Raw genomic sequence first — 72089 nt, 5'->3', positions numbered from 1 at the left:
ATTAGTGCAAAACCCTTTGTCACTAATCAAGCCTTTTATTTCGGATTTTCATGAATCTAAGCCTTGTATTGAGTTGTGACTTAAACATTCTCATGTAAGTCATATGTTCATTACTTTCTAGAAGTAATCAACTTGAATCAAACAATTTCTTTCTAAGTTGCAAGCTCTTTACTTTCTAAAAGTAACACTAATTCATCATTTTCAACAAGTGATGACTTTAACCTCCTAGGTTTTGAAGAAACAACGTCTTACACAAAACGTCTCATGTAGCCAAGAAAGACCAGTTTCTTGCGACATAACATTCTTTGTGGTTCTTGAATAATTTCTCCCACTCTGTCTTCTAGAAATAAACTTGTATTTTAGAAAGACAGCTTCACGAGCCACAAACCCGTTGTACTCGTGATTATAATAAGGGAAAAATGAGCATTTGTTTCTTTTGAAAAATTACAAGCATGGTACTCTACCATTTCATATCTCATATGATTCGTTTTAGATTTAGTGGAAAAATAATTTAGACAAAATGATAAAATCCCCAAAAGGATCAAGTAACTCAAAGTAACTTGATTGAAGTCCAAACCATATCGAATAGCGTTTGATTTCTTTGTCCAACCACACATAATCCCATAATGCGTGCTAAGAGAGATTAACTTGTGATACTATATCACATTTCCCTTGGCTTATATCAAAGTCTTCAGTTTGATAATCCCATCACGACTAAATCGAGATTCATGGAACTCTTTGAACTCCTTCAAAGATTTCTCCTTTTACCTTATTAAGTAAACATATTGGTGTCAACTTAAATTGATGGTAAAAGAAAATGATCAACCTATTCTGTATCAATGATTTACAACCTCGATTTCCTTTTCAACCAAAAGGCACGAGATATCTTGCTTTGAATACAAGATACGCATATACCATTAACAATCTAATGGTTTCAAGAGTACTCGATAACTCTTTACGTTCATCATTCTAGAATTTAAGGTTTAATCTTGGGTTACCAATTTGAGTCTTGCATCATCTTCATGATATATCATTCTAGTTTGGTTTAGAATATAATCACCTTGATAATGGGCTAGCCATACATCAAATCATGGTGTATAGGGTCACAAAAGTGAAACCTCTTTTGTATCTTAACAAGTTTATATTCTTATTTAGAGTTTATGTACTTAATAGTCACAATTAAGTATAACTCCAAACCCAAAAACTAGATTGAGTACACAATGACTCTATCTCTCAAGATCATTGTTGCTAGTCGTCATATTCTAATCATCCTATGTATCGCATACAATGATGAAAACCACCATCGGTTTCTAATATTGACGAGATGGTACTAGCAAAACTTATGTCAATTAAATAGATAAAGAACTAAGTCTTATTAGATGTCCCACAACTAACTTGCTTATTCTTTAACAATTTAGGGTAGTTTCCTTTCTAGTGTCCAACATTTAAGACAATGGAAACTTTATTGGTCGGGATTGATAGGTTTAGTGTTGTTATTCTCAATAACTTTACTTTTAACATTACCTTGTATCAATTCCATTATAATCTTTACTTCTTGAACCTCGTCCTTTTCTTAACGGTTTAAGAGAATGCTCCCACTCATTTCAAAGAATCTTTACTTAGAGAAGCAAAGTTGAATCTTATGAAGACTACTCTTCAATTCAATCGTTTTAGTCTTAAAACTTACATTGAAGTGGTTGCGTTATTTTGGTCAATTACGAATTCTGACAAATCTAATTACCAAAACAATTTATCGCTTCATGGTACTTAATTCAATTAAGTATATAAAACAACCATCCTTGTAAGTAGATGTGTTAGTCAAGAATCAAAAACCTGTTTGATAATGAATAACTTTTATCTACTCTTTACAAGAGATCCTTAACAATGGTTCATATGAGGTTTTAGAAGCAAATTAATATTTGTCTTTAGTTACGATGTTTTAATGGAGATTTGAATCAAAAATCGAAATGATATCGTAAATGAATTGTGGTAAAGAAATAAAACAATATGATAACGGAATAGTGGAAACAAAACATTCATCGTTATAATAATAGTTGTAAATAAATTAACAAGATATGAGCATTTATATAGTGACCTCTACCAACTATTATAAATGATTCCGAGATCCAAATTCATATTAACTTGGGCACGGGATAGCCGATGAAACCCTTATCAATATAACTCGGTGGACTAACTCTTTAATCGATTCTACTTTTAGACTTCTAGGTCGATAAAATTACTCTAATATTTATCTATAGCCCGAAACACATGCGACTACGGTCACGAATACTTCCGTTGAGGTCAATCCAAATTTCAAATAAATGTGTCCATGATCCAAATTCACATCAACTTGGGCACGGGATAGCCGATGAAACCCTCATCGATATGAATTCGGTGGATAGGCATTTATCACCCACTTCCCCTACGTAACAAGGTTTGTACCCCGGGATGGCCGAGTGCACTCCCTCGCGAAATAGGTTTTCATGGTTTCTACTTTTTGGTAAGGCTATGTCTCAATTGTTTATTTTTAGCGAGAGGTCATGTCAATTTATCATCTATCACGTTTTAAGTGAACTAAAGCGGTGAACTACGATAATTTTAATTGACACGGTCGATAAACTCGATTAAAAAGACAATGCATGTTGTAGTTATGGCGATTTAGCGATGCATGCGACATATAAATAAAATGCAAAACATAAAATAAATCCTAGTATGGCCTTCCTAAAATAGAAAATCTAATTAACTATTACATATTCGGAAACCAACTCCATTGGTCCCTTGAACTTCGGTTTTGGCACGCATCTCGAGGTAACACCGTCTTTATGTATCACCTTCTTGAGTGACACCGTCTTCAAGGAACTCCGGAATAAATAAATTACATAACAAATTACATAATTTCCTATTATACATTTGTAATTAAAATAAAATAAATCTATTAAATTACAAAACGGTGATACGAGATCACAATAAATTACAACCGAAACGATATTCCCATACATTTCGGGTAATACCAATTAAAACTAAGGCCATACTAAGTAAAATTACATAATTCAAAAATTACATAAAATAAAATTATGACAATCATAAATAAAATGCAGAATTATAATATGTATAAACATGCCCAATTTTATGCTAAATTGCCTTTAAGGAGCCAATATCGTATATTAAACGGTTTTTACGGACTTGCGTGATTCAACCTTTTAAAATCACAATAAATTGCATAAAATCATATTTATGCACAAGTTAATTACCCTAACAAACTTAGGACTCAAAATTAGTCTCCACTAACTATTTGACTATAATTAACTTATATTTCTTAAAATTGTTCATTAATGGACCCAAAATAACAATAAAATGCTATAAACTTCAAATAAATCACAAAAATTTCAAATAAATTCAAAATTTGAAATTTAAACTCTTGAACATTCTGGAAAAATACCATGACACTCATAAGTTTCAAAAAACTTAGGTTAAAATTTTGAAATATTTATCGGAAAAACTATGTTGCGGTTTATCGGATTTATCAATAATAATCATAAAAAACATGAGAAAAATTATATTCATCAACTTTTCAATTTTAGATCTGAAAAAGATAATAAAATGCAACATGTGACGTTTTTCCTTAGTCATGAAGTATGTTTTAGCAATTATTCACTAATTAAGTCACTATTTATGCTATTTTTCATCAAAAAATCATAAATCATGCATAAAGACTTCAATATAGCCTATTATTTTACACACATCTTGTAAAATTACAGTGACAACATAGTAAATTTCTATGACCAAATTTGAAATTTATCTCATATTAACCTATTTTTCATCTAAATCCGATTTTTATCATGAAAAATCCATATTTCGAGCATAAAAACTCCAAAAATTCTGAAAATTTACAGGTCATCTAAAAATAATATATGTGAAAACATATCCAAAAACCACTGGAAAAGTCGAAGTTTAGCTAATTTTAGTCCGAAAATGACATTTTAATCATAAAATCACATTTTTAATGCCATTATTATATAAGATGAACAATAAAAATCCATAAATTAACCAAAATATCCTAAATACATTTTAGGATCAGAAACTTTAACATGCATAATTTATTTCGTGATATATCATAATAACACAAATTTACAAGTTTTATATGTTAATCGTATAACTCGGAAAAACTATAACCGATTTGCATGCAAACAACCAAGGCTCATGATACCGCTTGTAGGAAATCTATATCTCATTAGTATACATATTCAGATATGTGATGATTTAATTTAGTCATAAAATTAAATGTTGATCTTATGCATGCAAACAATAAAGAATAAGAGAGAAATCATCATCTTACATTGAGGATTTCGGATTATTTGGGCACAAGTAAGATCTCCTTCTTACTTGTTCTTGAGCACTCCAAAATGGAAGAACAAGGATTCAAGTGTAGAATCCCTCCCAAGGATTTTTACCCAAGGTAACAACTTAATAAAATTAATATTATTATTACTAGAACAATATTAATTTTGTATAAAATTGACTCAAAAAATCTTTATTTTGGTCTCTTAATTTTCGGTTAAGAGAGGAAGAAGTTTGGAGTTTTTTTTTTCTCTAGTTATCTTAGAGAGCATACTTATTTCTTACACTAGAAAAATTGTGTGAATTATGAATGAATAATAATAGAGAAAAACTCTCTATTTTGTCCTTCAAAATATCGGTGGGAAGGAGAGAGCGGGAGCCAATGCATGGTCAAGTTTTTCTATCCAAGAAAACATAGGCTTGCATGGCTATGGCTAGGTGCAATTATATTGTTTTCCACTCAAAAATATAACATAATTTAAACACCATACTCCCTCTTAATTTCGGTATACTTAAGATAAAATGGACTCCATTTTATCTTTGTCAAATTGTCAATTTGTCACATTTCACATGTCATGTAAAATTGATATGCATTTTTAACATATTAAAAATCAACGCATTAATAAAAATACGTCATATACAAAATTGACTTAGTAATTCATAATTACTTGTACCAAAATATTTTACCAACTATAAATCACAACATCTTGTGCTTATAATAAATTTATTCATTCAAATGCAATTGTTTCCTTAAACAATAATTTCATCTAAGTAATAAAACAATTCGATTACTTAAACCGTATCTTATTTAATCAAATTACAATGAGACACGTAAATATTACTTCCAAAATCGTCCGTTAATTTTAAGTAATTTAATTAACTCGTATCGTCATACGATTAATTAAATGATCAATTAAGAATGTTACCCTTTAGGTATGACCTAAGGGGATCAACTGATCAACACCGTCTCACGACAGTAATGTCAAACTCTAGTCAGCCAATCATTACCGATATGTGTGGACCAGTTGACAGTAAAAATTACATCCCAATTGTATTCTTTAAAATGAGACTTAAACATGTGATCGTCATGATGAACAGTTGTGATCGCATTATTGTCGGAGGACACATATTCCAACAAGCAACACATTGGACTTTCTCTAACCTTGCTATATGCTTTTTCCTTTTGTTTTTTATAATCTTTATTATAAAACTTTTGAGTACGTGTCTAAATCCAATCCAGACATAGGCTCTCATGCCTTAGGATAGCTCCCAGTGTCCTCACAGTGTATGGGATAGGACCTTTGCTTACTGGAACGAAATCCCATAGTTCCTCCAATTCATAAAAACCGAATCCTAATATCATCCCTTCCTTCTTGCATATCTTATTATTGCAAGTGTACTCAATTTCCGTTGTTAATCCCTCATTGTTCTACTGCCTAGAACGTTTCTAGCAGATTTGCTCCTTAAATAATATAGCCAAGATGGTTCTCTGACCATCCTTATGTGTTTAGAACTTGGTTTTTGTGTAACTCCTTGCACATAAATCCATCTCAATTCTAAATGCTTAGCATCATATCTTTAGTGCTCCAAGAGTACTAACCAATGAACTATATGGCTATATAGAGACTTCTTCTCAAAAATTTGATTTGTAACTTTTCATCATACCCCAAGTATACGAAATTTAGGAATGGTGATACATCTAAGCGTAATGAATTAATCCTGCAGCGAAAGCAAGTGGATTCATTTTCTACCTGTTCAATACCTTTGAACTTGACTAGACTCTTATCAATAAGAATATTCATTTAACGCTAATATCCTCTTAGAACTATCTTTGTAGGTCTGGATACCTTAGAAATATATTATTCTTCTCCTAAGTCTTCCATCATTCACAATGATCAATATGTCCCTTACATATAAGACTAACAACACCATATTACTCCCACTAAACTCCATGTATAAACAGAACTACTTGACAATTCGAGAAATGTTTATCACATGATCAAAACATACAATTCAACTCCATGACATCTACTTAAGACTTCCTCTTAAGTTCGCATCCTAGTTTAGGATAGTTGCGATTTACAAAACTCATACAAGATGATTTTAAAATCCAACTATATCAAATCATATCTGAATACAATGAAGCATTGTTGTTGCATGCAAAACCCTTGCCACCAACCAACCATGTTAAATAAACATTTTCATGTTTATGCTTGCTTCGGACTTTTGCGGAGTTGAAGCTAGATAAAGCATCTTAATAAGTTATAGGTTTGTTACTTTTAAAAATAACATGACTCCTGTCTACTTAGATTTCTTCGAAATAATTACTGATTTTGACTAAGAAGGAACATCTTCCTTCGTCTTATTCTCAGTTTGTGGCTCTTGAACATTTTCTCCCACTCTGTCTATAAGAAATAATCCTCTTTTATCTAATAGACAGCATCACAAGCCACAAACCCTTTGTTCTGGTGATCATGTAGGAAGAGAGACCACATGTTCACAATCAAAAAAGCTACAATTTAGGTACCATGCCTAACCATATCTCATATGATATATAGATAATTGCTTTAATTATGTTTTGAGTTAGTGGAATAAATAAATACTTAGACAAATTGTCATAGAAACTACTTCCAACTTTATAGTAAAGATTCAATCATATCGTATAAGATTCTTTGTCAGTTTCTAATATTATGAAGGTGAACATGTGATACCATATCACACTCCTTTTGGTGCATAAAAGTCTTCACTTTATTGTTCCCTATATTAACAAAGTACTAATACATTGGTCATAATCTCTCGGTTTTGATACTTTTAAACATTTATTGAACTTATTCAAAGAATTTCTTCTTCTTACCTCATTATGTGGATACCAAGTATCTACCTAATTCGTTGGTAAAAGAGATGAAGAAGTAATAACCTTTTCTGATTGAAAATTGTATTCGACCATACACTTCAAAGTGTAAATAGGGCGAATATCTTGCTATATTCATAATTCTTTTGTAGAAAGAAGTCATGAATTAATCTTGCTTTGAATACAAGATTCACACATACCAAGAGATTCCCAATCAAGTGGTTTGGGACACTAGTCAAAACTAGTCTCTATGAGCAATTTTAATCGAGAATCGAGAAATAATGGGGTCACCAATTTCAGTCTTATACAATGAATACACTATAACACTTATATGTCTATGGATGAAATGGCAACTACCCTAGTTTCCATTCATGTAAATCTCTGACTTAATTCTTGCTAGTCGTCGTACGATTATTCAATTTTAGGATTCTAAGGATTTAAAAAACCCTCGGATTGTGATATAAACACATCCTCCTCTAAATACCCAATTAGAAAGGTGGTTTCGACATCTTTTGCCATATTTCATAATCATGAAATGTGGGATTTCTACATTGTTCACAAATTTGTATCAAATACTCATGACGTGATAATTCGCAAGAAGGCTATGTCAATGTCATACATATTCAAGAAGGAATATGTTGGTGTCACATGACCAACTTTCTTGATCTCTATTTTAGTGTCTAACACCTTCTCTTTCGAGCCAACTAATGCAACAAATGCATAAAAAAGCTCATGAAGACCGGATGAATGCCTACCGTGCCCAATATCCACCCCTACTACATCTAGCTAGGAAAGGATTTCTTGATCATTCATGTCCTTTGCTTAGTTGGGCGGATAAGGAGGTATTCTTCCCAAGTGCTTCTCAAGATGCCGAAATGCATAGTCGGGTGGCTAATGGAAAGGAGGTTGTTGTTTTTGAAGACGGGGAAGGTAATGATCCATGCCAAGAAGAAGAAGAGCAAGGTTCAAGTTCCAATGATGATGATGAGAGTGGTGAATCCTCCGGGTCAATGGAGGTGGATCATTTCCTTGTGCATGAACTCCCCCTATTTTTACACTAGAAATAGTGTCTTACTTGGTTTGGGGAAGTTCAAACACAAGGGATGCGAGTTAATTTAAATTAGCTCTCCGAACAATAGAAAGCATGCATCATATAGGGTAGAGTAGAATGCATTCACTTGTTTTATATGTCATATAGTTTGCATATTGGCGTAGAAATCATGCATTTTCATTTAGCTTGCATTGCATAATTTCCTATCGTTTTGGCTATTGAGGACAATGCCCATACTAGTGTGGGGATGGGAAATTCTAACTTAACTTTTAAAATCACAAAATGATAAAAATTGAAATTTTTGAAAAACTCAAAAACATGTTCTTTTATTTCACAAAAACAAAACCATAAAAATTTGAAAAAATTAAAAATCCAAAAACGTGTTCATTCCTTTGTAGTATAGAATTGTATATTGTGTATATACTTGTGTTTGTTTGTCCTCTTATCACATTGGATCGTTTACGCCACATCCGAGTCATGAGGAATATGAAGAATGCATGGTATGATCTTTTCAACTTCCTTTTTCTTCTCTATGTTAATGACTATGTGCCTTTATTTTGTTTGATGCGGTACAAACAAATGTGATTATAGGAGTTGCATGTAGTTTATATGGCATACTAGTTGATAGAAGCATATGCATTAGGTTGTATAAATGTTAGTTGCATCATGGCATGTAGTTGCATTTTAGGAAAACTTTTGTGAAAACATCTATTTGGGAAACTTGATAAGTGTATATGATGCGTGCATTTTATATAGACTTATTGTAACATATTTTCACGCATCTTTATGCATATTTAGTAGTGTTTAGCTACAAATGTCCCCCGAATTGTCTACTTTTGTTTCTCTTGTCTTATTTACAGGAATGAACTGAAGAGAAGCGAAATCAAGCTTAATACATGTCCCTATTCATGCATTTAGGAGATGAGTTGAGTCGGAGCTTGAAAACTACTAATTGTGATGCGCAAAGAAGTAAGATAGCTAGGCGAGCAAAGGAAGAACTTCAAATTACTAGTGCATATTTTGTAGAGCCATATCTCGAGTTCTAAAACTGATTTTTAGGTGACTCCAATTGGAGATAAAATCTTGTCCTCTTAGATTTCCAACGCCACCGGAAATACTCTGTTTTCCCAAGTAACGAAGAAATAGCGGACGTTTGACGTTCAGTGCGCAAAGAAGGAATTGTGCGCTGGAAAGTACTCGATCGAGTACTATCTTGTTTGATCGAGTAGTTATTGTCTTCGATCGAATGGCTTATTTTTGATAGTGTTCGTTCGAGTACCTAAAGTCCTGGATCGAGAGGTTTTAGCTTGGATTTGTTCGATCGAGTGATATAAAGTTGCTCGATCGAGTAAATAGCTTATATACTCGGTATTTTTATTCCGTGTTAGGTTTATTTTATGTCAATAATCACTTCCCTATATAAAGGAAGTTGGGATTAGGTTAAAAACATCTTATCATACTGTTTTACTCTGAATCACTGTTTTCTCTCTTAATCTCTGCTTCTACTTTGTTCTTTTGCCGGATTCTAAACTTTTGTAATTTCTTTACTCTCTCTATTTAATCTTTCCTCTCTTTAGTTTATATCTTTCATTATGTTTGTTCTTGCTTCATCCTTCTCCTTTGCTTTATTCATTATTATGTTTAGCTAATTCTCCTGCTAGGGTTTAGGGGATTCAATGAGTTGACGTTAGTTGCTAATTAGGTTTGCAGGTCTGTTGCTAAAATCATGTCTTTATTGTTAATCACTACAATTAATTGTTCTTGTCTACTTGAGTGGACGCAATTAGATAATTAATCTTGGTACACCTTGACCTGGATCGGAAGATTGGAATGGGTAAGACCTGCAGTGAACATTAGGATGCTTTAGTGAGGGCGGAAACTAAGCTAATAGTGTTTTAGGGTGAATTGAGACCGGAAGGAGATATTCGTTTCCCCTTCGACCGATACAAGTGACCGATCTGTGACCTTAGCTGTAATTATCTGACATTCATTGATGACCTGGAAATCCTAGTTCTTTCTCTTTATCTTCTCTCGACCCTAACTTTTATTAGCTTAGTTAAATTACTCAAACCCCCAAATTGTGACCATAGACAGACTAGAATTAACAAGTAGATAGTGACCGCCTCCCTGTGGAGATCGACCCTACTTACCGCTGACTTCTGTTAGTATACTTAGGTATTTATTTTAGGTACTAAACGACGGTATCAAATTTTGGCGCCGTTGCCGGGGAGGCAACTATTTTATTTACTTGTTTTATTTTCGTCTGTCTTTCGCCTCGAGGAATTTATTCCTTGAGGCAGTTTTTATCTTTTTCCTTTAGTGTTATTTTGATAGGTCCCACAGGTCCTACCTAGACAGGATTTTAGGGGAAAGATTATCAAAGGGAAGGCTTGAGTACCTTTGACTCTTCTACCAAGATGACTAGCGTCTCCAGAATTATAGCACAGTTTGAAGCTCAGAACGCAAGATCTGACCAGCTGGAGAGTAGACGATCTTGGGGTAGTTCGCCTCAGTTCCATACTGTGGCACAACAGGCGATCTACCGTGAGAGATGTGGTGCTGCGGGGCACACTGCTGTTATTTGTCTAGCGGAGGACGGCGAAGTCTATGCATTTAGGCGGCATAGACAAGCTAGTCAATCTTTTGCTTATGTGCCGCCACATCCGTTGCAGCAACGAGGCTATCAAAATCCTTCATTTGTTTGGCCACCACCACAACAAACTCCTCCTCCTGATAAGCAGAAAGAAGAGATTGTTGAATTGACATCTTTAGTAAAAGCATTCGCACTGCAAATGCAAGGGGTTATGCAAGCTAAAGACGCCATTATCAAGAGACTTGAGACTCAGTTGGCTTAAGTAATTGCCGAGCAAACTTCTAAGCAACCTGAGACGGTCTATGTTATTCGCACCTGGATTGATACTCCCTATGAAGGACCGGTTCTGCCTATTGATGCTAAAAATGATGGCTCAGATGCTGAGGATACCGTTCAAGGGGGAGAATACAATGCAGTCTCGCCTACCCATGTTCAAACATTCGATCGAGAGCCCTACTTTGATCGATCGAATGAAATGCCTGAGGAAGTACTCGATCGAGAGGATTACTGTTCTCGATCGAGCAATGAGGAAAATTAGGTCCTCGATCGAGTGACACAAGTTGCTCGATCGAGTACAATGCTGAAAAAATACTTCGATCGGGTTACATAAGTGCTCGATCGAGTAATTTTTTTGCTGATAATAATAAATGGTCGTCTAAATTTATTTCAGACGATAATTCTGCAATTAAGCTTAATTCCTTTGTTACTTCTTCTGCAGGTACTGATAGGTTGATGGACCTAGGAGGTGGGCATCATACGTTGACCATGGAGACTGGAACATTGTGAATTGATGACCCAGGCGGAGGATTGGACGAGGCTAGGCCGTACAAAAAGAAAGTACGCGAGAGAGCCAAACGTGGAGGCCATTATGCTGCAATAAATTGTTGTTCTCCTGTTGATACGATGGTATGGAGGCCTAAGGTTAAGCTGATGGACGCTGAAGGGACTTCATTCAGTCAACAGCCTTGTTTTGGGCCATTGATTTGCATGGGTGGATGAAGGAAAGAAGGTCGAGCTAGCGCTGATTGGGTGGCATCCCGGAGTTTAAATTTCTTTTTAGTTGATTTTCGATCATTTTAAGTTTTGTTGCGTGTTTAATAATTGGTTTACAAACTATAGACTGTGAACAATTTTGGATTTGGCTTTTGAGTCGGAATTTGTAGTCTACAGGACCATTCGAACGAGTGACTCTTTTTACCTCGGTCGACCTCTTCCACATGTATTTAACTCGATCGAGTAATCTACTCTCTCGATCGAGTAGGCTTGTCTGGGTTTGCTTCCAGTGATGCTGTTATGGAGCTGTTAGCAACCTCCCTTGTTGCTGGCTGGTTTGGGGAGGTCCCTATTTCGCGTACTTTTGTAAGTTTTCCGAGCCTCCCTCTCCGTTTTAGTTTGCATTTCCTTTCCCTATTTTTGGTACAATGAGGGCATTGCACGGTTTGGTTTGGGGAGGTTATGCATCCATATCTCTGTCTGCATGTTGTTCTTATTGCATTTCTGTTGTCACGTTAAATTTCTGTATGCATTAATGTTTATTTTTATAAAAATAAAAAAACTCATAAAAATTAAAAAAAAAAATCTTAATAAATTTCACGTTTAATTTTAGCATATAGGTTGAGTCGGAACGGTAGATTTCAATGATGAAATTGCTCTATAATTTGTCACTTTGCTTAAGCCTTGCGAAGAACTATTATCTTTTTAGCTTTGTCTAATTGCATATCTACGAGTTAATGTTAAAATTTAGCTGAACGAATAGACTTGACCTGAAAATTTTGGCAAACTACTTATAATTTCTAAGATTTAGAGCCGTATAAAATGGTGTCATTTATGACCAGTTTCATGTAGGATTGTGAGTTGTTACTCCTTGAATAACATGTTCACTAATTTGCACGTATATGAAATTGAATTGCTTTTTGCCTACATACATTCGGGTTAGTGGTTGATGTCACATGCAGGGAGGTGCTTACATTCCCCTTTTCCTTTCATTTTTATCCATTAAACTCCAAATTTAGCCAAATTTGCCTGTTGACCCTTAACTGTTGGAGCCGGTGTCCTCCAGTTAGTGCGGATAACGTTATTGCACGTACACTTGTACGGACAAGTGGGAGCTTGTTGGGGCTGGTGTCCTCTACAGTTAGTGCAATGACATATAAATCTCTAAAAGGATTAAAGGGTATACTTTTGTATTATTATCAATTGGTCCACGTTTATCAATAACGGTTGGCTTGCTAGATAAGTTTGACGTTATTGTCATACAGATGACCTTATTAAGCTAGTTTAGATTGTTTTGGGTATATATTTTTTATTGTGCCAAGTTTAGTTTGTATTGTATTATCAGGAGTTGGTAATTTATGGAAAAGGAGGATGAGAAAAAAATTGAAAAAAAAAAGGAAAAAAAAAGAGAAAAAAAAACATGAAAGGAAAAAAAAAGAAAAAGAAAAACAGACCGTGTAAAAAGAAAAAATTCGTTTCTGACGGTCTTAATCCTATGCTTTATTCTATATCATTTGAGGAGTTGTTGTTTCTTGGTTAGTGAGTTTTGTGCCAAACAAGGGCACTTGTGTTCGATTTCTAGTCAGCTGAGAATTGGATAGTCTTATATGGTCCTATTTAGGTGCTAGCTTGACGCTTTACCTCCACATTTCCATAATCTGTTTTGCCTTTTCTTACCTGTAACCTCACTCTCCCATACTTTTTTAAGCCCTCGGCTGTCACGGACCTTGTTTGGTTGAAATGTATGTACGGTAGCTAGAATTGTGTATCATGTTAGTTGCATGCATGTTTATGTGGGTCATAGTTAGGTGAGCGACTATTTTTCTTTCTCTCTTACATTTAATTACTTACCCTTTGATTCATGAGAGAAGAGTGACCCGTGAGAGTCCATCATTAAAGGTCTTTCAAGGTCGACAGTTCAGTTTTATTATAAACATCTTACAACTCGTTTGCATTTGACATTTTTTTTGCTATAAGTGTTAGTTTGCTGCATTAAATCGGCTTAAGTGGACAATTTGTAGCTAGCTCTGAGTGTTCTTTTCTGTTCCATTAGTTTTGCATATAGTTTGATTGGGGACAAGCAAAGGTTTGATTTGGGGAAGTTTGATGCGTGCATTTTATATAGATTTATTGTACCATATGTGCACGCATCTTTATGCATATTTAGTAGTGTTTAGCTACAAATGTCCCCCGAATTGTGTACTTTGGTTTCTCTTGTCTTATTTGCAGGAATGAACCGAAGAGAAGTGAAATCAAGCTTAATACATGTCCCTATTCATGCATTTAGGAGATGAGTTGAGTCGGAGCTTGGAAACTACTAATTGTGATGCGCAAAGAAGTAAGATAGCTAGGCGAGCAAAGTAAAAACTTCAAATTACTAGTGCCTAGTTTGAAGAGCCATATCTCGAGTTCTACAACTGATTTTTAGGTGATTCCAATTTGAGATGAAAGCTTGTCCTCATATCGTTCCAACACCACTGGAAACACACTGTTTGCCCAAGTAACGAAGAAATGGCGGCCGTTTGAAGTTCAGTGCGTAAAGCAGGAATTGTGCACTAGAAAGTACTCGATCGAGTACTATCTTGTTCGATCGAGTAGTTATTGTCTTCGATCGAATGGCTTATTTTTTATAGTGTTCGATCGAGTACCAAAAGTCCTCGATCGAGAGGTTTTAGCTTGGATTTGTTCAATCGAGTGATATAAAGTTGCTCGATCGAGTGAATAGCTTATATACTCGGTATTTTTATTCCGTGTTAGGTTTATTTTATGTTAATAATCACTTCCCTATATAAAGGAAGTCGGGATTAGGTTAAAAACATCTTATCATACTGTTTTACTCTGAATCACTGTTTTCTCTCTTAATCTCTGCTGCTACTTTGTTCTTTTGCCGGATTCTAAACTTTTGTAATTTCTTTACTCTCTCTCTATTTAATATTTCCTCTCTTTAGTTTATATCTTTCATTATGTTTGTTCTTGCTTCATCCTTCTCCTTTGCTTTATTCATTATTATGTTTAGCTAATTCTCCTGCTAGGGTTTATGGGATTCAATGGGTTGACGTTAGTTGCTAATTAGGTTTGCAGGTCTGTTGCTAAAATCATGTCGTTGTTGTTAATCACTGCAATTAATTGTTCTTGTCTACTTGAGTCGACGCAATTAGATAATTAATCTTGGTACACCTTGACCTGGATCGGAATATTGGAATGGGTAAGACCTGCAGTGAACATTAGGATACTTTAGTGAGGGCAGGAGCTAAGCTAATAGTGTTTTAGGGTGAATTGAGACCGGAAGGAGATATTCGTTGCCCCTTAGACCGATACAAGTGACCGACCTGTGACCTTAGCTGCAATTATCTGACATTCATTGATGACCTGACAATCCTAGTTCTTTCTCTTTATCTTCTCTCGACCCTAACTTTTATTAGCTTAGTTAAATTACTCAAACCCCCAAATACTGACCGTAGACAGACTAGAATTAACAAGTAGATAGTGACCGCCTCCCTGTGGAGATCGACCCTACTTACCGCTGACTTCTGTTAGTAGTACTTAGGTATTTATTTTTGGTACTAAACGACGGTATCAGTATATAAGGCTCTTGTAGATACTTTTTCTCCTTGAGACTTTGCTCATTAGAATACCTCGAAAACACCCTAGGATGTGTCATGCTAGTATCCTTTGACCCATGGACTAAGGCCTAGTCAAGAGTACCTTGTGATGTGATGACTCCTTGGGTACCGTTTATTATAAGGTGACCCTTGAAACCATGCAACTATCTTCCACTTCTATCATCATTTTTGTCAACAAAAAGAGAATGGGTACAAAAATCTCAATTTGAGTTCAAGCACAAAAATGAAAAACAAGAAGTTTGCACAAATTTGCATCAAAGAAAAGAGGAGTACAAAAATAAGAACTCCTATGCTTCAAATAAAAGCGCCCTCGTTACAAATTGGGGTGACTTTGAAAATGTTCAAAAAATGCAAAAGTTGAAAATTGTTTAGCATCAAATTGCCAAACATCAAAGAAATGGCAAAAGAAATTGTTCTCAAAAATGTCAAATGCCACAAGAAATTGGGGGGAATAACAAAACCAAATGCAAGCTCCCACTATGAAACTCAAAAGCATATTGATCCCTTTTTCCATTGAACCCACTTTTGTGCATGGTAGAGAGGGGACGACCCTTCTTCTTGTCTAGGCAAGAGGGGGGATTTTGTGATCCTACAGTGTTTCTAACATCATAGGGAGTCTACTCTTGACAAAAGCATTTAGCAATTGAGGACAAAGGTACCCTAGCTCGACACAACTTGGAGGTGATTTGTTGGTATCCTCCTAGGCTTAGTAACTTGAAGAAACAATATCTATAATGGAGTGTGTACCCTTAGATTGCTTCCCTTCTAGATAATTTCCGCCACTTTGATGAGGAAAGTGGCTATTCATTTTTGTAGATGCATCCATTAATTGTTTTGTGTGCTTAATGATTGGATGTATCGCCATTTTGGCAAGCCCCACCTTGCCTTGCAAGAAGGCATCTTACCTGATGGATGTCCTGTTGTGAGTTGAAGGCGCGGAGTGAGACCCGCTAATTGTCTCATATCGGCTATATTAGTAGGTTAGTTTAAATAAAGGTCATATTTTTAATCACCTCTTTACTCGGGACGAGCAAAGGTTCGATTTGGGGATGTTTGATGTGACTCATATTTGAGCACATTTAGTCCCCGAACTAACCTCGTTCCCATGCTTTCTAGCATATATTAGGGTCATTTCTTATCTTTAGTTTTCCATTTTGCATATTCTTTGAGGTTTTGTGTCCTTGGTAGGAGAGGATTGTTAAACTTGCATTTATGAAGCGAAATGGAGCTAAATGGATCACATCTAATTACCAAGCATCGAAGAGGAGACCGACACTAGAGGCCTAAGCAAATAAATAAAGTAAAATGGGCAATGATGAAAAGATTCGTGCATCCCCAACACAATCCCCGCGGATTGTTAAGGAGCCAAACAAGAGAAGCACCCCATGCCACGATCCGAGCGGCTTGAGCTCAGGAAGAGCGTACCAGAGCACGATCCGAGCGTCCCGTCTGCCAGCCCGAGCGGATCTTCTTACAGGACCAGCCGTGCATCAGGTGAGGACGAGCGAGTTAGAAATCTATATCTCATTACTTTACATATTCATATATGTTTCAATTAATTTAGTCATAAAATTAATTTACAAATCTTATGCATGCAAACTTAAATTAAAAGAGAAGAAATCATTGTCCTTACTACATGATTTCGGTTTTATGGGCACCAACAAGATCTCCTTCTTGTTAGTTCTTGAGCTCTCCAACAATGGATGAACAAGATTCAAGTTTAGAATCTCTCCCAAAAGCATATACCCAAGGAAAACTCATAATAACTAATATTATTTTGATCTAGTAATAATATTAATCATACTTAAATTTGACACAAAAATGTTATTTTTGCTCTTGAATTTCGGTTCAAGAGAGAGCTTTTGTGAGGTTTTTATTTCTCCATAAATGTCATAAGATGTAGAGAGAATAGTCAAAATTTCTTACACTAGAAATTTTATGATAAGAGTGAATGAATAATGTAGAGGAAACACTCTCTATTTTTCATGGTGAAACCGGTTGGAGGGAGTATATGTGCCCAATGCATGGGCAAGTTTTTCTACCCAAGAAAATGATAGGCATGCATGGCTAGTAGTTAGCTTTTATGATTGTGTTTTCTACTTAAAACAATTTACACAATTTTTCCACTAACTCCCTTCAATATTTCGGTACATGTCTATAAAATGGGAGGTCCATTTTATTTTGTCATTTGTCAATTTTGTCACATGTAACATGTTACATAACATGTCACAATGTAATGTATTTTTAACATATTAAAAATCAACATACTCATAAATTATGTCATTTACAAAATCGACTAGTAATTCGTAATTACTTGTACCAAAATGGTTTGTCAATTATAAATCACAACATCTTGTATTTATAATAAATCATTCATTCAATCTCAATTCAATATCAATTGTTTCATAAACAATAATTTTATCCAAGTAATAAAACAATTCGATTACTTAGACCGTATCTAATTTAATCGAATTACAATAAGACACGTTAACTTTACTCACAAAATCATCCGTCAATTTTAAGCAATTTAATTAACCCGTATCGGCATACGATTAATTAAATAATCAATTAAGAGTATTTCCCTATAGGTATGACCTAAGGGGATCAACTGATCACCACCGTCGCACGACAGTAATGTCAAACTCTAGTCAGCCAATCATTACCGATATGTGTGGACCAGTTGACTGTAAAATATTTACATCCCACATGTATTCTTAAAATGAGACTTAAACATGTGATCATCATGATCGACAGTTGTGATCGCATTATTGTCGGAGGACACATATTCCAACAGAGCGGATCCTAGTGGGAGCTGCAAGAATGATACGCGCATGTCCCTCATGAGGAGCAAAATTACCAAGTTTCTCTTAGGGTCTTAATAGTCATTTAAGCCCTTAGTAACCCTAATCCTTATACCTAATTTTAGTATAAATACCCCATTGTACTACCTATATTATCATCAATCCTTAATCCTTTCTTAATCAACTCTTAATATCATCTTAATTTAGTCTTAATTTAGTTGTAATACACTTCTCAATATTAATCACATCTTAATCTTTCATTAATCTCTCAATTGTTCTTAGTTTTATTTGGGTAATTTGAAGATTATTTAGATTTATTGGAGGATTAACAACCTTCCATCAATCATCAAATACTTCTATTATTCGTTGCTTTATTAATTAGATCATCTCCATAGGTATAATCCCTTTTTATCCTTGTTTAATTATTGGTAATCACATCATTTGTTCATCATGTTTTGCTTTGTTAGTATGATTGACAACCTTATTAGCATGCTAAACATGATCATGAGTGAGTAGTCCTTTAGCTAGGGTTAATTGGGAATTAGTGGAAACAAACATGGGAATTGATCTATGCTTAATCTAATATGTTTTCATAACTAAATTGCTTGCTTGTTGTGATTTCAGCCTATGCACATGTTATGTTTGATGAAATGCGAGCCTATGAATCCTTGCATTTTTTACCCATCTCTTATCTTTTCAATGAGGCTTGTAAGCTATAAACCAACTCGAGCCTCATTAGACCACACATAGAGTTGAATAGGGGGAGACTAAGTCGACTTGTAGGTGTTGTACAGTCTAGACGACTTGGCTCTGGGACCTAAATCTTCCTAGGGATTGTAAGATATACACTAACTCGATCCCATCATAATAATAAGTGCTTGCTTCTAATTGAGAACATGTTTGTATGGTCTATTTCCATGAATCCCTTATGAACCCATGACACCCTAGTGCTTTTAATCAATTGTTTACAAACCCCTTTATTTGCTTTACTTTGTTTTCATTAATTTACATTCATCTTGTTGATTAGTTTAGATTACATCTTATCTCAACCCAATTTGTGACACCCTAAGACATAGCTACTTGCAATTGAAAATCCTACATCAATACCCATCCCTTGGGATCCGACCTTTACTTACCTCTTTACTAAGAGTAGTTTGTGAAGTTATAAATATTGTTTTGGTTGGTAGCTTTTGACGACGAGTTTTAACTGAGCCATCCATTGAGGACAATGTCCACATTAGTGTGAGGATGGGAAATTCTTACATCTAACCTATTTTATAAAAACGATAAAAATTGAAAATTTTTAAAAATTCCAAAAACATGTTATTTCTTTGTAGCATAGAATTGTATATACATGTTTGTTTGTCACTCTTATCACATGGGGATGACTACGCCACATTCGAAGCATAAGGGATAAAGAAGACAACATGGTATGATCTTTCCAAATCTCCTTCTCCCTTTCTTATATGTTAATGACAATGTGGCTACTTTTTGTTGATGCGGTTTATACCTAAGTGGTATTAGGAGTTGCATTTAGTTTATATGGCATAATAGTTGATAGAAGCATATGCATTAGAGTTATATATGTTAGTTGCATGATGGCATATAGTTGCATGATAGGAAAATTTTGTAAAAATGCCTAATTGGGAAGCTTAAAAAGTGTATAGAAGGCCCTTGTAGATAATTTTTCTCCTTGAGACTTTGTTTGCTAGAATACACTCAAGACACCCTAGGATGTGTCATACTAGTATCTTTTGTCCCATGGTCTAACGGCCTAGTCAAGGGTTTGCATGAGTGTCATCTATCCAACCTTATGAAGTGATATGGACTTGATCAACTTATCTAGGGGACCTTAATTGACTTGGTGGTTTGACAAACCCAAAAATACTTTTCATTAATAAGTTTGAAGTGCTTAGTTCAAAAAAATTGTGATGTTGAATCATTTGAATTGACAAAGAAACCTTAAATGTTTTGAATTGTTGAATTGCCGAGAAATTTGATGGAGGCGTACCACTTCAATGTGATTTGGTGAGGGATCCATTGAATTGGGCCACCACACGGTTGTAAATTCAACCGCCCAAAGACAAAGTGACTATCACCCCGAAAGCTATTGTTTAGAGGTTAACTGGTTTCCTAATAAGCGATTGGCGAAAGAAACGGACACCAGCAAATGAGGGACAAACTCCATCTTAAAGTTTTGAAATGTGAAATGCGTAAGTTGAAATGAGGCCAAATTTTGAATGCTAGACAAAACCCACTACTTTTGTTTTAATTGATTTGAGCACTTCATTCCCAAAAACCTTTTTGTTATGCCACCTTGTTGAGCTTGGGATGATCCTTGGCCTTTACACTTTTAGAGAATCTGAGATTTTTTTTTTAGGTGAAATGTGAGTATATATATATATTTCAAAAAGACATATCCAATTACAAAAGGACCAAAAAGCTTTCTACAAATAGAAACAAAGCATTCCTATTAACAGAAACCAATCCAAGTCCTTGCATTCAACTCATGTTGTCCTCCTCTTCAATCAGTAAATTTGCGAATTTGTTGTTGGACCACCATCTTCATCCGTTCTGCCACTAACACAGGCCTGGCTACACTGAACTGAGTTCGAGCAAGATTGCGTTGATGCCAAACTGTGTACCTGTAGCACGAGAGCACCAAAGCTAGAGCCTTCCATTTCATGCTGCTATCAGAAACATTCAGCAGCTCACTATCAGTGGGGAAAGGACGTTCAATCCAGTCTTCAACATATTTCTGAACTTGACAACTGAATTTACATTCAGTAAAGAGATGCTTATTTGTTTCAGCCTGTTCTGCACACAGGATACACTGGTCATCCTGACAGCATCCATACGAAAAGAGCCTGACTTTGGTATTCAATCCACCCTGCATTATCAACCATGAATTGAAGGAATGTTTGGGCACATTCCATTCATTCCAAACTATTTTTGTCCAATGCTGAGTAGGAGCTGTTCCCATAAGCCAATCATATCCATGGCTAATTGTATATCCTTTTTTATGAGGAGCCCAACAGTTGTCAATGAATCCATGTTTAAGCTGCTCCTTCACCTTACAAATAGTCTTCCAAGTCCAAGTTGAGTCATTTGCAGGTGTATAGTCATTCCAGTCCATCCCTTTGAGATAAACACTATCTATCCACTTAATCCAAAGCCTGTCAGCCTTCACATATATCCAGTTCACCAATTTTCCAACTGAAGCTATGTTCCAAGTGCTGGCTTTTTTAATCCCTAGTCCCCCCTGCATATGCCACTAACATTATAAGGATCATCCTTCCACCCCATCCGATCGCCCTTGACATAAGCATTTAGAAATTGTGGATGAAAGTAGCCTAGTTTAACACAACTTGGAGGTGACTTGTTCGTATCCTCTTAGACTTAGTAACTTGGAGAACCAATATCTATAGTGGAATATGTACCCTTAAATTGCTTCCCTTTTAGATTATTTCCGCCACTTAGATGAGGAAAGTGGCTACTCTTTTTTAGATACATCCTTTGACGTGTTTTGTGTGCTTAATGTTTGGATGCATCGCCATTTTGAAAAGCCCGACCTTGCCTTGCAAGAAGGCATATTACCACATAGATGTCTTGTTATGAGTTTAAGGGGCGGAGTGAGTCCCGCTAATTGTCTCACATCAGCTATGTTATTAGAGTAGTATAAATAAAGGTCCTAGTTTTAGTGACCTCTTTACTCGGGACGAGGAAAGAATCGGTTTGGGGATATTTGACGTGACTTGTATTTACGCACATTTAGTCCCTTAACTAGCCTGTTCATATGCTTTCTAGCATGCATTAGGGTCGTTTCTTATCTTTAGCTTCCTATTATGCATATTCTATGAGGTTTTGTGCCCTTGGTAAGGGAGGAGTGCTAGCCTTGCTTAAATGGAGCAAAACAGAGCTAAATTGATCGCATCTAATGACAAAGCAACAAGGAGGAGACCAATACTAAAGGCCTAAGTCAATAGAACAAATAAATGGGCAATGATGAAGGATCCCCATGAGTTAAGAGGCAGCCAAATGAAAGAAGAAGCAAAACTGCCCTTCAGGACGAGCGTCCCAGAAGGAGGACAGACGTCTCCATGTTAAGGACTGGCGTCCCCAAAGCACGACAGGCGTCCCTCAGTGCAGGATGAGCGTCCATCAGAGGAAGGTCGTGCGTCCCACGTCAGGACTTGAAGGCGTTGGACTTCATTTAAGGGGCTTAATCGTCATTTAAGCCCTTAGTTAACCTAATAGTTGTACTTAGTATAAATACTCCTTTGTAATAGGAGATAAAACAAGGAGATTACAGGAGACAGTAGAGACTAATTAGAAATATATTAGCTTAATTACACTTTAATCCTTTCTTAATTATTGTTCAAGAATTTTTAGATCTAGTTGGGTAATTGAAGATTATTTGGGATTATTGGAGAATTGACTACTCTTCATCATTAATCAAGTTTTCTTCCATTATTCTTTCCTATCCATTTGTTCATCATAAGTTTGGTATAACTTCTATACTCTTTGCTTAATTATTGTTTATTGTTTTACCCTTCAATCATGTTTATACTTGTTAAGATGATTGACACCATTGTTAACAAGATTTCCATGATAATGAGTGAGTAGTTCCCTAACTAGGGTTAGTGGGGGATTAGGGGAGTTAATCATGGGGTAGATCTATACTTAATACGTTCATACGAATGCTTGGTTGTTGTAATTTCAACTTATGCACATGTTATGCTTGATGAAATGCTTGATTCACAACCTAGCATTATTCTCTTATCCTTTCAACTAGACTTATAAGACATAAACTAACTCAAGGCTTGTTAAACCATGCATATAGTTGAATAGGGAGAACCCAAGTCGATATAGGTGTTGTAAAGTCTTGATCGACTCGGCTCCGAGACCTAAGCCTCCCTAGGAATTGTAAGATATAAACTAACTCGATTTCATTACAACAATAATTGCTTGCATCTATGTAACTTATTTATGTGATCTCATCATGATTCCCCTATGAAACCATGACACCCTAGTGCCTTTAATGAATTGTTTGCATTCTCTTTTCTACTTGCCTTGTTTTGCTTTCCATTTTTTTACATTTTCTTTGTTAAGTAGTTTAGATTACATTCTCAACTCAAACCAAATTGTGACTTTAAGGCATAGCTAACCCATCCCTTGGGTTCCAAACTTTACTTGCCGCTCTACTAAGAGTATTTTGTTGAGATTATAAATATTTTTTAAGAGCATAAATGACACGCTCATTAGTGATAACTCCAACTTTACCTGCTTCAAATGTGGCGGAGTGGGTCATAAGAGGTATGAGTGTACCAGTGCTAGAGGAGGAGGAGGGTTTCCAGGGACGTACCAGGGAAACTATTCGCAGGCTCCAAGTCAAAGCTTTGCTAGCAACAGGCCATCTGGGTCGTGGGGTAATCGCGGAGGGCAAAACAACAACAATGGCGGCTACAACCCCAACAATGGAGGGTCCTATCAGCGTCCAAACAACAGTGTGACATAGAACTCGGCAACCAAGCCGACTACTTCGACTACCATGGTCCAGGGTGGAGGTCATAAAAGCAGTGGAAAGCTCTTTATGATGGGCAAGCAGGAAGCATAAAATGATGCTCACGTTGTTACCGGTACCTTTATTGTTCATAATACACCATCTTTTGTCCTGTTTGATTCGAAGGCAACCCACTCTTTTGTGTCTAGGAGTCACGCCTTAGCTATGGGTTTCGGAGAATTTGAGCTGGTGAAAGATAATGTGTTTATACCTTCGGGGGAGTTAGTGCCATGTTCTAAGTTGTATAGAGATATTTCCATGTTGGTGGGGGAAGTAGACTTTTTTTTGGTGAAAATGGTAAGCATATATTAAATAAAGCCATTCAAATGTTTACAGTCAAAGCGCACTAGCTAACAAAGCCATACATTGCAACTTAAGCATACAACCCGCAGCCTAGAGGGAGTAAGCTACAAACATAATAGGAATTATAAGTGCCTGGACTTCTCAAGGGGCTTAACCAGGTAATCAGACCTTTGAAGACAATGTTGAAGCCTGCACGTGCTACGTGCCCACCAAAGAGAATACATCAGAGCAAGGAGATGGGCAGCAACCTGTTGTTTAAGGCTGGCAGAAGAAAAGGGAAATTGCAGCCACCATTTGCTAAACTGTGTTCAAGGGATAATACAGCCAAGGCCTGCAGCATCCATGTCCAAACATTGGCTACTATATCTGCATTCAAAAAAGATGTGAGCATGTGTTTCCAGTGCCTCCTCAAAGAGCACACAATAATCATCATTGGTGATCCCCATCCTTTTTAACCAGTCAACTTATTAGAGTTTATTATGGATGGGTTTGAGGTTATCGTCGGGATGGACTGTATAACAACCCGACCCCCCCACGGTCATAACATAACCCCAATAAGATGGGATGTGTACCTTTGGGCCCATTACGTGTCCTCACATAAGCCCAAAAGCACAAGGCCTTGTTACTAAGTGGTGGGTGGAAGCCCTTATAAACATATCACAAGCTCCATATTTTCCCTATGTGGGACAAATTTCCTCTCCACTTCTTGGGGTGTTACAAACTCCCCCACTTAAATAACACACTGTCCCTGTTGTGTCCGGAGGTTGACCGCAGCCAAACCCAAAATCCTAACCCGCTAGATGGGTGACCCGGGTACTCCTGACCACAAACTCACCACACGGTCGCAGGGTTTCTCTGATAACATTTATAACAACCCGACCCCACCACGGTCGTAACAGAACCCCAATAAGATGAGATGTGTACCTTTGGGCCCATTACTTATCCTCACTTAAGCCCAAAAGCACAAGGCCTCGTTACTAAGTGGTTGTTGGAAGCCCTTATAAACATATCACAAGCTCCATATTTTCCCGATGTGGGACAAATTTCCTCTCCACTTCTTGGGGTGTTACAGACTGGTTGGGCAAGTATGATGCTAAAATATATTGCCGACAAAAGAGGGTGTCTTTAAAGGGGCCTAAGGGAGTCAAGGTATTATATAGGGGGTTCATGGCGAGACCTAAGCTGAATTTTATCGCGGCGATGACTCTAAAGTCATGTTTGAGGAAGAGGTGTCCTTTAATCCTTTGTCATGTGAGCGATATGCGTGTGGAGGAGCCGTCGGCGTCTGACATACCTATGGTTGGGGAATTTGGTGATGTTTTTCTAGATGAGATACCGGGGTTACTTCCTAAGAGAGATATCGACTTTAATGTTGAGCTCAAACCGGGGAAGGGACGTATATCTAAAGCACCGTACCAGATGGGGCCTAAAGAGTTAGAAGAGTTGAAGAAGCAGCTGAATGACTTGTTAGACAAAGGGTACATTCAGCCTAGTGTATCACCTTGGGGAGCACCAGTGTTGTTTGTGAAAAAGAAAGACGGGAGTATGAGGCTATACATCGACTATAGGGAGCTGAATAATGTCACGATGAAGAACATGTATCCTTTGCCGAGGATTGATGATGTTTTTTACCAGCTGAGTGAAGTAGGGGTGTTTTCTAAGACTGATTTGAGGTCGGGTTATCACCAACTGAGGATAGCATATGAGGATATTCCTAAAACAACTTTTCGGTTACGATATGGTCACCATGAGTACGTAGTGATGCCTTTTGGGTTGATTAATGCACCAGCAGTTTTCATGGATCTTATGAACCGGATTTTCAGCCCTTTATTGGATAGGTTTGTGTTCATCTTTATTGATGACATCTTGGTCTACTCTAAGAATAAGGAGGAGCACGAGTAGCATATGAGGTTAGTACTGCAGACTTTGCGAGATAATCAGTTGTATGCCAAGTTATCTAAGTGTGAGTTTTGGTTGGAGAAAGTGGTTTTTCTGGGTCATGTGATATCAAAGGAGGGTGTGTTAGCGGATCCTAGTGAGATTGAGGCAGTGACTAAGTGGGAAGCACTGAAGAATGTTGCCGAGATTCGGAGTTTCTTTAGTTTAGCTGGCTACTACGAGAGGTTCGTGAAGGACTTTTCTAAGTTCGCAAGACGTATGACAGCTTTGATTCGGAAAGAGACCAGATTTCATTGGGATGAGAGTTGTGAAACAGCGTTCCAAACCTTAAAGGAGTGTTTGACCACAGCTCATATTCTAGCTCTACCTAAGGGAAGTGAGAACTTTGAAGTATACACCGATGCTTCAAAGAATGGATTGGGTTTTGTGTTGATGCAGAATGGGAAAGTTATCACTTATGCGTCGAGGCAGCTGGCCGTATGAGGAAAACTATCCTACTCACGATTTGGAACTGGGTACATTTTTTTTTTGCTCTAAAGATTTGGAGGCACTATCTTTATGGGGCGACCTTTAAGGTGTTTTCAGATCATAAGAGCTGAAAGTATATCTACACACAGAAAGAGCTGAAGATGCGACAGAGGCTATGGATGGAGTTGATTGGGGACTATAACATGGAGATCGTCTATCACGAGGGTAAGGCTAATGTGGTGGCAGATCCTTTGAGTAGGAAGAGTGTACATTCGTTGTGTACAGGTATGTCTTTGATGAAACTGAGGGATGAGATGTGTAAGATGGGGATCCATATGATTCGAAAGCGGGGATACCATCGGGGACTTGACTATCGAACCTGTTTTGTATGATGACATAAAGAGGAAACAGGAACTCGATCCCAAGATTTAAGAGTGGAAGTCAAGGGTAGAGAGTGGCACAGTTTCGTGGTTTTCTATTCACACAGATGGGAGCGAGTGTTCGTTTTGATGGGAGATGGTGTGTATCTAGTGATGCGGACTTGAAAAAGTTGATCATGACGGAGGCTCATTGCACTCCTTATTCAGTTCATCCGGGTGGTTACAAGCTTTACAAGGGCTTAAAGAAAACGTTTTGGTGGCCTAGCATGAAGAAAGATGTGGTCGAGTTCGTGGCTAAGTGTCTAACTTGTCAAAGAGTAAAGGGTGAAAAACGCAAACAATAAGGTAAGGTTCAGTCACTTTAAGCACCAGCGGAATGGAAATGGGAGTCGATCTCTATGGACTTAATCGTGGGGTTACCAAGGACTCAACATGGTAACAATATGATTTGGGTGATCGTTCACCGTTTAACAAAGTGAGCTCACTTCATTCCGATGAAGGATACTTGGACTAAGATGCAGTTAGCTTTGGGTTATAGAAAGCATGTGGTTCAGTTACATGGGGTGCCAAAGGACATAGTGTCAGATCGAGATGTGAGGTTCATATCATAGTTTTTACAAGAGTTGCAGGATTTGATGGGAACTACCTAGAAGATGAGTACAGCTTTTCATCATGCGACAGATGGTCAGACTGAGAGGACTATCAAGACTTTGGAGGATATGTTGAGGGCTTGTGCCTGTTGGAGTATGTGTCCTCGACAATAGTGCAATTACATTATTAAAACTTATGATAAGAATACGTAAACGGATGATTCATTTTTATAATCAATTGATCAACATTAATCGGTAATGATTGGCTGACTAGAGTTTGACATTACTGTCGTCTGACGGTGGTGGTCAGTTGATCCCTTAAGGTCACTCCTAAAGGACGATTCCCTCAATTAAAAAGTTAATCGATTGTATGACGATATAGATTGATTAAATCCTTAAATTGAACAAATTGATTTATAAGAGAGAATACTATATCTTATTGTAATTTGATTAAATAAAATTCAATTTAGTAATTAATATGTCATATTACTAAGATTGATTAATGTTTATGAAACATTTGAGATAAGAGTAATTGGTTAATCATAATTGCAAAATATTGTAGATTATATTAACTCGACTTAATATGATCCATTTTATATACATGTAATTGTGAATTACTTGTTAAATTGTTAATTGTAATTTATTTAATCTATATAATGATATTTAATTTGTTAAATAAGCATTATTATGCCTAATGACATGTTACATGTCACATGTCTCATATATTACAAATGACAAATTACAAAGATAAAATGGAGGTCCATTTTAAGTATAAAAAACGGTTTATATAAGTGGTAAGTGGGCTTTGATGGTTTTGTTATTTAAATAACAAAAATAGATATGATGATGACACCTACTACTAGCCCTTACACACCTAGCTTTTCTTGTGAAGAACAAAAACAAAATTGGGAAGAAAAATTGGACTACCCTATGCTAAAAACCGGTTGCCACCTTAAGACCAAAGGAGTTGTTCTCATTTTTGTGTAGAGAATAATTCTTATGCTTAAGATATCTCTCTTATTCTCCTTTTCTCAAAATAAATAGTTTTATGACAAAAAATTTGTTCAATAATTCCAATAATGTAAACATATTACTAGAGTAGTAATAATAATAATATTAGAATTACATTTAAGGTAAACTACATATATTAACTAGTTAGTAATATTTGTGGGATTTTGGGATAGTCTTGGAGCAATTGAAAGGAGGTTCTCATACTATTGAGACAAGGGGATCATCAGGTGTCCTTGCTTGTGCCCATTTCTGTCTCATCACCATTGTAAGAAAACCGTTTTCTTCTCAATCTTGTTTTAAGTTTTGCATGCACTAGATTCACAAATACTAAATCAATGGTTAATTTAGATCTAATTAAAATTAGTTTAATTAAGGGGTTAATGAATCTTGTCAAGTGGTATCAGAGCATTTGGTTGTTGCATGCATAATCGGTTTGGTTTTTCCGAGTTAAATGTAACTTAATTAAAACTAAAATTTGTGATTTATAAGGATACAGCCACGAAAGTTTTTTCATGTAATACTTTCTGGTTCTAAAATATATTTAGGTCATTTTGAGGATTTATGGTAATTTTTGCTCTTTTTAAATAATTTTTAGTGATTTTATTACATTTTAGTGAGTAAAATGGTATTTAACAAGCTAAAATTAGTTAGACTTTGTTTTTGACCTTGAAATATTTATATGACCTCACATGCATATTTTACTCATCGTATGTAAAATTTTGTATAAATTTGATTTATTTTGCATGATTTATAATTTTTATGAGATAAAAATGACATAAATGGAGGTAAAATGGGTTAAAAGTCAAAACAGGCCATGAAATTTTAATATGTTGTCACATGCACCTTTTACTCATTGTATGTAAAATTTGAGATGAACACGGTATCACCTTGCATGATTTATGAATTTTTAGTGTAAAAATGACATAAATAGTGACTATTTTAGCAAAAAAAGCTAAAATGAAATACATTGCATGAGAAAATTATTTTAGGTTGCATTATTATCCCACATATCAGATATAAAGTTAGAACATTGATTAGATTAATTTTCATATACTTTAGATTTTTTATTCGATAAAACTGATAAATAGCAACTATATTTTTCTCGAAATAAATTCGAAAATTTTAACCTTGATTTTTGACATTATGAGTATCATGGAATTATTCCAGAATGTGCAAAAATTTAAAATTAAAATTTTTAAATTATTGTAATTTAATTTTGATTTATTTCATAAAAAGTTATGATTTTAAGGTCTATTATGAGCATGAATGATAAATCAACAACAACAACAACAACATCAGAGCCTTAATCCCAAAATGATTTGGGGTCGGCTGACATGAATAATTTTTGCGAACCGTCCATGGGTGAACGCACGCCACAAAATGCGAATAAAAAAAGGGAAGATGAAAAACAAAAAGGAAGAACGAAAATGTAATGGAAAGACAAGGTGAACTTAGGGGTATTAAAATCGAATTCCGTCTTTCTTTTATAAAAACTTAAAATTTAAATCGAGAGAAAAGATTAAAACGATTTCTAAAAACCGAAATAGAGTTAAGGATCCGGAATGAACCAGGTAAAATCTATAAGAAAGTGGTTGGTGAAAAAGTGTAATAAAGGGGAGAAAAATAGATAAATTAATTTCTTTAAATTAAATATATAAAAAAAAAACTAAAAAACTAAATCTGTCAAAAAACATCAAATACTAAAAATCCACATGTATCCCTTCCCTCCATTGTGCCCTCTCCGTCACCATACTCTCCTCAAGCCCCAGAACTCTTATATCGTGCTCTATCACTCTCAACCATGTCTGTCTGGGTCTTCCTCTGCCTTTAGGGACCTTTTCTGTTCTCCAAGTCTCCAGCCTCCTAACTGGTGCGTCCATAGGTCTCCTTCTCACATGGCCAAACCATCTTAGTCGGTTTTCCATCATCTTGTCCTCTATTGGCGCCACTTTTACCTTTTCCCTAATCACCTCATTCCTTAACCGATCTTTCCTTGTATGTCCGCACATACACCTCAACATGCGCATCTCCGCCACACTCATCTTTTGAATGTGACAATGCTTCACGGCCCAAAACTCGGAGCCGTAAAGTAGGACAAGCCTAATTGTCGTGCGATAAAATTTTCCCTTTAATCTTTGGGGCATATCTTTATCGCATAGAAACCCTGAAGCACTCTTCCAATTCTGTGAGCCACATCTTCGTCTAACTCCCCATCTTTTTGAATAATAGATCCTAGATATCTGACGAAATCCGAACCCTCAACAACATTCCCATCGAAAATAATACTCCCCGCCTCTGTCGATCTCAACCCCGCCACCTTAGTGAACTGACACCTCAAATACTCAGTCTTACTCCTGCTCAGCCTGAACCCACGAGTCTCTAAAGTCTGCCTTCACAATTCCAACTTTCTCTCCACCCCCTCTTTTGTCTCATCAATCAACACAATATCATCAGCAAACATCATACACCAAGGGATGTCGTCCTGAATATCCCTTGTCAACTCATCCATAACTATAGCAAAGAGAAAAGGACTAAGTGCGGAACCTTGATGCACCCCGATGGTAATAGGAAATTCTTCCGTTCTCCCAACATTAGTGCGAACACTTGCACTAGCCCCCTCATACATGTCCTTTATGAGGTCAATATATTTTCGCGATACACCCTTTCTCGCCAAAGCCCACCAAAGTACTTCTCTTGATACCCTATCATATGCCTTTTCCAAGTGAATAAAAACCATATGTAAGTCCTTCTTCTTGTCCCGATGGTATTCCATCAACTGTCTCATGATAAAAATCGCATCCATAGTCGATCTCCCGGGCATAAATCCAAATTGGTTTTCCGAGATGTCTACACATTTCCTAAGCCTTTGCTCGATTACCCGCTCCCATAACTTCATCGTATGACTCATAAGTTTAATTCCCCGATAATTGGAACACTCTTGAACTTCACCTTTGTTCTTGTACAAAGGGACAAGAGTGCTTCTCCTCCAAGCCGATGGCATCTTGTTGCTCCTCCAAATCTTGTTGAAGAGCATGGTTACCCATTCGATCCCTTTCTCCCCGAAGCACCTCCAAACTTCTATGGGTATACCATCCGGTCCCTCTGCTTTCTTTGACCCCATCTTCCTTAACGCCTTTTTAACTTCACTCTTTTGTATTCTACGCACAAATTCCCGATTAACCATGCTTGGTGTTACCTCTACATCCCCAAAATCTTGTTCCTGATGTCCATTGAATAAATTATCAAAGTAAGAACTCCATCTAGCCTTTATTTCGTTATCCTGAACCAGAACCTTGTCGTCCATATCTTTCACACACCAAACTCTCCCAATATCTCTCGTTTTTCGGTCTCTTATGCGAGCCAGTTTATAGATATCCTTCTCTCCTTCTCTCGTGTCCAACCTGGCATACACTTCTTGGTTAACTTTTGCCCTCGCATCCCGTACGGCCTTTTTAGTGGCTCGTCTAGCCTCCTTGTACTTTTCAAAGTTCTCATCACTCATGCATTTCCTTAAAACCTTATAGCATTCACGTTTAGTCTTTATCGCTTGTCTCACCACATCGTTCCACCAAGATGTGTCCTTACTTGATGGTCTATTCCCTTTAGATTCCCCTAACACCTCCCTCGCCAAATCCTTTACCACATGCTCCAATTTATCCCACGTTGCATCAATATCTTTCTCCTCGCAATCCGACCAAATATCGCTACTTCCAACCTTATCCAAAAATGCTTGTTGGTTTCCCCCTTGTAGCTTCCACCACTTGATCCGTGCCTCACCGATTATCTTTCTCTTCCTCAAGTCTCTCTTACCCCGAAAATCAAGAACCACTAGTCTATGTTGTGTTGCGGCACTTTCCCCGGGTATGACCTTGCAATCGGTGTACTCTTTCCTCCACACATTCCTTACCAAAAGGAAGTCAATTTGACTAGCATTACCTTTACTTCTATAAGTCACCAAATGAGAATGTCTTTTCTCGAACCAAGTGTTCATTATACCCAAGTCATATGCCAAAGCAAAATCCAATATGTCACTTCCTGCTTCATTTCTCTCCCCGAACCCAAAACTCCCATGAATGTTGTCAAAGCCAACTCGACTAGTACCCACATGCCCATTGAGGTCACCACCAATGATCAATTTTTCTCCAATAGGGACTCGTTCTACAACCTCTTCCAAATCTTTTCAGAAGGCTCGTCGAAAAGAAGCATCCAAACCTACTTGAGGTGCGTAAGCACTTATCACCGTCACCACCTCATCCCCGACTACAAGCTTAATGCTCATAATCCTATCACTCTTTCTCGATACTTCTACCACATCATCAATGTAATCTTTATCAATGACAATACCCACTCCATTACGACTTTTGTCTTTACCCGTGTACCAAAGCTTATAACCCCAAAGCGCTATCACCCTTGCTTTATCTCCGACCCACTTTGTCTCTTGTAGACACATTATATGCTCTCTCCTCCTTTTCATAACCTCCCCTACCTCAGCTAATCTCCCTGTCAAAGATCCAACATTCCAAGTACCAAAACGTAACCTACTACCCTTCCTAAAGTCCTGTCCTGATTTCTTTACCCGCTCTTGACCAAGCTTCCTAGATCCAAACCTATTTGACATCACACCCATACTTCGAGGTGGCGCGCCGCTTTTGGGCGATGACCTAACAACCCTTGCATATTTTTCACTACACCCGGGTCTAGAAGATGTAGCGCACCCTTGCCTATTTGACACCACCCCCAGATGTAAAGATGGCGCGTCGCTTCCGGGCGACGACCTAGCAACCCTCACATACTTTTCACTACACCAGGGTCTAAGAAGTGCAGCGCGTCGCTTCTGAGGAGACGCCCCAACGATGTTCAAATTCCGATTCATGTCCAAAAAATGTGACTAAGTTTTTATGCTGGCTGCCACAGACTTACCGCAACCCTCCTCCTTTATCCGGGCTTGGGACCGGCAGCGAATGCCTGAAAACACTCACAGGCGGAGTTAGCATGAATGATAAATCAAGTTCAATTATTGTAAAAAATTGAGTAATGACTAATTTTTGTGTCCTAAGATGTTAGGGTGATTAACTTGGACTAAAACTAGATTTTAGTATTATTTTGTGATTTTAATAAGTTAAAAATCGCAAATTTCCATAAAACCGGATTATATACGATATAAGATTTAAGTAGGGCGATTTGGCACATTAATTTGGTATGTTATATACATATTATAATGATGCATATTTCATTGATGAATGTCATATTTTAATTTATGTAATTCTGAATTTTGAATTATGTAATTTTATCTTAGTATGGCCTTAGTTTTTTTAAATTGGTATTACCCGTAATGAAAGAAAATATCGATTCAGTTGTAATTTTAATGTGATCTCGCATCACCGTCTTGTAATTTAATAGATTTAAATTTTTATTACAAATGTATAATAGGAATAGCTATATATTTTTATTATTATTTTGTAATTCCGGAGTTTCCTAAAGACGGAACCATTCAGAAAGGAGTTCCGATCAAGACGGTGTTTCCTTGGGATGCGTGTCACTTGAAGTTCAAGGGACCAATGGAGTTGGTTTCCGAATTTGTAATAGAATATTAGATTTTCTATTTTAGGAAGGCCATACTAGGAAATTTATTTATTGCTTTGCATATTTCTTTATATGTTACATGCATTGCCAAATCGCCATTAACATCACATACATTTTTATATATATCGTTTTTCGACCGTGTCGATTATAATTATCGTAGTTCACTAATATAGTTCACATAAAAGGTGATAGATAATAAATCGACAAGACCTTTCACATATTTAAAATTGAGATTAGCCTTTCCAAATAGTAGGACTTATGAATCCCTTTGACATTTGGGGTAGATTCGGTTTCCCGTGGTACTTTCATTTTTCATCGGGTTAGTGGGGTAATAACAAGTTATTACACGCGAAATTTGGTTGGTCTCAACGGGACATGAAGACTAGTGTTATGTTTCGAGGCTAGAGATGAACTTAACGTAATTTCATCGACCGAGAGTTCAAATTGTAGAATCGGTTAAGGAGTTAACCCACCGAGTTATATTAGTGAGGGATATATCGGTTTCCCGTGCCCGAGTTAATATGAATTTGGATCTCGGAATCATTTATATAATTTGGTGGAGGTCATTATAAAAATGCTAAAGCATGTAAAAATGTTTTCATAGACTAACGATGAATGTTTCTTTTCCCACTATTTTTTGTTTTATGTTGTTCTTTATCATTTCTTCTATTAATATACGATACCAATTCGATTGTAACACGAGTCTCCATTAAACCACAATTACTAACGACAAATAGAATCTCTTTCTAAATCCTCAAATGAACCGTATCATAGGTAATGAACTAGCTCCATAGGAATCGTTATATTCCATAGAACTCGATAGGAATTGTCCTATGCAAATATAAGATTAGCATCTTAAAATTCCTTACATACCTATAATCTCTTGTGAAGGATATAAATAGAAGTAGTACTTGGTCAAAATTTGTTTTGATATATCTTCTATGCATCCACGGTTCAAAAGTCTTATTGCTCAAAACTAAACACTTGTCATCTAGCACTTAAGTCATTAAAAACATGACAATGTGAAATTGGTAAATTGATTTGTTAGAAATTTTGATTGACCAAATACCACAATGAAGTTCATCCTTGTGAAGGATTAACTAGGAATTTGTATGAAGATAAGTCTTCATCAAGTAGAAATTCTTGAAGTGAGTGGGACCAATAAGAAGTAAGTACCTATCTAATTGTTAAGGATAGAACTAGGCTCGAAAGGGAAGGTGTTAGACACTAAAATAGATACAAACCCCAAATGAGTAAAGATCAAGGAAGTTGGTCGTGTGACTCCAACATATTCCTTCTCGAATTGACATTGACATTGCATTCTTGCGAATTATCACGTCATGAGTATTTGATACTAATCTGTGAATCATGTTAGAAATTGCCACATTTCATGATTATGAAATATGGCAAAAGGATGTCAAAACCACCTTTCTAAATGGGTATTTAGAGGAGGATGTGTTCATAACACAATCTGAGGGTTTTTATAAATCCTTAGAATAATAACATTGAATTATCGTACGACGACTAGCAAGAATAAGTTCAGAAATTTGCATGAATGGAACTAGGGTAGTTGCCATTTCATCCATGAACATATAAATATTGTAGTGTACTCATTTTAGTTTCGTATTTAGAAATGTATCTCAATAATGGTTATGATATACACCAACTCTAAATAAGAATATAATTCAAGTTTTTGTAGAAAAAAGCAAAGGGTTTTACTATTATGCAATTAAAACAAGCGTTGTCCCCTTATATACCACGATTAAGTTTATGGTGAGACCATATAAGTCAAGGTATTTATATTCAAACTAAAAATAAATGTCATATATGCAAGACTCAAGTTGGTGACCCTAATCATTTCTCAATTCTTGATTGAAAATTGCATATAGAAACTAGTTTTGACTAGTGTCCCAAACCATTTGATTGGGAATCTCTTGGTGTGTGCGGTGAATCTTGTATTCAAAGTAAGATTAATTCATGACTTCTTTCTAGAAAAGAATTATGAATAAAACAAGATATTTGCCCTATTTACACTTTGAAGTGTATTGTCGAATACAATTTCAATCAGAAAAGGTTATTACTTCTTCATCTCTTCTACCAACGAACTAGGTAGATACTTGGTATCTACTTAATGACACTACTACATTTAGATTCTATAGCAACACTTTGCTATTGTTGCATAATGTCATATAAATGTTGCAATAGAGTTTATGCAACACTTAATCAAGTGCTACATCAGGTCTTGTTGCATTAGGTCATTGCAACGCTTAATGCAACACTTTTTAATCTGAAGCAACACTTTTGAAAAGTGTTGCATTGGTCATGTTTATGCAACGCTTTTTCAATTGCAAAGGCAGCATTTTTTATCTTCTAATGCAACATTTCTTATGTAAAAAAAGCAACACTTCCTGAACTAATGCAATACTTTTCTTGTTGATAAGCAACACTTATATCAAATTAATGCAACATTTTTATTTTGGAAACACAACACTCGTTACGTCCCAAAACAACACTTATAATAAACAAATGCAACACTAATTTATTCAAAAACAACACTTAATAAAGTGCAACGACATAAGGACTTGTAAGGCACGCAACAATTGTAATTCTCTCTAATTGTGCATTCAATTTATTCAGTCTCAAAAATATATGTCAATTACATTTCAAAAAAGGATCAAAAGTAGAACTTCGATCGCAAATGTTCAATTATTTAACTAAAACAAATATAACAAATGTTTAAATAGAACAAATAATAATTCTTAACGACTATTTGAAAGCTACTAATTATAAGTCTTCATTCTTGTATTGTGAGCATATATATGTTGCCAGCCGGACAAAAAATCAACCCGTCATCATTGTTAATACCTCAAATGCAACCTGTAACATAAAAAATAGAACATTGTTAGATTTGAGGATTCAAAGGCTCAATAGGCATAGATGATACGTCACACTTAATTATCACGAAATAATAAATAATGCATTAAAGAACAACTAATTAACAAGGATGTGCAGAAAATAGAGTACGTGATTGTACACAAGGTGTAGCCTATGTGAAACGTTTGAGTTTGATCTGCAAAGGTAGGCCTACTTTCACGTGAAATTGGAATCAACAAGAAAAAGCAAGCAGAATTCTCACAATACGAGTTCAAAAACTGGCAGGGTTTGATGCAATTGCAGACTGCTGATAGAATGACCTGATGATGATGACATAAATCTTAGTGATAAAAGGTTCAGAGGAAGATCTAAAATCAACAAAACATTTTGCGTGTGTTGTAGTGAAAAAACCATCCAACACCCTTCTATATTTAATATAGATGATGCATGTATCAAGTCTCTAGTGTGTGTAAAGCTAGAGCATAGAATGAATCTAAGTGACACACCACACTATAAGACCATCAAAAATCCTGACTTTCATGAATAAGATTTCATAACGATTTTTTTGCCAATTTTTGAACATTCTGAACTAAGTCTCATTCTTTTCAGTTCTCAATCAATTAAGAGATGTAAGACCAATTATAAACACATAAGAAAACTATATGCTCAGGAAAAATACACCAACAAACATAAGGAGAGGAATTTCATGGCTCAAACGTAATGACATATTGACATGTAAGGGAAAGTTGATGTGTCATAGTCTCAATACTTGGGAGAGTCTTACTGATAATGTTACCCTAAGTTAATAAATTTCAAAAAGGTTATTCCACATATAGTTGAGGAAGTTCTTTAATTATGTTTTAGGTACCTAATCAATCATAGGCATCAATCCTATAACTTTAGCGCACAAGCAGCACATGAATCCCACAAATTAGTGTCCAAGTTCTACATAAAAAAAATTAGAATCACACAAACTAGTGCAAGTTATATATTACACAAATTAGCCTCCAAACACTATATTTCAGGTGCCGATCTCAGAACCTAATATATTCAGAGAATCAATAGCATCAAGCAAAGTAGCTATATAAAAAGGGTATATAAGAATTAATACTGCTGCACATAAGCAATGGCCAGATGAGATTATCTTGCAGGGGATAGATGGATTGAATCTGCACATCAGCATGAAACAATTTACACTCTTTAGAAAAGATCTGTGCTTGCCTCTCTGCAATTGAATCAATTAATTGTATGTCCTTTGTCACCCGATCGTCTACACAGCAAAATAAGATAAGCACTATTACAAAAAACGCCAAGGAAACCGGTTAAAAAGGCTATAAGAAACCGGTTTATAACCGGTCTCTAGCTCATAGGTGTCTTAGCCTAAGACACCGGTTATTTAAACCGGTTTCTTTGGTATTACCAAAGACTCCAAAGCACAGACATACAAGCACTGAAGCACATAAGTTCTTGCACGATGGCATTTAAACAGCTTCCTAGCATTTGAACATCTTGACAAACCTCTCAAATGTTCAAACAACAGTAAATGAACTATAAAGTATAAAGTAAATCAATAAAGAAGTAACAGACCTTAAAGCCTGGAATAAATCACCCTTCGCAAATCTGAAGCCATCAACTGGTCCTTGTCTAGTGAGTTGAACACCATGTGCAAGGGCTAGTATGTCAACCTGAACAAAATTCAGCAAGTTCAATAAGTAATAACTAAATCCATGTGCAAATTGCAATGCTGCCTATTAAGCGTGTGACTATACAACGAAGCAAGAACAACTGAGTAAGTCGTGAGAGTATCACCTCGTCAAATGGGGGCATTTCAAGAAGAGGCTCTTGTAGTGTAGCTGGAGGATCTTTGTCATCAAGAAGTAGCCTCTAAGTAAGATGTGAGATGGGTGAAGAGACTCCTTGACGAAGACAGAATTCCTAATGTATACTAGTTTTCCAACAGAACAAAAGCACCATAAACAAATCCATCGGACAACTACTGAGTAAGATCAAGAGGGAAAAAATAAAAAATAAAGGAGGGTAATACTTAATTAAGAATACTTAATTAAGTATCTTAGGGATTCACAACCAGAACAAAAGGATAAGCAAATACAATTTGTTAGAGGTCATTTTTTGTTCCCAGCAACTCCTAAGATAGTCTCAAATATCAACTTACACAGAAGTAGCAAAATAATAGTGCAATTCTAATATTTAAAACACCCACTTTCCCTTGTCCAAATAGGCAACTCCCCAACAATCATAGATGGCCAAATTTATAGAGCTTCCATGTCCAAATGGAGTTCAGAGTATTTCAGCTGAATTCGGTTAGTCTCGCATTACATTAGTATAAAACCATCTTTCAAGAGACTAATTGTTTGCCTAAATATAGAATGATCAGTAAGAAGGTAACAAGGTAAGTAAAAGAAGGTAAGTACCTACTTTATGGTGTGCTGGTGTTAAACAGATCCTGGAGGGTTGACTACTCTCGTGCCTGGAATCATACTTATATCATCATTATATGGAACTATGGAAGATCCTGAGCGGCCACTGAATCACTGCAGTTTTGACAAGAGAAAAGAACACCATATTAGAGAGATGGAGCTTGAAGCCCAATTTAGGACAACCACAAAAACAGAACCTTAAACTAACTTGGCTTGGGGTCGACCACAGAAATGCAATTGGCTAAAATGTTGGACTTGGCATAATTTCTGACATAGTCGTACTTCAAAATCATGCTCTTATAACTTAAGCCATAAAACCAAGATTTAGATTCACTTTTTATGAGCTACCACCTCTCCACCATCATGGGATCACATTCGAAGGCGATTGCATCCAATGTAACAAAAACTCTCCCTCCTCTCCACCCCTAACCCTACTGTTTGACACCCATACTCAAATATATGTAAAGACAACACCACACCCAACAATCCCGCATCACAATCACACTAGAACAATGAATGAGTCCTATTATATATTCTAAAGTCTTCACGCAATGTGAAGCAAAGAAATCAAAGGGAAATTAAGCAGTATGAAGTAGTTATAATATGGCAAAACTCTGTAACTTCAATCAAAAGTGTTCTTAACCAAGTGATGAGGAACCCTTACAGTAAAAAACAGGAAGTGAGTAATCAAATTGTAAACTCGAGACACATAACATCACAGAACTTACAAACATAATTGAAAGAAAGAAAAATCATGAACCAACAATGTCGAGATTGATCTCATTTCAAAAGATGGGACTACAAGCAATTAAACACTATCTGATAGTATTCAATTCTACCATACTACATCAAAAGATTTAATACTAAAACATTACCCCAATTAATTTATTAAAAGGGCCTAAATACAATGCCCTTGCCAACTGGTTTTTGCAAATAATAGAGAAGACAGAAAAACTTCATAAATTGAAAATGGGCTGTACTTACTTTGAGCATGAAATTACCGACGATTGATACCAGAAATTCCCTCAATAATCGCCCCATTTTCGTATATACCGAACCCTAATTCCGTGCAATTGAATTATCGACGACTGATTAGGATAATTGATTTGGGGATTTTACTCGTACTCGAGCCTAGAGCAAATGGAGAAGGAGGTCGGTCGGTGGCGAGGCCAAAGAAGATCGTGATTGGTTACAGTGAGTGTGACTTTGATTAGAGAATGGAGATGAAGGTGCGGGGGAGGGAGGGTTTGATACTTTGATCGAGTAAAATTTTTGTACAGGCAGGAAGTTTTCTTGTTCTTTTGAGTTTGATTACTTAAGGGGTTGAAATAGGACACGTCATTTCAGTAAAATGTTTTGAGTAATTTGAACAAAAAAATGAAATTTTTATGAAGGGTTTATAACTTATGTGATATAAGTGTTGCGACAAAATGCAACATTTGTATAAAAACGTTGCACTTCGAGTAATACATTGCAACACTTATATTAAAGTGTTGCCCTATGTAAGTAAAAGCAACATTTATAAATTAAGCGTTGCTTAATTAACTGAAAATTGCAACACAAACCGTAAGTGTTGCACACGAAATGTTGCATTAGGTCTATTTTTGTAGTAGTGTGAGGATAGAAGAGAAATTCTTTGAATGAGTTCAAATGGATGTTTAAAAGGTATCAAAACCTAGAGGTTATGAAACCAAAGTATTAGCACTTTGTTAAAATAAGGAACAATAAAGTGAAGACTTTTATATGTACCAAAAGGAGTGTGATATGGTATCAAAAGTTCACTTTCATTATGATATGATTGAATCTTTACAATAAAGTTGGAGGAAGTTTCTGTTATAAAATTTGTCTCGCATTTAAATTTCCACTAAAACAAAACATAATTAAAGCAATCATCTACATTTCATATGAGATATGGTTAGGCATGGTACCTAAATTGTAGCTTGTTTCGATGGTGAAAATATGGTCTCTCTTCCTACATGATCATGAGAACAAAGGGTTTGCGGCTCGTAATGCTGTCTATTAAAGAAAAGAGGATTATTTCTTATAGACAGAGTGGGAGAAAATGTTCAAGAGCCACAAACTGAGAATAAGCCACAAACTGGCCACAAAATAAGAATAAGACGTAGGAAGATGTTCCTTCTTGGTCAAAATAAGTTAATATTTATTCGAAACCTAAGTGGACAGGAGTCATGTTATTTTTGAAAGTAACAAACCTGTAACTTATTAAGATGCTTTATCTAGTTCCAACTTCGCAAAAGTCCGAAGCAAGCATAAACATGAAAATGTTTATTTGGCTTGGTTGGTTGGTGGCAAAGGGTTTTGCACGTAACAACAACGCTTCATTGTATTCGGATATGATTTGATATAGTTGGATTTTAAAATCATCTTGCATGAATTTTGTAAATCGCAACTATCCTAAGGTAGGATACAAACTTAAGGAGAAATCTTAAGTTGAAGTTAAGGAGTTGAATTGTACGTTTTGATCATGTGATAAACATGTCTCGAATTGTCGAGTAGTTCTGTTTATACTTGAAGTTTAGTGGGAGTAATGTGGTGTTAATAGTCTTATATGTAAGGGACATATTAATCATTGGGAATGATGAAAGACTTAGGAGAGGAATAATACATCTCTAAGGTATCCAGACCTATAAAGATAGTTCTAAGAGGATATTAGCGTTAAATGAATATTCTTATATTGATAAGAGTCTAGACAAGTTCAAAGGTATTTAACACGTAGAAATTGAATCCACTTTCTTCCGCCGCGGGATTAATTCATTAAGCTAAGATGTATTGCCATTCTTATAATTCGTATACTTAGAGTATGACAAAAGGTTATAAATCGAATTTAAGTGAAAGTCACTATATAGCCATATACTCTATCCATTAGTAATCAAGAAGAACTAATGATAGGTCTTCTATGTCTCATATGTAGATAACATATTATTCATTGAGAATGATGGGCCAATACTCTCTTCTGTGAAGAAGTGATTGGGAGACTAGGAGGAGGTGCAAGACATATTTAGTATCCAAATCTATAGTGATACATAAGAGAGGATAAATGTGTAGAAATTATCATTAGATTTATGTGCAATAAGTTACACAAAAACTATATTCTAAACATATAAGGATGGTTGGAGAACCATCTTGGCTATATTATTTAAGGAGAACATCTGCTAGAAATGTTCTAGGCAGTTGAACAATAAGATATATACAACAGAAATTAAGTACACTTGCAGTAAAGAGATATGCAAGAAAGAGGGGATGATGTTAGGATTAGGTTTTGTGAATTGGAGGAACTATGGTAGTTCGTTCCAATAACCGAAGGTCCTATCCCTACTCACTGTGAGGTCAGTGGGAGTTATTCTAAGGCAAGAGAGTCATTGTCCAGACTGGATCTAGACACGTACTCAAAAGTTTTATAATAAAGATTATACATAACAAAGGGAATTAGTATATAGTAAGGTTAGGGAAACTATAAAGTGTTGCTTAAACATGCTAACCAAGGCCTTTTCATAGGCTAAGCATGATAACTCATGCCATTTCAATTGAGTTGAGATGTATAGTTGTATACAATATTAATTATGGATTATAGATTATGTAGTAATTGATAGAGTATCAATTTTACATATGTGATAATACATTCATAGTTCGAGTTTTATTCAAAACTCTTTTCTTATAATACTTTGTTTTCCAAATAGGTTGTCGAGACAATATTGAACCCTATTTAAGTGAACTAAATTAACATAGTATTGGACCCTAGTCACTTATATGAGGTGACGTCTCCAAGTGACTAGAGTGTGATGCGATTGATGGAAAGTTCAAGTGCCATAGAGTCATAAGAGATGACTAGTCGATCACATAGGCAGACTGTATGAGACACTCTGTCGGGCAGTGACCGTTTATAGAGTTCTGGTAATTCATATAGCCTGGTCGTGGCAAGAGCTACTATAGTATTCTTTTGAGTCAATTATTTGACTAGTGACTGTTCACCTAAGTTAGCACAGTTTCTGAGTGACTTTAAATTATGCTCTACGACTTTCGTAAATGAGGTCAAATGGCCATCTTTTGGGTCATGATGAAATGTGGGTAGACAAAGGGAATAGTGCGATAGGAATTGTCCACCTCCTTGTCACTGTTATTTCGAATCTCAGGGCCACTCGAGGAGTAATGAACTTAAAATGCGTGGCCACGCTCGGAAGGTATCTACGGTAGATAATTCCGGTCAAACAGTTACTCTCCAGATCGAGGAAACGACTCTTGATATTATCACTTGCAAGAACGACATGCAAGACACCTTGCATTGAGTGGGAGATAGTAATAGGACAAGAGAATTGGTGACGCACACTTGTCTCTTACAAGTGGGAGATTGTTGGAGTATGTGTCCTCGATAATAGTGCAATCACATTATTAAAACTCATGATAAAAATACGTAAAGGGATGATTCATTTTTATAATCAACTGATCAACATTAATCGGTAATGATTGGTTGACTAGAGTTTGACATTACTGTCGTCTGACATTGGTGGTCAGTTGATCCCTTAAGGTCACTCCTAAAGGACGATTCCCTCAATTATAAAGTTAATCGATTGTATGACGATACAGATTGATTAAATCCTTATATTGAACAAATTGATTTATAAGAGAGAATATTATATCTTATTACTAAGATTGATTAATGTTTATGAAACATTTGAGATAAGAGTAATTGTGGTCGGTCCGCTTTGAGCTTAGATTTCGGTTACTTGTCGTTAGGAGCACCTAGACCAAAACAATATTTATAACTTCACAAACAACTCTACTACTAGTAAAGAGGCAAGTAAAGGTCGGATCCCAAGGGACGGGTATTGATGTAGGATTTTTGATCGCAAGTAGTGGTGTCTAGGGGTGTCACAATTTGGGTTGAGATAAGAAGATCACTAAACTAAATAACAATTAAAGTAAACAAGTGAGATGACTAAAATGAGATGTAAACAATTGATTAAAAGCACTAGGGTGTCATAGGGTTCATAGGGGATTCATGGGAATTAATCATACAAACATATTCTCAAATTATAAGCAAACAATTATTGTTGTGATAGGATCGAGTTGGTTTATATCTTACAATCCTAGGAAGGTTGGGGTCCCGGGGCCGAATCGATTAGATTGTATAACACCTACAAGTCAACTTAATCCTCCCCACTCAACTATATGCATGGTCTAATGAGACTCGAGTTGGTTTATGTCTTACAAGTCTTATTGAAAAGGTAAGTGATGGGTAAAAAATGCAAGGATTCATAGGCTCGCATTTCATCATACATAACATGTGCATAAGTTGAGATCACAACAAGCAAGCAAATAAATTATGAAAACATATTAAATTAAGCATGAATCATCCCCCATGTTGGTTTTCCCTAATTACCCATTAACCCTAGTTAAGGAAACTACTCACTCATTATCAAGTTTAACATGTTGACAAGGTTGTCAATCATATTAACAAAACAAAACATGATAAATAAATGAAGATGATTAACAATAATTAAAAAAGGATTAAGATAATTATACCTAATGATGATTCCAAAATAATAATGCAAAGAATAATAGAAGTACTTGATGATTGATGGAAGGTCGTCAATCTCCCAATAAACCCAAATAATCTTCAATTACCCAAAATAAAAGATGAACAATAGAGAAATTAAGGAAATGAGATTTTTATTAATACTTGATTAGAAGTTGATTACAAGATTAAAGGGAGATTAGAATAATATAAACTACACTAAAGATTGATAAGAAGAACATGATAATCTAATTAGACTAATGGCGTATTTATAGTGGGGATTAGGTGCACAAATTAGGGTTACTAAGGGCTTAAATGACGATTAAGTCCTTGAGGAATCGCTCCTCTCAAGAAAAGATGCGGGTCTCCTTTTAGCTAGTCTTTCAAAAATATGCGCATCTCGAATGAAGGAAGAAGAGGACGTGTCTCTCTGGAGGACAATCCGAGTGTTCAAGGGTCGGGACGGGCGGATTGGGGAGCTTCTGGACGAGCGGCCTGGTGGTTTGGACGAGCGTCCTGGGGAGCTGCTGGATGGGCGTCCCGATGGGTGGGACGAGTGGATCTTGGCTCAGCTTCCTTTTCTTTTTTTCTTCTTTTCTTCTTCCAACAATCCTCTGGGATTTTGTCGGGGATGCAAGGATCTTCTTCATCATTGCCCATCTACTACATTATGTACAAAGGCCTTCTAGTCTTGTCTTCTCTTTGATGCTTGGTCATTAGATTCGATCAATTTAGCTCTATTTTGCCATGAAAATGCAAGGTTTGCACTCCTTTCCTACCAAGGAAACAAAACCTCAAAGAATATGCAAAACAAAGGACTAAAGATAGTAAATGACCCAAATATGCACTAAAAAGCATAGGAACGAGGCTAATTCGGGGACTAAATATGCTTAAATATTGATCACATCAAATATCCCCAAACAGAACCTTTGCTCGTCCCGAGTAAAGAGGTGACAAAAACTAGGACCCTTATTTAAACTATCCTACTAATATAGCCGATAGGAGACAATTAGCGGGTCTCACTCCGCCCCTTCAACTCACAACAAGACAACCATGAGGTAGGATGCCTTCTTGCAAGGCAAGGTGGGTCTTGCCAAAATGGCGACACATCCAATCATTAAAGCACACAAAATCAAGTAATGGATGCATCTACAAAAGAATAGCCACTTTCCTCATCTAAGTGGCGAAAATTATCTACAAGGGAGGCAATTCAAGGGTACACACTCCTTCATAGATATGGTTTCTTCAAACTACTAAGCCTAGAAGGATACCTATAAATCACCTCCAAGTTGTGTCAAGCTAGGATACCTTTGTCCTCAATCGTTAAATGATTTTTTCAAGAATAGATTCCCTATGGTGTTAGAAACACTGGAGGATCGCGGAATTCCCCTTCTTGCCTAGAGAAGAAGAAGGGTCGTCTCCTCTCTACCATGCACAAAAATGGCATATAACATTTGAGAACACTTTCTTTTTGCCATTTCTTTTGATTTTTTGCATTTTCAACACTTGACAATTTTTCAATTTTTGCATTTTATTTTGAACATTTTCAAAGTCACCCCAATTAGTAACGAGGGTGCCTTATTTTTGAAGCATAGGAGTTATAATTTTTGTTACTCCTCTGTTATTTTGATGCATTTGCAAACTTTTTGACTTTTCATTTCATTTCTTGAACTCAAATTTTGAACAATTTTTGTGCCCATTCCCTTTGATGACAAAATGTATGGTAGAACATGGATGAATGATGGTTGCATAGTTTCAAGGGTCACCTTGGAATAAACGGTAGCCAAGGAGTTATCACACCACAAGGTACTTTTGACTAGGCCGTAATTCATGGGTCAAAGGATACTAGCATGACACATCCTAGGGTGTTTTACAAGTATTCTAACAAGCAAAGTCTTAAGAAGAAAAAGCATCTACAAGGGCCTTATATACACTTGTCAAGCTTCCAAATAGACGGTTTCACAAAATTTTTCTAAATGCAACTCCATGCCATGATGCAACTAACATATATACATCCTAATGCATATGCTTCTACCAACTAATATGCCAAATAATCTAAATGCAAGTCCTAAATTCACATTGTTTATACCGCATCAATCAAAATAAAGCCACATAGTCATTAACATAAAGAGTAAAAAGGAGATTGGAAAGATCATACCATGCGGTCTTCAATATCCTCATGTCTCGGATGTGGCGTAGTCAATCAATGTGAACAAGGATGAACAAACACAATATATACAAAACAATATATACAAAACTATACTACAAAGGAAATGAACTTGTTTTTGGGTTTTTCAATTTTATTCACATTTTTTTTTGGATTTTTCGAAATTTTTGATTTTTTTGGATTTTGAATAAAAGTCAAGTTAGAATTTCCCATCCCCACACTAGTATGGGCATTGTCCTCAATGGCCAATACGATAGGAAATTATGCAATGAATATGCATGATTTCTAAACTAAATTCAAACTATATTAAGCTATACTACATGATGCATGTGTTTTTGTTATGGTGGAGAGCATAATTTAAATTAGCTCCCAATGCATATGCACGGACTTCCCCAAACCAAAATAGACATTATTTCTAATGTCATGAATTTAGGGGGAGTTTATGCACATGGAATGCAATGCATGAAACTAAAGATTGTCATTTTGGATTTTACAAGTCGGGAACAAAGATAAAGAACACCTTAATGAAGCCAAGGTGTTAGTCCTCCAATGTTGCTAGGACTCCACAAAATAAATGATCAAAATAAAATAAAAACAAGATTAGTAGACAAACCATAAGGGAGGTGTAAGGATGTAGGAGCCTCCAAAGTTTGCTAATCCTCACCCATCGTATCATCATCATCATCATTTCTTGAGGCATCATCAACCTCCATAGATGTGGAATCATGTCCACTCTCACTTTCACTTGCTTGTTCTTCCTCACTTTCCTCTTCCTCTTCTTGAACAACTTCTTCTTGAACCTCTTCTTCTCCTCCTTCTTGGTCACCACCCTCTTCAACAACCATCTCCTCTCCACCCGGTCTACTACCACTAGGAATGCTAGGAAAGAATACTTCCCTATCCGCCCAACTAGGCAAAGGACAAGATGAATCAAGAAGTCATTGCCTAGCTAGATGTAGGAGGGGTGGATATTGGGCTTGTAAGCATCCACTCTATCATTGTAAGCTTGCTTGTGCATTTCCCTCAAGAGTAGTGTCAAGTAATCATTTCCCACTTCGACATCCTTGGGTTTGAACTCGTGGTATTCAAATGGGTAAGGTGGGGTGATAATGGAGGAGGAGGGCTCGGAAATTTCGCCCCTTTGTTGTTGAATGATATACTCGGTCTCTTCGGAGAGTGGGAGAAGGTAGTTCGGTTGGTGAACATTCAATCGGCAAATTTTGGAAGGTAAGGTGAAGGATCTAGCTTCATTTGTTAACCACCCATATTTGTCGTCAAGAGTGTCGTGCTTGACCCACTTGAACTTGTGAATCATGGTGTCCATATCAACAAGATGGCCTCCTTTAACCGGTACATAAGTGTTGTTTTTGTTGAAATCCCGGTTAAAATGCTTAGCTAAATGGGTAACTAGTCCTTCATTGACAATAAAGGCGGTGCCTTCTTTGCCATAATCGACATTAAGCCATCGTTCAACCAAAAGTCTTAGAACATTGTATGGCTTGGTAAATTCCCTCCCAATGTTCAAGGCCGACTCAAGAAGAATACAATCGAGTTTGGTAAGATGATTTGTGCCATTTCTAGCTATCAAAGTATTCCCAATGACCCTATGCCATACTCTAATGCCCGGATGGTGGACTAAGAGAGCACGACAATCATGAAAGCGTATGAATTTCTTTCCGGAAATTGCCATCCAAAGAGGAGCGGGCTCATACTTGATAGGAGTCTTTGTATATTTCGGGTTATCACTAAGACCTAATATCTTACGCAATTCACCATAAGTTATACGTCTATCAACATTTTCAAGACGAAACTCGATGTTGGTTCGAGTCTCCACCCTTGTGACTTTCAAAGAACTTAAAAATTCCAAGGTGAGGGAGGGGTATGTCAATTCTTTCATTGTAAACAATTTACCCAATCCCATAGACTCAAAGAAGGTTTTGGTTTGTTCAAGAACACCCAATTTTGACAATGCATCTTCACAAATAAACTTAGTAGGCATGATGGTTTTCTTAGCAAAGAGAATGAATTTCTCCCTATGAGAGTCGGAAGTGAAAATTACCTCCGGATAATTGGATAATTGTTCAATGACCGGAGTTGTTGATGTTGTAGCTTCCATAGGGGGATCTTGTTGTTGAACCTCCAATCTTGCCTCATGGACTACCAATGCCTTTGACAATTGTTTTGCTTGAAGAGCTAGTTGCCTTTTGGAAAGTGTCTTCTTTTGGGGTGCCTTGTTGCCTTCTTTAGTTCTTGCCATTCTCCTTTGCTTGATTACACCAATGAAAGGTTGAAATCTTCAATTTTTAGTGATACCCAAATCGATTTAGGATGAATGAATGTTGCTTGTATCCTAAAAATCGACTCAAAGGTTGAAGATTTTGGTGTTTGAATCACTTGTTGTTGCAAAAGGAGTGATTAATTTTTGTTGTGAGGAAGTTTGGATTTGATTTGGTTGAGTTTGGTTGAGGAAATTTGATTTTGTTGATGGAGAGGATGAGGGTTTTTTGGGGTTTTTGGGTAGTGGGTAGTGTTTGTATGTTGAAGAAATGAGAATGAAAGAGAGAAAAAGGGTTTAAATCAACCGTTACATTTGAAAGTGCAGCGGAGGATGAGCGGACCAGGTGTCGGGACGCTCGGATTCTTCAATGTTTGGCTCAGGAAAAGACGCCACAGGATGAGCGTCTTGCTTCTAAGACGAGCGGATTCTTTGTGGAGGGACGAGCGTCTTTCTAGGTGGACGCTCGGATTCCATTACAGAGAAAATCCCAGATTTTTGCTGCTGAAAAGACGAGCGTCTTTTGTGAAGGACGGCCGTCCAGAATGAGACGAGCGGATTCTCAGCTGAGACGCTCGGATTCTTTTACAGACCAGTTTTTTTGTATTCTGCAGCTCTACCAGACGAGCGTCTGGTGACTTTGGACGGTCGGGTTCTTTAGGACGAGCGGATTGCCCGTTTGGACGCTCGGATTCTTCCTTGACTACACGGATTCAGGTCCATCTGTGGGTACTTCGTAACCCGTGTCATTTTCATTCTTCAATTCTCGTGTTCTTCATTGTTGGGGCACTACAAAGGCATGAATAGCCTAAGCAATTGCTATCCCCACACTAAGGTAAAGCACTTCACATCAATAAAATCATAAGTCCCTCCCTCACTTCTCTCAAAATGATGAATATCTTGATCAAGGCACGAAAATATAAATCCAAAAATGACAAAAATGTAATGTAATAATTGAAATGCAAGTTAGGGAGTTAGAATATTTACAAATGGTGGTTTAGGGAGGACTCCACCAAAATCTCATCCAATGTGAGATGTCAAGGGGGCATGTTCAAGGTGTTGTTGATGTTACTCAACACCTTGAAGAAGTAGTCGAAAGCTTGCTCATTATCATGATAAAGGTCCTCAATAGATTTTTGCACTTGTTGTTCTCCATGATAGTCTTGGTTCATAGCATTACCAATATAGGGATTGAATATCCCTTCGAACTCATTATCCCAAAGACCGCAAACTTCGTCTACTTGATCATTAAAAATTTCTTGAGGTGATAGAGACAGCTCTCCTTCTTTCTTGTCTTGTCCAATGAGGCCATCTTCTTCACTTGTCATGGGTGAGCTTTTCAAGCTCTCATTGTTTCTATTTCCTTGCTCTTTTGATGGAACATCATCCACTTTATTTTTCCATTGAAATTCAAACTTCTTCCTATCATCCTTCCGGCTATAGTGATCAACCATAAAACATGGCTCATGCAATCGGGGAGCTCTCATGGTCTTGTCAAGATTGAAAGTGATGGTTTCATCTCCCACTTCAAGGGTGAGTTCTCCATGCTTCACATAGATCACCGCTCCCGCGGTGTGCAAGAAAGGTCTTCCTAAGATAATAGGAATGTTGGAGTCTTCTTCCATGTCAACAATAACGAAATCCACCGGGATGAAGAATTTTCCAATTCTTACGGGAACATCTTCCCATACCCCTAAAGGTGTCTTTGTTGATCTATCCGCCATTTGAAGCGTGATGTTGGTACATTTGAGTTCTCCCATTCCTAGCCTCTTGCTAACCGAATATGGCATGACACTAACACTTGCCCCAAGGTCACATAGAGCTTTGTTGATTGTAGTGTCACCAATAGTGCATGGAATGGAGAAACTTCCCGGATCCTTGAGTTTTGGTGGTGAACTCCCTTGAAGGATGGCACTACTCACCTTAGTGAAGGCAATAGTCTCAAGCTTCCGGATTGATTTCTTCTTTATAAGGATGTCCTTCATGTACTTTGCATAGGCCGGAACGTGATTGATCAATTCCGTGAAAGGAATCAAGACTTCTAAATTCTTCACAATTTCCATAAATTTTCCAAGTTGGTCATCAAACTTAGGCTTAGCTTGACGACTCGGGAATGGAAGTCTAATCACAATGGCCTCCTTCTCTTTGGCCTTTTCTTCACTTTTCTTTGAAAATTCTTGATTGGTGGGTTCTTCTTCCCTAGAGTTTTGCACAACTCTTTCCTTGTCACTAGTTTCCACAACTTCATCCTCAACTTGCTTCTTTGGTCCTTCATATCTCGTACCACTCCTCAAGTGAATGGCACTAACCGTTTCATGTCTTGGGGGATTACTTTGAGTTGGTAATTGCCCCTTTTGTCTTTGACGGTTTGAAGATGCTAGTTGGGTCATTTGAGTTTCCAACATTTTTGTGTGGGCTAGGATATTGTTGATGGTGATGTCTTTTGCTTGGCTATCTTTTTGCATTTGAGTGAAAACTTCTTGTTGATTCTTTTGCATTTGGAGGACCGCTTTTTGAACATCAAAACCTTGTTCATTTTGTTGATTGTATGAAGTTTGATTTTGATAACCTTGGTTTTGGTTGAAAAAGGGTCTTTGATTTTGGTTTCTCATGGGAGGTGGGGTGTATGTTGGTTGAGGGTTTTTAACATTTTGGCTTTTATATGAGAGATTTGGGTGGAATTTGGTGTTTTAATTGTAATAGTTGGAATAAGGGGTACCACTTTTGTATGCTTGAAAAGCATTCACTTGCCCATTTGTTCCCCTACATTCACTTTGGTCATGTCCCAAAGTTCCACAATTCTCACATATCCCACTTGGGATTGATGAAGATGCCACCATGGCATTAACATGATGCTTTGGTGATTTTGAGGCTTCTTCAAGCTTAGCCATAGCCTTCTCAAACTTTAAGTTGATGGTATCAATATGGGCACTAAGTTGAGCACCCAATTGAGTAATAGAGTCCACTTCATGCTTTCCTCCTCTATTAGCCTTGCGAGGTCTACTATATTGTGAATTATGGACCGCCATTTCCTCAATCTTGTTCCAAGTTTGATTATCGTCAACTTCGGTGAACATACCATTTGATCCCATGTTGAGAATGTTTCTTGAGTCTTCATAAAGACCATTCCAAAATTGTTGTACCAAGAACCACTCACTAAGTCCATGATGAGGACATGAGCGACAAAATCCTTTGAATCGCTCCCAAGCTTCATACAAAGATTCTTCGTCCCTTTGCTTAAAACCCGTAATTTGAGCTCTTAGCATGTTAGACTTTTCCGGAGGGTAGAATTTTTTGTAGAAAGCTAGAGCCAAGTTCTTCCAAGAGTCGATTCCAAGAGTAGCCTTATCAAGGCTTTTCAACCATTGTTTCGCGTTACCAATTAGAGAAAAAGGAAATAAGACCCATCGAATTTGGTCTTGACTCACTCCGGTTTGTGAAATCGCATCACAATAGTCATAAAAAGTTTCCATGTGGGAATGAGGGTCTTCACTAGGCATCCCCCCAAATTGGCTTCTTTCGACTAATTGGATAAATGCGGATTTTGCAATGAAATTTCCGGTTAAGTGTTGTGGTGTGGGAGTACCATTGGGTAGGTTCTCCTCGGTTGGTACGGAATGTGATGAAAACTTAGGCATTGTGGGGTGATTATGTGGTTGATTTTGTGTTGGGTTCTCCTCACCTTCTCTTGCAAAAGGGTTGATCAACTAAATTGTGTTTGGTTGAATATATACAACCTCACCAATACCTCTCAAAGTATTTCTAGCAAGTCTTCTATTGGTTGTCAAAGTCCTTTCAATTTCGTGATCAATGGGTAACAAGTTACCTTGTGATTTTCTAGACATGCAAAATATCAAACAACTCGAAAACAATTAGAACAAACCTTGAGAAGTTTTACTTCCCCAAGGCAAAGAAAGACACAACTAATAACAATCAAAGAAAATCAAATCAAGTTAACACCGTCCCCGGCAACGGCGCCATTTTTGGTCGGTCCACTTTGAGCTTAGATTTCGGTTACCTGTCGTTACGAGCACCTAGACCAAAACAATATTTATAACTTCACAAACAACTCTTCTACTAGTAAAGAGGCAAGTAAAGGTCGGATCCCAAGGGACAGGTATTGATGTAGGAGTTTCGATCACAAGTAGTGGTGTCTAGGGGTGTCACAATTTGGGTTGAGATAAGAAGATCACTAAACTAAATAACAATAAAAGTAAACAAGTGAGATGACTAAAATGAGACGTAAATAATTGATTAAAAGCACTAGGGTGTCATGGGTTCATAGGGGATTCATGGGAATTGATCATACAAACATATTCTCAAATTATAAGCAAGCAATTATTGTTCTGATAGGATCGAGTTGGTTTATATCTTACAATCCTAGGAAGGTTTGGGTCCCGGAGCCGAATCGATTAGATTGTACAACACCTAAAAGTCGACTTAATCCTCCCCACTCAAGTATATGCATGGTCTAATGAGACTCGAGTTGGTTTATGTCTTACAAGTCTCATTGAAAAGGTAAGTGATGGGTAAAAAATGCAAGGATTCATTGGCTCGCATTTCATCAAACATAACATGTGCATAAGTTGAGATCACAAGAAGCAAGCAAATAAATTATGAAAACATATTAAATTAAGCATGAATCATCCCCCATGTTGGTTTCCCTTAATTACCCATTAACCCTAGTTAAGGAAACTACTCACTCATTATCAAGTTTAACATGTTAACAAGGTTGTCAATCATATTAACAAAGCAAAACATGATAAATAAATGAAGATGATTAACAATAATTAAAAAGGGATTAAGAGAATTATACCTAATGATGATTCCAAAATAATAATGCAAAGAATAATAGAAGTACTTGATGATTGATGGAAGGTTGTCAATATCCCAATAAACCCAAATAATCTTCAATTACCCAAAATAAAAGATGAACAATAGAGAAATTAAGGAAATGAGATTTTTATTAATACTTGATTAGAAGTTGATTACAAGATTAAAGGGAGATTAGAATAATATAAACTACACTAAAGATTGATAAGATGAACATGATAATCTAATTAGACTAATGGGGTATTTATAGTGGGGATTAGGTGCACAAATTACGGTTACTAAGGGCTTAAATGACGATTAAGTCCTTGAGGAATCGCTCCCCTCAAGAAAAGATGTGGGTCTCCTTTTAACTAGTCTTTCAAAAATATGCGCATCTCGAATGAAGGAAGAAGAGGACGTGTCTCTCTGGAGGACAATCCGAGCGTCCAAGGGTCGGGACGGGCGGATTGGGGAGCTTTCTGGACGAGCGGCCTGGTGGTTTGGACGAGCGTCATAGGGAGCTGCTGGACGGGCGTCCCGATGGGTGGGACGAGCGGATCTTGGCTCAGCTTCCTTTTCTTCTTTTCTTCTTTTCTTCTTCCAACAATCCTCCGGGATTTTGTCGGGGATGCAAGGATCTTCTTCATTATTGCCCATCTACTACATTATGTACAAAGGCCTTCTAGCTAGTCTTGTCTTCTCTTTGATGCTTGGTCATTAGATTCGATCAATTTAGCTCTATTTTGCCATGAAAATGCAAGGTTTGCACTCCTCTCCAATCAAAGAAACAAAACCTCAAAGAATATGCAAAACAAAGGACTAAAGATAGTAAATGACCTAAATATGCACTAAAAAGCATAGGAACGAGGCTAATTCGAGGACTCAATATGCTTAAATATTGATCACATCAAATTGGTTAGTCATAATTGCAAAATGTTGTAGATTATATTAACTAGACTTAATATGACCCATTTTATATACATGTAATTGTGAATTACATATTAATTTGTTAATTGTAATTTTTTTAATATATATAATGATATTTAATTTGTTAAATATGCATTATTATGCCTAATGACATGTTACATGTCACATGTCACATATATTACAAATAACAAAGATAAAATGGAGGTCCATTTTAAGTATAAAAACCGGTTTATATAAGTGGTAAGTGGGCTTTGATGGTTTTGTTATTTAAATAATAAAAATAGACATGATGATGACACCTACTACTAGCCCTTACACAGCTAGCTTTTCTTGTGAAGAACAAAAGCAAAATTGGGAAGAAAAATTGGACTACCCTATTCTAAAAACTGGTTGCCCCCTTAAGACCAAAGGAGTTGTTCTCATTTTTGTGTAGAGAATAATTCTTATGCTTAAGATATCTCTCTTATTCTCCTTCTCTCAAAATAAATAGTTTTATGCTAAAAATTTTGTTAAATAATTATAATAATGTAAACATATTACTAGAGTAGTAATTATAATAATATTAGAATTACATTTAAGGTAAACTACATATATTATCTAGTTAGTAATATTTGTGGGATTTTGGGATAGTCTTGGAGCAATTGAAAGGAGGCTCTCATACTATTGAGACAAGGGGATCATCCAATAACTTTGAGCTCAAGAACAAATAAAGGAAGGTGTCCTTGCTTGTGCCCATTTCCGTCTCATCACCATTGTAAGAAAATCGTTTCTCCTCAATCTTGTTTTTAGTTTTGCATGCACTAGATTCACAAAGACTAAATCAATGGTTAATTTAGATCTAATTAAAATGAGTTTAATTAAGGGGTTAATGAATCCTTTCAGTGCCACGGAGTTTGGTGGAAGTTCGGAGGATAGACTAGACTTGATAAAAGTTTTCATACAACAACAGCTATCACACCAGCATTGGGATGGCACCGCTTGTGGCTTTGTATGGCAGGAATTGCAGGAGTCCGATATGTTAGGATAATAGTGCTGAGGCTCTGGTTTTGGAGCCACAGATAGTACAGGATATGATTGAGCAAGTTCAATTGATTCGCTAAAAGATGAAGGCAGCTCAAGATCGCCAAAAGAGTTATGCGGATTTGCACCGCAGGGACATTGAATTCGCAGTAGGTGACAAGGTTCTTTTGACAGTGTCACCTATGCGAGGGTTGATGAGGTTTGGCACGAAAGGGAAATTGAGTCAAAATTTTATCGGTCCTTATGAGATCCTAGACCGCATAGGTGAAGTAGCCTATTAGCTAGCTTTACCACCATCGCTTGATCGGGTCCACAACATGTTCTATGTTTCACAACTCCGGAAGTGTATGAGCGATCCATCACATGTACTTGAGGCTGAGAACATAGCGTCAGATGAGTCCCTAACTTATGCGGAGGTTCCCAAGGATGTCTTAGACCGGAAGGTGCGCAAGACAAGGAACAGTGAGACCGTCTTACTAAAGGTACTTTGTGTTGGAGTATGTTTCCTCAACAATAGTGCGATCACATGTTTAAATCTCAAATTAAGAATACGTAAGGAATAATTCATTTATATAGTCAACTGATCAACATTAATCAATAATGATTGGCTAACTAGAGTTTAACATTACTGTCGTTTGACGGTGGTGATCAGTTGATCCCTTAAGGTCACACCTATAGGACAATTCCCTTCATAGATAAGTTGATTAATTGTATATCGATACAAGTTGATCAATTCCTTAAATTGAACAATTCATTTTGTAAGTGAGAATTATTATATCTTATTGTAATTTGATTAAATAAGATTTATTTTAGTAATTAAATATTTTATTACTAAAATTCGTTATTGTTTGTGAAACAATTAAGATAAGAATGAATGGTTAAATATAATTATAAAATGTTGTGAATTATATTAACATGTCCCATTTTATACTATGTAATTGTGAATTACTAGACAATTTGTAATATGTAATTTAATTAATTTATATAATGATATTTAATATGTTAAATATTCATTAGAATTAATTAATAACATGCTACATGCTACATGTGACACATTGTGTGACAAATGACAAATTAACAAAATAAAATGGATGTCCATTTTATGTAATGGACCGAAATGATGGAGGGATAAGAGGATAGTGGGTGATTTATTTTAATTGTTAAAATAAACATAATCATTTCTCTAATTGACTAGCCTTACACACCTAAAGTTTAGAAAAAGAGAAAAAGCAAAAGCGAGATGGCCATGCATTAGCCTTCTAGCCTCTCCCAAACCGACACCCCCTTCTCCACTTAGAGAATTGGTACTCTATTTTCTCTACATATAATTTTCTATCATTCTTATCATTCTCTCAATCACATCTCTCTAAAATTGTTTTAGAAACTCTAAAATTATTCATCTAAAATTTTAATATCAAAATATAAGATTACTAGTGTAGTAATAAAGATATTATTAGAATTATTTTAAGGATACTAGTATATTAATCTAGTTAGTTAATATATTAGTTTAAGGGTTTTATTTTGGGTGCAACAAGAGGAGGATCTCTATATTTGGGATTTTGGAGGATCATCCATTACACTTAAGCTCAAGAACAAACAAGGAAGGTGTCCTTGTTTGTGCCCATATTTCGAACCAAATATAATATAAGGGACATTATCTTTCTTTTCTTATCCTATTAGTTATACATGCACTAGATCTTTAGAACTCACATTAAAATGTTAATTAGTTCACTATAAGAAATGTCTTATAAGAGGTATATGAACCTAACAATTGGTATCAGAGCATAGGATGTTGCATGCATAATCGATTTATAGTTTTTTCGAGTTATTAGTAACTTAATTAAAACTAAAAATTTGTGATTTATTAGATAAAGCCACGAAATCTTTATGCATGTTGTATATTCTTGTCCTAAAATGTATTTAGGCCATTTTTATGATTTATGGTATTTTATTGTTCATTTTAATGATTTTTAGTTATTTTATTACATTTTAATGACTAAAATGGTATTTAAAATGCTAAAAATAGTTAAACATAGTCTATGAGCTTGAAATTTTTATATGACCTCACATGCATATTTTAATTATTGTATATAAAATTTCGTATAAATTTGATTTATTTCGCATGATTTATGATTTTTATGAGATAAAAATGGATTAAATGGAGGTGAAATAGTTAAAAATAGTTAAACTTCGAAACAAGCCATAAAATTTTACTATGTTGTCACATCCATATGTTACTCACTGTGTGTAAAATTTAACATGAACTTGATTCATTTTGCATGATTTATGAATTTTTAGAGTAAAAATAACATAAATAGTGACTATTTTAGCATAAATAGCTAAATCAAATTACATGGCATGAGAAAATTATTTTAGGTTGCATTTATATCCCACATATCAGATCTAAAGTTATAAAATTTATTAGATTAGTTTTTGTATGCTTTAGATGTTTTATTTGATAAAACCGATAAATCGCAACTACATTTTTCTCGAAATAAATTCGAAAATTTTAACCATGATTTTTGACTTTATAAGTGTCATGGATATACTATAGAATGTTCAAAAATTTAAAATTCAAATTTTGAAATTATTGTAATTAAATTTGGATTTAATTCATAAATGTTATGATTTTAGGGTCAACATGAGCATAAAATTATATCAAGTTGAATTATTGTCAAAAATTGAGTAATGACTAATTTTGGAGACCTAAGAGTGTTAGGATAATTAACTTGGACTAAAATTATATTTTAGTATTAATTTACAATTTTAAAAAGTTAAAAATCGTGAGTTCCCATAAAACTGGGTTATATGATCGATATAAGTTAAATAGGGCGATTTGGCACATAATTTGACATGTTAGACACATATATTAATGCTGCATATTTCATTGTTGAATGTCATATTTTATTTATGTAATTTTGAATTATGTAATTTATCTTATTATGGCCTTAGTTTTTTAATCGATATTGCCCGTAATGTAAGGGAATATTGATTCGGTTGTAATTTAATGTGATCTCGTATCACTTTTGTTTTTACTAGTTTTTTCATATTACAAATGTATAATAGGAATAGCTTTGTATTTTTATTATTATTTGTATTTTCGGAGTTCCTTCAAGACGGTGCCATTCGGAAAGGCGTTCTGATGAAGACGGTGTTCTTGGGAGGCGTGCCACTTGAAGATTCAAGGGACCAAAGGAGTTGGTTTCCGAATATGTAATAGATTATTTGATTTTCTATTTTAGGAAGGCCATACTAGGAATTTTATTTTTGCTTTGCATTTCTTTTAATATGTTGCATGCATTGCCAAATCGCCATAACAACACATGCATATCATATCGAGTATTCGACCGTGTCAATTATAATTATCGATAATTTGACTTTTAGCTCACTTAAAATTGATAGATAATAAATTGACAAGACCTTTACTTTTAAAAGATTGAGACTTAGCCTTACCAAATAGTAGAAGCCCATGAATCTCAATTTCATAAGGGGTACAATACGATTATTCGGGGTGCTTCTATTGACGTTGGGTAAGTGGGGGTAATAAGTAGTTATTACACTTTGAAAGTTTGGTTGATCTCAACGAAGGTATTTTGCGACCGTAGCCGCAATAGGTTCGGGCTAAAGATGAATTTAATGTAAAATCATCGACCGAGAGTTCTAATTGTAGAATCGATTAAGAGGGTTAACCCACCAAGTTATATTAGTAAAGATGTAGAGGGACCGTAGGCTCACATCCAAGTTAATATGAATTTTGGATCTCGGAATCATTTATTATAGTTGGGTAGAGGTCACTATATGAATGCTATACTTGTATTAATATTTACAAGTATTATTGCGATAAATGTTAATTAATTTCCTTCATATCCGTTTTGTAGTTATCTTTTTTGCAATGGATTCATCCTACTCATTAACACCGATCACTATTGAATCATGTCGCAAATCATTCGACGAAATTTGCTCTCAAAACAACCTTGATACGACTAGAGAAATTCATTTTGGCATTGGTTCCGATGGTACTCTTAACTTCATTACTACTTCCTCACCTCCTGACACAACTAGAAACTTAGTGAATAAATCTTGTGAAGACAACCTCACTAACACCATGGAATCCTTGTCTTTGGAAGCAAGGAGAAATGAGAAAGCTAGTGGGAGTTTTCGCAAAAAGCTTGTTAGAATATGTGTCCTCTGACAATAATGCGATCACAACTGTCGATCATGATGATCACATGTTTAAATCTCATTTTAAGAATACATGTGGGATGTAATATTTTACAGTCAACTGGTCCACACATATCGGTAATGATTGGCTGACTAGAGTTTGACATTACTGTCGTGCGACGGTGGTGATCAGTTGATCCCCTTAGGTCATACCTAAAGGGTGACACTCTTAATTGATTATTTAATTGATCGTATGTCGATACGGGTTAATTAAATTGCTTAAAATTGACGGACAATTTTGTGAGTATTATTGACGTGTCTTATTGTAATTCGATTAAATAAGATACGGTCTAAGTAATCAAATTTTTTTATTACTTAGATAAAATTATTGTTTACGAAACAATTGAAACTGAATGAATAATTTATTATAAATACAAGACGTTGTGATTTATAATTGATAAACCGTTTTGGTACAAGTAATTATGAATTACTAAGTCGATTTTGTACATGACGTATTTTTATTAATACGTTGATTTTTAATATGTTAAAAATACATTACAATTTCACATGACTAGTAACATGTGACAATTGACAAATGAAAAATATAAAATGGACCTCCCATTTTATGTAAGTGCCGAAAAATGGAGGGAGTATTAGGTTTAAATTGTGTTAATTATTTTTAAGTGGAAAGCATGATGATTGCAACCTAATATAGCCATGCATACCTATGATTTCTTGGGTAGAAAAACTTGTCCATGCATTGGCTCTCATCCTCTCTCCCCACCTGTTTTCAAAGGGAATTATAGAGGGTTTTTCTCTCTAATTATTCATTCACAACTTTAACTATTTTTCTAGTGTAAGAAAATAGAAATTCTCTCTATAATTTGTGAAAGCTTAGAGAAATAAAATCTCTCAATTTCTTCCTCTCTTGGCCGAAATTACAAGAGAACAAACAAATATTTTGGGTCATTTTTAGTAAGATTAATATTGTTCTAGATCAAATAATATTAGTCTTTTAAGAGGTTACCTTGGGTATAAACTTTTGGGAGGGATTCTTCTTTGGATCCTTTGTTCATCCATATAAGGAAAGCTCAAGAACAAGTGAGAAGGAGAACTCATTTGTGCCCAAAATCCGAAACTCCCATAGTAAGAAAGACGATTTCTTCTCTATTCTTATTCAAGTTTGCATGCATAAGATCTAGTTTTAATTTTATGACTAAATTAAAATGTCACATATATGAATATGTAAATTTATGAGATTAATAATTCTAACAAGCGGTATCATGAGTCTTAGGTTGTTTGCATGCAAATCGGTTTATAGTTTTTCCGAGTTATATGATTAACATACAAAACTAATTAATTTGGTTTTATGAAGATAAACCTAAAAATAACCTTGCATGTTAAAAGTTTCTAGTCCTAAGTGATTTTTAGGATATTTTGGTTTATTTATGGATTTTATTGTTCATTTTATATAATATTGGCATTAAATGTGATTTTATGATAAAAATGTCATTTTTGGACGAAAAATAGCTAAACTTCGATTTTTTTAGTGGTTTTTGGATATGTTTTCACATATATTATCTACTGATGGCCTGTAAATTTTCATAATAAAATGAGTTGTATTGCTCGAAATATGGATTTTTCAATTTAAAATCGTATTTAAATGGGTAAATAGGTTAATATGAGTTATATTTCGAATCTGGTCATGGAAATTTAGTATGTTGTCACATGCAATTTTCAAAGATGTGTATAAAATATTTGGCTATAATGAAGTCTTTATGCATGATTTATGAATTTTTGATGAAAAATAACATAAATAGTGACTTTAATTAGTAAAAATGCTAAAACATACTTCATGACTAAGGAAAAACGTCACATGTTGAATTTTATCATATATTTCAGATCTAAAAGTGAAAAGTTGATGAAAATAATTTTTCTCATATTTTTAGGATCATAATTGTTAAATCCGATAAACCGCAACATTGTTTTTCTCGATAAATTTTCGAAATTTTTAACCTAAATTTTGAACATTATGAGTGTCATGGTATTTTTCCAGAATGTTCATGAGTTTAAATTTCAAATTTTGAAATTTTTATGATTTAATTTGAAGTTTATGACATTTTTTTTTTTTAGGTCCATTTATGAACAATATTAAGAAATCTAGGTTAATTATTGTTAAATGTTAGTGGAGACTAATTTTGAGTCATAAGATGGTTAGGGTAATTAACTTGTACATAAATATGATTTTATGTAATTATTGTGATTTTAAAAGCTTAAATCACGCAAATCTGTAAAAACCGATTAATATACGATATTGGCTCTTTAAAGGCGATTGAAGGAAATGTAGATCTATATACATTATAACATACTCATATATGTCTAATTAATTTGTCATAAATTAAAGCGGATCTTATGCATGCAAACATAAATAAAAGAGAAGAGAAATAATGTCCTTACATATTGAATTTCGGTTATTTGGGCACAAAAGAGATCACCTTTCTCTTTAGTTCTTGAGCTTATTCCAATGGAAGAATGAAGATCTAAGAGCAAGATCTCTCCCTAAGCTTAATACCCAAGACATACCACTTAATCTAATTAATACTATAAGTACTAGTATAATATTAATGTAGTGAAAATTGAACCAAAAACTTTATAAAACCCTTATGTGTTTTCGGTTTTAGAGAGAAGAAGAGAGGATTTTATTTCTCTAGAAAATCTCTATGTTTTAAGATGGAATAATGAATGAAAAATCATACACTAGCTTTAGTATATTATTTGGTAAAATATAAAGAAAAACAATGATAATTGTCTTCCCCAAAACCGTGTAAGAGGGGCTTTATGGGTGAGCCAATGCATGGAGAATTTGTTCTTCACAAGATAAATAGGGTTGCATGGCTACTATTAGCTTTTAATCATTATGTTTTCTATTTAAAATATAAACACAATTTAAGCCTAATCCTCCTACAATATTTCGGCACTTTCACATAATATGGAGTCCACATTATTTTGTCAATTGTCTATATGTCACATATCACATGTCACACATATTTGTAATGTAATTTTTAACATATTAAAAATTCAACGTATTAATAAAATACGTCACATACAAAAATCGACTTAGCAATTTCATAATTACTTGTGCCAAAATATTTTACCATTTATAAATTTCAACTGATTGAATTTATAATAATTCATTCATTTTAATTGTTACATTAAACAATTTATTTCATCCAAGTAATTATACAATTTAATTACTCAGACCGTATCTCATTTAATCACATTTCAATTTGATACGTAAACTTTACTTCCAAAATCGTCCGTCAATTTTCAAGTAATTTAATTAACTCGCAACGTTATACGATTAATTAAATAATCAATTAAGTGTATTGCCCTTTAGGTATGACCTAGGGGGTCAACTGATCACCACCGTCACACGACAGTAATGTCAAACTCTAGTCAGCCAATCATTACCGATGTATGTTGACCGAGTTGTGATAACAATATTACTTCCCAATTGTATTCTTAAAATGAGATTTAATAATGATATTTAAATCATGCGATCGCACTATTGTTGAGGACACATTTCCCAACAATCTCCCACTTGTCCTCGACAAGTGTGCGTCACCAATTCTCTTGTCCTATTACTATCTCCCACTCAATGCAAGGTGTCTTTGGGTCGTACTTGCAAGTGATCATATCGAGAGTGGTTTCCTCGATCCGGAGAATAAGCGATTGACCGGATTTATCCACACTTTGGATACCATCCGAGCGTGGCCACGCATTTCCGATTCATTACTCCTCGAGTGGCCCCGAGATATTGTTATAACCCCGACTAGGGGTGGACAATTCCTATCGCACTCATTCCCTTCGACTAGCCACGACCATCATAACCCAAAATATGCCCATTTGACCCCATTTACGAAGGTCGTAGTAACACAAATCAAAGTTAATCAAACTGTGCCATCTTAGGTGAATAGTCTTTAGTCAAAAGAATCGACTCATTTGAATACTATAGTAGCTCTCGCCACGACCAGGCTATATAAATTTGCCAGAACTCTATAAGCGGTCATTAGGCCCGACAAAAAGTTCTTAACAGTCTGCCTATGTGATCGACTAGTCATCTCACATGACTGTATGGCACTTGAACTTGCCATCAATCGCCTCACACTCTAGTCACTTCGAGACGTCACCTCATATAAGTAACTATGGGCAAAACAATGTTAATCCATGTTCACTTTAACGGGGTTCAATTGTCTCTACAACCCGTTTGGATGTAACAAAGTATAAATGAAGGATAAAAGACAAATGTGATTATGAACATGAACAAAAACCAACACTTTTATTTCATTTCAAAATCTAACAGAAATTTGGTACACGTTTAAGTCCCATGGACGTAACATGCCCATCATGCTTAGCCTGCGATAAAGGCTTGGTGAGCGGATCGGCTATGTTGTCATCCGTCCCAACCTTACAAATCGCAATTTCCTTTCTTTCAATGAAATCTCTTATTACATGATATTTTCTAAGTACGTGTCTAGATCTATTACTAGACTTTGGCTCCTTAGCTTGGAAGATCGTCCCACTATTATCACAATAGAGAGTGATGGGATCATCGGCGGTAGGTACTACTTTTAGACCTTCCGTGAATTGCTTGATCCACATAGCTTCCTTGGCGACCTCGATCGCAATGTACTCGACCTCCGTTGTTGAATCCATGATTCTGACTTCCTTGAAGCTTCTCCATTACGGCACCACCATTGAGCATGAAAACAAAACCAGACTTGTGATTTCATGTCATCTCTATCTGTTTGAAAACTTGAGTCCGTGTATCCTGTAACACGCAACTCAGTGTCTCCTCCAAACACAAGGATAGAGTCCTTAGTTCTTCTCAAGTACTTAAGGATGTTCTTGACAGCAATCCAGTGACTCTCACCTGGATTTGCTTGATATCTACTCGTCATGCTCAAGGCATACGAGACATCAGGACGTGTGCATATCATGGCATACATGATTGATCCAACAGCGGAAGCGTAAGGGATCAACTTCATGCGTTCAACATCATGGGGTTCGGAGGGACATTGAGTCCTGCTCAATATCGTTCCGGTTACCATAGGTACCAAACCCCTTTTGGATTTGTCCATGCTGAATCGTCGAAGAATCTTATCAACATAAGACTCTTGACTTAGTGCCAATATCCTCTTGGGTCTATCTCTATAGATCCGGATACCTAATATGCGTTGTGCCTCTCCTAAATCCTTCATTTGGAAGTGGTTACCTAACCACTTCTTAACAGAAGACAACATTGGAATATCATTTCCAATGAGTAGTATGTCATCGACATACAAGATTAGGAACACAACATTGCTCCCACTTAATTTCATGTATAAACATGGTTCCTCAACATTTCGAGTGAAACCATTTTCTTTTATAACATGATTGAATCGATGATTCCAACTTCTAGATGCTTGCTTAAGACCATAAATGGATCTCTTAAGCTTGCACACTTTGTTAGGATTTTTGGAATCAACAAAACCTTCGGGTTGTATCATGTACACCTCCTCTTCTAAATGCCCATTTAGAAAAGCGGTTTTGACATCCATTTGCCAAATTTCATAATCATGAAATGCGGCGATCGCTAACAAAATCCGTATGGATCTTAGCATGGCTACGGGGGCGAAGGTCTCATCATAATGGAGACCTTGGACTTGGGTAAATCCTTTTGCCACTAGCCTAGCTTTGTAGACATCGTCATGTCCTTCTATGCCATTTTTGACTTTGAATATCCATTTGCATTGGAGGGGTCTTGCCCCTCTAGGCAAATCTACCAAGTCCCAAACTTGGTTTTCAAGCATAGAATCCATTTCGGACTTCATGGCTTCTAGCCATAAGTTGGAATTAGGACTAGAGATTGCGGCCTTGTAGGTGGCGGGCTCGTCACTTTCCATAAGCAACACATCGAGTGTTCCATCTTCCTCGATAAGTCCCACATATCGATCGGGATGGCGAATTACTCGGCCCGTCCTTCTTAGTGGAGGAGGTACAACCGCGTTAGACGACGAAGGAACATCTTCTTGCGTCTCTATTTCGGTTTGTGGCTCTTGAACTTCATTAAGTTCAAAATTTCTCCCACTCTGTCTTTTAGAAATAAATTCTCTTTCTAAGAAGACAGACTCGCAAGACACAAACACTTTATGATCTTGAGGTTTGTAGAAGTAATACCCTCGAGAGGTCGAGGGATAACCTACAAAGATGCATTTTTCGGATCTTGGGGCTAGCTTGTTGTCGTTCTTAGTTTTGACGTAAGCATCACATCCCCAAATCTTCATATAGGATATATTAGGAACCCTTCCTTTCCATGTCTCAAATGGAGTCTTTTCGGTGGCCTTAGTGGGACTATTATTTAAAGATAGAATTGCAGTTTGGATTGCAAATCCCCAAAACGAGTTTGGTAACTCGGTTTGACTCATCATGGATCGAACCATATCAAGTAGGGTTCGATTCCTCCTTTCGGCAACACCATTCAGTTGTGGTGTCCCGGGTGGAGAAAGTTGTGATATAATGCCACAACCTTTCAAGTGTGAATCAAATTCAAGACTAAGGTATTCACCACCACGATCGGATCGTAGTGCCTTAATCCTTTTGTTCAATTGGTTCTCTACTTCGTTTTGGAATTCCTTGAATTTCTCAAATGCTTCACTCTTGTGTTTCATTAAGTAGATATACCCATATCTACTCAAGTCATCGGTGAAGGTTATAAAGTAGTCATAATTACCACGAGCGGTGATACTCATTGGTCCGCATACATCGGTGTGTATGAGTCCCAATAGCTCACTAGCTCGCGTCCCCTTACCGCTAAAAGGATTACGAGTCATTTTGCCAAGTAGGCAATATTCGCATGTACCAAATGATTGATAATCAAATGGTGTAATCACATTAGTAGAAATTAATCTTTTGATGCGATTCTCGTTTATGTGACCTAATCGACAATGCCAAATGAATGCTTCACTTGGGTCACTTGTTTTGAGTTTCTTTGATTGTATGTTATAAATATCATTTGTTGGATTTGAGGTCTCTAAAATGTAAATGCCATTTATGGAAGAAGCTTGGCCAATAACCAAATCATTCCTAGAAATAGAGCAACGATTGTTCTTAATGACAAAACAAAAACCGTCCATGTCTAGCATGGCGATTGAAATAATGTTTTTAGAGAGAGTAGGAACATAAAAACAATTATGCAAATACAACTCAAAACCATTTGGCGAAGCTAGAACATAAGTTCCTTTGGATTCGGCCGCTACCCGAGCTCCATTTCCAAGTCGAAGATCCACATCTCCCTTGCTAAGCTTCTCCACATCTCTTAAACCCTGTAAATGATTACAAAGGTGAGAACCACAACCGGTATCAAGTACCCATGTCGTAGAGGAAGTATAATTTATATCAATAACATAAATTTCTTTAGGAATTGTACCTTTTGGAGTAATGAGTCCTTCCCTTATATTTCGCAAATACATAGGGCAATTCCTTAGCCAATGTCCCATGCCATAGCAATAATGGCATTCATCATTAACTTGCTTGAAGTTCTTGATTTTCTTTCCCTTCTTCTTGAACCTCTTGCCCTTTGAAGCAAGAACTTGATTGCTAGAGCTCCCACTAGCTTTGGCATCCTTATCTTCCAGAGATAAAGACCCTATAGATCGTATGAGGTAGTCTTCCTGAGACGGACTCACACGAGGTCTAGTAGTAGTGGGTGGTTTAGAAGTGGTGATGAAATTAAGGTTTCCATCCGATCCTATCCCGAAATGAAGTTCTCTAGTTGTATCGAAATTATTGTTGGAGCATACATTGTCAAGAACATGGTGATATGACTCAATGGTTATCGGTGCGGTAGCATTTGATGGATTCATTGTAATGCACTACAAATATGGAGGAAAGGAAATATTAACATTTGTCTTTTTAAATCATACTTGCAAATTTAACAAGATATGAACATTTATATAGTGACCTCTACCCAACTATAATGAATGATTCCAAGACCCAAATTCATATCAACTTAGGCACGGGGTAGCCGATGCAACCTTCATTAATATAACTCGGTAGATTAACCTTTTAATCGATTCTACTTTTAGAACTCTTGGTCGATAAAATTACTCTAATGTTTATCTATAGCCCAAAACACATCAACAAGGGCACGGGGTAGCCGATACATCCCTTATTAATAACTTTTGTTGAGTTCAATCCAAATTTCGAATAAATGTGTCCATTATCCAAACCCACATCAACTTGGGCACGGGGTAGCCGATACATCCCTTATCAATATGAATTCGGTGGATTAGACATTTATCACCCACTTCCCCTACGTAACAAGGTTTGTACCCCGGGGTAGCCGAGTGCACTCCCTCGCGAAATAGGTTTTCATGGTTTCTACTATTTGGTAAGGCTATATCTCAATTGTTTGTTTTAGCGAGAGGTCATGTCAATTTATTATCTATCACGTTTTAAGTGAACTAAAGCGGTGAACTACGATAATTTTAATTGACACGGTCGATAAACTCGATAAAATAAGGATGCATGTTTTAGTTATGGCGATTTAGCGATGCATGTGACATAAATAAAATGCAAGCATAAAAATAAATAAATCCTAGTATGGCCTTTCCTAAAAATAGAAAAACTATTAATCTATTACATATTCGGAAACCAACTCCATTGGTCCCTTGAACTTCGGTTGTGGCACGCATCTCGAGGTAACATCGTCTTTATGTATCGCCATTCTTGAAGAAATCCGTCTTTTGGAACTCCGGAATGAATAAAATTACATAATAAATTACATAATTTCCTATTATACATTTGTAACTAAAACAAAATAAATCTATTAAATATTACAAAACGGTGATACGAGATCACAATAAAAATTACAACCGAATCGATATTCCCATACATTTCGGGAAATACCAATTAAAATCTAAGGCCATACTAAGTAAAATTACATAATTCAAAATTACATAAATTAAATTATGACAATCATAAAGTAAAATGCAGCATTATAATATGTAAGAACATGCTCAATTTTTATGCTAAATCGCCTTTTAATTTGCCAATATCGTATATTACTCGGTTTTTACGGATTTGCGTGATTTCAACATTTTATAATCACAAAATACATAAACTCATATTTATGCATAAGTTAATTACCCTAACCTTTTAGGACTCAAAATATAGTCTTCACTAATAATTTGACCATAATTAACCTTTTATTTATAAAATTGTTCATAATTGGACCAAAAATTACAAAAATAAGCCATTAAACTTCAAATAAATCGAAAAATTTCAAATAAATTCAAAATTTGAAATTTAAATTCATGAACATTCTGGAAAAATTCCATGATACTCATAATGTTCAAAATCTTAGGTTAAAAATTTCGAAAATTTTCCGGAAAAACAATGTTGCGGTTTATCGATATTTAATAAAATAATCATAAAAACATGGAAAAATTATTTTCATTAACTTTTCATTTTAGATCTGGAAAAATATAATAAAATGCAACATTAGACGTTTTTCCTTAGTCATAGGTTATGTTTTATTAATTTTCAACTAATAATGTCACTATTTATGCCATTTTTCTTCAAAAATTCATAAATCATGCTAAAAGACTTCTTTATAGCCAATTATTTTACACACATCTTGTAAAATTGCATGTGACAACATATTAATTTTCTATGACCAGATTCGAAATTTAACTCATATTAACCTATTTTTCTCTTAAATCCACATTTAATAATGAAAAATTCATTTTTCGAGCATAACAAGTGCAAAAATTATGAAAATTTACAGGTTATCTCAAAATTATATATGTAACAACATATCCAAAAACCAAGTGAAAATTCGAAGTATAGCTAATTTTCGACCAAAAATGACATTTTTACTCATAAAATCACATTTAAATGTCATTATTATTAAATATGAACAATAAAAATCCGAAAAATTAACCAAAAAATCCTAAAACACTTTAGGACCAGAAATATTAACATGCATGTAATTATTTCGTGATATATCACAATAACACAAATTTTACAAGTTTTATTTTGTTATTCATATAACTCGGAAAAACTTTTAACCAATTTGCATGCAAACAACCGTGGCTCTTGATACCGATTGAAGGAAATGTAGATCTATATACATTATAACATACTCATATATGTCTAATTAATTTGTCATAAATTAAAGCGGATCTTATGCATGCAAACATAAATAAAAGAGAAGAGAAATAATGTCCTTACATATTGAATTTCGGTTATTTGGGCACAAAAGAGATCACCTTTCTCTTTAGTTCTTGAGCTTATTCCAATGGAAGAATGAAGATCTAAGAGCAAGATCTCTCCCTAAGCTTAATACCCAAGACATACCACTTAATCTAATTAATACTATAAGTACTAGTATAATATTAATGTAGTGAAAATTGAACCAAAAACTTTATAAAACCCTTATGTGTTTTCGGTTTTAGAGAGAAGAAGAGAGGATTTTATTTCTCTAGAAAATCTCTATGTTTTAAGATGGAATAATGAATGAAAAATCATACACTAGCTTTAGTATATTATTTGGTAAAATATAAAGAAAAACAATGATAATTGTCTTCCCCAAAACCGTGTAAGAGGGGCTTTATGGGTGAGCCAATGCATGGAGAATTTGTTCTTCACAAGATAAATAGGGTTGCATGGCTACTATTAGCTTTTAATCATTATGTTTTCTATTTAAAATATAAACACAATTTAAGCCTAATCCTCCTACAATATTTCGGCACTTTCACATAATATGGAGTCCACATTATTTTGTCAATTGTCTATATGTCACATATCACATGTCACACATATTTGTAATGTAATTTTTAACATATTAAAAATTCAACGTATTAATAAAATACGTCACATACAAAAATCGACTTAGCAATTTCATAATTACTTGTGCCAAAATATTTTACCATTTATAAATTTCAACTGATTGAATTTATAATAATTCATTCATTTTAATTGTTACATTAAACAATTTATTTCATCCAAGTAATTATACAATTTAATTACTCAGACCGTATCTCATTTAATCACATTTCAATTTGATACGTAAACTTTACTTCCAAAATCGTCCGTCAATTTTCAAGTAATTTAATTAACTCGCAACGTTATACGATTAATTAAATAATCAATTAAGTGTATTGCCCTTTAGGTATGACCTAGGGGGTCAACTGATCACCACCGTCACACGACAGTAATGTCAAACTCTAGTCAGCCAATCATTACCGATGTATGTTGACCAGTTGACAGTAACAATATTACTTCCCAATTGTATTCTTAAAATGAGATTTAATAATGATATTTAAATCATGCGATCGCACTATTGTTGAGGACACATTTCCCAACAATTTAGCATAAAATTTGGCATGTTCATACGTATTATAATGTTGCATTTTATTTATGATTGTCATATTTTAATTTTATGTAATTTTTGAATTATGTAATTTTACTTAGTATGGCCTTAGTTTTAATTGGTATTATACGAAATGTATGGGAATATCGATTCGGTTGTAGTTATTGTGATCTCGTATCACCGTTTTGTAATTTAATAGATTTATTTTATTTTAATTACAAATGTATAATAGGAAATTATGTAATTCATTTTGTAATTTATTTATTCCGGAGTTCCTTGAAGACGGTGCCACTCGAGAAGGCGATCCATCAAAGAAAGTATTGCCTTGAAATGCGTGCCAAGACCGAAGTTCAAGGGACCAAAGGAGTTGGTTTCCGAATTTGTAATAGTTTATTAGATTTACTATTTAGGAAGGCCAT

The 72089-nt window shown here is 35.7% G+C and overlaps 1 long non-coding RNA gene and 1 other non-coding gene across 3 annotated transcripts; one reads left to right on the top strand and one right to left on the bottom strand.

Annotated features, from left to right (window-relative positions):
* Nucleotides 1-38076: 38076 nt before the first annotated feature.
* Nucleotides 38077-40625, bottom strand: LOC141601166 (uncharacterized). Of its 2 annotated transcripts, XR_012524347.1 has the most exons (5): nucleotides 40344-40625; nucleotides 39354-39473; nucleotides 38731-38866; nucleotides 38509-38606; nucleotides 38077-38191 (listed from the first exon to the last, which is right to left on the bottom strand). It is a non-coding gene; the product is annotated as an uncharacterized LOC141601166 (long non-coding RNA). The 2 variants fall into 2 exon arrangements; XR_012524345.1 differs by having other exon boundaries at nucleotides 38509-38866.
* An 11868-nt stretch (nucleotides 40626-52493) lies between these two features.
* On the top strand, nucleotides 52494-52600 carry LOC141617795 (small nucleolar RNA R71). Its single transcript, XR_012531212.1, has one exon. It is a non-coding gene; the product is annotated as a small nucleolar RNA R71 (small nucleolar RNA).
* Nucleotides 52601-72089: the final 19489 nt, after the last annotated feature.

Source organism: Silene latifolia, chromosome 1, assembly GCF_048544455.1.
Source record: "Silene latifolia isolate original U9 population chromosome 1, ASM4854445v1, whole genome shotgun sequence".
Lineage (NCBI taxonomy): Eukaryota > Viridiplantae > Streptophyta > Magnoliopsida > Caryophyllales > Caryophyllaceae > Silene > Silene latifolia.
The sequence above is the reverse complement of the archived record's forward strand: the minus strand, read 5'-3'. Positions and strand labels throughout refer to the sequence as shown.